This window comes from Lontra canadensis, unplaced genomic scaffold (genome assembly GCF_010015895.1).
Source record: "Lontra canadensis isolate GAN:19392208 unplaced genomic scaffold, GSC_riverotter_1.0 scaffold168, whole genome shotgun sequence".
Lineage (NCBI taxonomy): Eukaryota > Metazoa > Chordata > Mammalia > Carnivora > Mustelidae > Lontra > Lontra canadensis.
Window position 1 is genome coordinate 2,098,535 of NW_022631162.1, and position 68,003 is coordinate 2,166,537.

Below are 68,003 nucleotides of genomic sequence, written 5' to 3' on the forward strand. Positions count from 1 at the left end.
AGTCCTGTCCTGGGTGCTGGTTAGGGGACGGAGGGAAAAGTAGCTACGATCCTTGAAACTGCCCTCAGTAGCAGATTCTGGGAGCCTTCGTGGGCAGGTGGGGTGGGATGGGCAGGCGTGTGCTGCACACACGGGGCTGGCTGGGGGCTGTGCATTCTCCCCGGGGTTCCCTGGAATGGGATCTGGGAAGAGAAGTCAGAAGTCCATGGCTGGCATCTTTATTTCAGCTCTGAGGGCACAGGGACAGGGACAGGGACCGTGACCATGCCAGATGCTGTGGGGGCTTTAACCGCAGCTCATTTCTCTGCCCTAACCCTGTTGGGCCCCTGTTGGTATCATCTCATTTAATTCCCCCTCAGGGCTTTTCTTCTTGGTAGTGCCGCTGCCGGGAACACAAGCCCAGCTCCCTCACCCCAGTCAGAGGGCTCCTCCCACAGTCTGTCCTCAGAGAGGCCCGCACAGGCCACCCCAATAAAATCGCACTTCCAGGGGTGCCTGGGAGGCTCAGTCGGTTAAGCGTCTGCCTTTGGCTCATGTCATGATCCTGGGGTCCTGGGATCGAGTTCCGCACTGGGCCGCCCGCTCGGCAGGGAGCCTGCTTCTCCCTCTCCCTCCGCTGCTCCCCCTGCTTCCGCTCTCTCGCTCATGCTGTCTCTCAAAGAAAGAAAGAAAATCTTTAAAAAATAAAAATAAAACATGAAGCAAAATCACGCTCCCAGCAGCTCGTTCCCCATTCTTGTAAATGCTTAATACCTCAAATTAGAGAGAAAATATATAGAAATAGACACGCAGTTCAAAAATACATAGAGTTGTTTGTACTTTTTCTGTTTGTTTGCCTGACTCCTTCTGCAACGTAAGTTCCAGGCACACAGGGATTTTTCTGTTCTATTCACCGCCTTTATCTTTAATACCTAAAACAGTGCCTGGTGCACACGGGACAATTAATAAGGGTGGGCCGGATGACTGGAAGAACCCCCAGAATCCAGGAGGATGGACACCACTGTTACCTGTAATTCCCAGAGGGGAAAACTTCAGCGTGGAAGGATTATTTATTTATTTTAGTTTGGAGCCCAACACAGGGCTTGAACTCACAACCCCGAGATCAAGAGCCCAAGAAACTGGACACTCAACTGACTCAGCCACCTGGGCACCCCCAGCTTGGAAGGACTGAATTCTCTTGTCAAAGTTTGCAGGACGCTGTGCTTCCGAATCAGGATCTTACTCGTGGTTCCAGGGCCAGCCTCCTAGCCACACTCACACTCGCTGCAGCCCCAGGGATGGCCAGCCCGCCCACAGGGAGCCTGGTCAGCCCAGTGGTGCAGTGAACTGGGGGTGGGGGGGCTGTGGTCTCGTGGAGGGAGCCAGGAATCTGTGGGTAATGAAGGTTGGAGCCGGAGGGCTGGGCAGACCCAGGTGATTAGAGCCCTGCAAAGGGAGCGGATTGCAACTGGGCGTGGGGGTGGGGGGGTGGGGGGGAGGGCTGGTAAGAAAAAAGATACAAAGAAATCCATCAATCTGCTGGAGAGCTTAGCCCAAGGTGGAAGTCCTGCTGGAGGTCAAGGCCAACCCCTGATCCAGGCAGAAATGCTTTCCACGGCCTTTCCTTTTTATCTACAGAATAGGAAACGTGATGACTCATCAGAGACAGATGACAAGCTAAATATTCATAATGCTAAGAATACAGCAAAAAATAGGAAAAAATGAGTAGATCGCTATCAAAGGAAGACATCTGATACGAAATGAATTCAGAGAAGGAGACAAGCCTTAAGAGACTCTTAATCATAGGAAACAAACTGAGGGTTGCTACAAGGGAGGGGGTTGGGGGATGGAGTAGCTGGGGGACAGGCACTAAGGAGGGCACGTGAGGGAATGAACACTGAGTGTTTACGCAACCGATGAATCACTGACCTCTACCTCAGAAACTAATAATACGCTGTATGTTAACTAACTGGTTTTTAAAAACATGAATCTTCCAAAACCCCTTAGACCCAGTGAACTCAGTGGAGGAATTTTTTTTTCCAAATTCCTCAAAGACATCCTTATATTATTTCAACTGTACTAGAATATAGGGGGGAAAATGGTATTGCCCAGCCTATTGTAGGAGACAAATACAGCTTTGATAGAATTTAATGAGATATGTCTATAATGAATGACCAGTACATCTCGGAATGCAAGTACAGTATGTTACATGGAAAACTAACAACTAAGATTTACTAGAAAAAAGTGATTAGTCATTTCCAAAAAATGTTGAGAAAGGGATTGGTAAGATTCAACATCTATTCTGGATTAAAACGTTGGAGGAAAAAGCACATGGGAAGGGCCGTGATGCTGAGGAGAGAGGAGGAACACAGCACATCTGGAGAACTAGCACAGCAAACCACGACAGAAGCGCTAGCAACATCTGAAATCCTGAATTAGGAGTTCGTATCCAAACGGTCTAAATACAGGGACAAACCAGAAGAAATAAAAACATATTTCTTTTTTTGGTAAAGGAGATGTTAAATACCTAAAAAAATCCGAGGAAGTCGTCCAAAACAATGCAACAACAATGACAAAACCTGGAAGCAATGAGTTCAAAGGCACAGGGTAGGAGATACCAGTTCTTTCAAAATCCCACATATCCCTAAAATCAGTGAGATAGAAAATACAGCACCAACAGCTCCATCTACGACAGAACCAAACCCGACCGCACTCAAGATGTCGCGCGCGTGACATGCGGCACCTACTAAAGAAACTTGAAAGCACAAGGAGATCAACGAGACAAGCAGGAATACGGGAGGGCTAATCCCAACTGCTGTCTGGGAGGCCGAACGGAGGAAGGAGAAGCAGAAGCTGCTCCAAAGACTCAATCTAATATCAAAATCCTCCCCGTGTTTTCACAAGGCCTGGCCTGTTGGTTGTGACGTTGGGCTGCAGGACGGGTCGGGCAAGAATATAAGAATTTGTTATAATTATGAAACCCACGAGCAGACACCTGTGGGACTACCATATTGACCCTAACAGATTTTAAACCATGGCAGACCAAAGTGGCTATCATCAAGACCTTAAACATTAAGACAAAAGCTGAAAGTTCATCATTCGTTCAACATACTCTTAGGAACTACTTATGGACCAGCCACTCTGAGCTATTCTGGGAACTGGGTATGTGGCCGTGAAGAAGCCAGTCACGGTCACGGTCACGGAGAAAATGACAATTAACGAGTCAACAGACAAGTGGGCAGATGGTTTCAGAAGGTGGGGAGTACAGCCAAGGTCACAGGGGTGGATTGAGGGCTGCATGCTGGAGTGTGAGGGTTCGGTGAGGGGTGGGGGCTGGAGGGTGGGGGGCATGGGGGTAGGGATGGGGTGGAGGGTGGAGAGGGGGGTTGGGAGTGGGGTGGAGGGTGTGGGGGTGGTGAGGGCTGAGGATGGGGGCTGGAGGGTGGGGATGGGGGATGAGGGGTGGGGATGGGGGATGAGAGGTGGGACAGCTATATTGGGCTTGGAAACCAGAAGGCCTCTCTGAAGAGTCAGACCTTTGAGCTAAGGTCTGTGGAACAGAATGGGGTTTCCAAAAATAATTTCAATCGATTCTCGGTCAGTTAAATTGCTTTGTGGGGGGGTGGGTACCTCCCATATGCAAGGCTGGGCTGAGGGCTGTGCTCACAGAGATGACGCACAGATGAGCTGGGTGATTTTAACTTTAATTCGATCCTTGCTCCCAAGGGCTTTATGAGCCGCATTACACACGAAGACTGTGGGAAAAGGTTTGTACCGCGTATGACAAGGGGCTCCTACAAATCCATGAGAATGAGAAAACAATGGGAATCTGGAAAAAGCATAAGAATAATTCGCAAAAAGAAAAATCAAATCCAGAAAGCCCATTAACTCTAAGGGGAAAAAATGCTCACCTAGACAATCCAAAATGCAAATTAAAACTATAAGATACCAAATTTCACTGACTATGATGGCGGAGATAAGAAAGATCAAAGTCATGTGATGCGAGAACACACTTGTCTCTCGTTGCTGGGACAGAGACAGGAAGAGCCCTTTCTGAGAGCAGTCTGCCGGAGTCTTCTAAAACTTCAGATGAGAGGACCCTATGATTCAGCAACAGATACCGATTCCACGGAAACTGAAGCTCCTGGACGTAAAGGGAGCTCTGTGGGAGGTTGCCACTGCAGTGCTGTTTCTAATGATTAAAAAAGAAAAGGAGGAGCGCCTGGGTGGCTCAGTGGGTTAAGCCTCTGCCGTCGGCTCAGGTCATGATCTCGGGGTCCTGGGATCAAGCCCCGCGTCAGGCTCTCTGCTCATCTGGGAGCCTGCTTCCTCCTCTCTCTCTGCCTGCCTCTCTGGCTACTTGTGATCTCTGTCTGTTAAGTAAATAATAAAATAAAAAAAGAAAAAAAGAAAAGGAAATTATCCTATAAATCCATGAGGGGGGGGGAATAACCAAGCAGCTCAGGGTCGTGGTGGAATCCGGATCCCGTCGCAGACATTACACACAGAGCAGCGCAAACATGAAAGACTGACAACCAAAGGGCACGTGGATGATTCTCTACAGATTGAGAAGGAAATCTCCTTCGAGATTCTGTCTGTCTAAACAGAGAAAAGACTGGAAGGAGGTACACACACCGTCAACAGCAGTAGCAGTGGAGAAGTGGGACTTCCAGTTTTTATTTTGTACGTTTTTAATAGAGAAGAAAAATCCAATCCAATCTAGTGAAAAAACAGATCATCATTGTCCCGGCGGGGAGGGAAAATCTCTATTTCTGAATAGCGAAGGAGCTTTGCGTCAGCAGCAAGATGATGTTTTCTGATGCGGTCGTATTTTTTTTTTTTTTTTTGGTGCAGTCATACTTTTAAAACGCATGCCAAACTCAAACTCAGTGAAACAAATATCAGACAAGATCAGAAAGGGAAAGCGTCTGTGGCATGCGTCACGGAGAAATTCTATAAATGTTAGAAATATATGGCTGCTTCCGAGATCCATCTTGGAAGGACGTATTTACACAGAAAACATAAATAAAATTAACATTATCAAAGCACTCACTGAGATGTCAAAGAAGGAGAACAGAAGAGAAAAATATATACTATTAAGATGGGAAATACCGTGCTGTCATACGGAAAAGCAGAGCTTTATTCTAAGAAGGGCTGCACATTAAGCCACAAATGAAACTAATAATAGTTAATTCAAGCTATTTCTTGATCCCATACTACATATACCTACATTGTGCCTTACACAGAGCACTTCAATTTAATCCCAACTTTTGCCACCTTAGGTAGTCGGTATCCCTCTGACAGACGAGGAAAAGGAGACACAGAGAGGTTAGGTAACTTGCCCAAAGCCACACAGCTGGTAAGCGGAAGAGTCAGGATTCAAACCCAGGACTGATTCAAATGCCCAAGATCTGACCTTTTCTGCTATGATCTCCTAAAACTAAAAGCTCAAGGTCAAGGGGGCGGAGAAGCGGGCTCAGTAAGGGCATGCTCACACACAGGGCCTGCTTTATTTTTTCTGTCAGCTGCCTAGGGTCCCCATGAGCCCTGGAAGCCAGCAGGATCCAGAGGGGACCTGGGTCCCGTCTGGCCCTCCCGCCAACGTTCTCCCTGGGGTGGACGCTTCTCCTGTGGCCCTCAAGCCCAGAGACAGGACTTCTGGACTCTGGGCCAGAACTGTCCTGAGGCCTTTGTGACCACAGCCCTGGGGGTTGCCGTGGCGCCCGTGGGGCCTGGGCCAGGGGCCTCCTCCCCCTGACCCACCCACTGGGCCCCCTCAGCATCCGCACCTCCTCACCGAGCCGCGGGGCTGCCCTCACCGCGTCTCCAGCCCTGGCCTGCCGCCTGTTGCCGCCTCCCTGGAGCCCACCTCTGGCCTCTGCTCTCCCCTGGCGTTGTCCCCCCTGCCCTCTCCTCCTCGCTCCCCTGTTCTTCCCGTCCCCACCGCCTGACTCCTCAGTGCCCCCTGCCTTTTCTGCTTGCTCTTGGCTCCCTTCCAGCCAGCTGAGCTGGGTCAGCCGTATCTAAGGAGGACAATGGGGCGCGGGGGGAAGAAGGGGACTGTGACCCCTCACGAGCAGTACCCAAGCCCAAGACCTAAAAAGGGGTCTAAGACTAGGATGAGAAGAAAAATGAAGAGGAAAAAAAAGAAGGCTGAAATGGAAGAGCTGAAGAAGGAAGTGGTCCTGGTGAGACCCCCAGCCGCTCTCCTCAGCCCGGCAGCCCGTCCCCTCCTGCCCGGAGACCACACCCAGGCCAGGACCCCCCTCGGCCCCAGGTCACCACCCATCCCCCAATGACTCCCCTGTCCCCGCAGGAGGACCACAAGTTAACCTTGGAAGAGCTGAGCGCCAAGTACTCTGTGGACTTGACGATGGTGAGCAGGGCCACCGCTGAGGGAGGCGGAGCGACGCTGAGCCCCCCAACCCCCCCCCACCCCCGGGTAGCCCTGGAGCTGGAAGTCAGGAGCCTGAACTTCCAGGTCAATGTTGTTACCCTTCCCTCCTCCCAGCCAAGTTCCCCTCCCCCACACCTTCTCAGAAAGCCCAGCAGGGTACCCCCCAGAGTGCAGGGTCAGATGAGAGAAAGGAGAAGGGGGTGGGGCAGCACTTCTCCAGTCCTGGTTGTGGGGGTACCCCTCTCCGCTTTCATAAGTTCTCAAGACCCTAAAGAGCTTTCATGTATGTGAGTTACATCTGTCCATGGCTATCATCTTCAACATTAAAATTGAGAAAATTTAAAAATTCTTCCTAATTCATTTAAAAACAAGAGTAAATACATTATATATTAGTATAAATAATATTCGTATTACAAATAACAGTTTTCCCAAATAAAATTTTAGGGCTTTTGACATTTTTGCAAACCTCTTCAATGTCTAGCTTTTTCACAGAAGACAGCTGGATTCCCATATACGTTCAGGATTAAATCTGTCATGATACCTGTCGTGTAGCGTTGGGAACATTCCACCATACACTAGAAAGCAAGAGCGGAAAAAGGCGAACCACAATTTAGCACTGTTGTGAAAATCATCTGACCTTGTGGAGCCCCCAAAGGGGTCGAAGGGGTCTCGGAACCCCATGGGCTCCCAGGCCACACTTTGAGAACCACTGGATTAACAGTAAAACCACACATTCCGACTATGACCCTTAGTGCTGTTGCTACTGTTACCACTAATACCAGGACCACAAATAAAAACTTACAGGCCCTCAAAATATAAGTTCTTAGTTCTAGACTTTCTTCATCGGAGGGGCTTTGTCTGATAACCAGGGAGGCCCGCAGAAGGCTTGTCCTGTTTTCATTCAAGTTGTACTTTTTCAGGGGAAGCTGGGCGTGGCGGGTGGGGATGCAGTTTGTTTTCTAACCCTCCGGTGGCTTCTACCATTGCTTTCAGTTAGAGGGAAAGGCAGGCTCCCGGGGGAATCTGTGCCTCCGTGTGTTGGGTTGGTATCGGAACTTTCCCCCCACGTCTAAGTTAACGAGCCCCAGTGTGACTGTCCCCATGGTACTGACGTAAGCTATTGGACCCCGGCATCGTACCGGCTTGCGCGTGATCTCACGAACCGTGGACGGCTGCCTCTCGTGGGGTGCGCGCTGCACGAGGGTGAAAACCCTTCCCGCTCTGTCCTGCCACACTACCGACCCAAGACAGGGCTTCCAAAGTCTTGTGAATCCGTCCACCAACCGAAAATCCTCGCCGTGTAACCGTGCTAAATAAAGGAGAGCCGTTCTGTGCCGCAAGCTCTGGGAGACTTTCCAGGGCGATCTTTGGGGGCTTCACTGGGCTCTAGACGGCCCCCACCCCCGCGGGGGGCCCTAAATGGCACCTGTGAGTTTGGCGGCAGCCGCTGCTTGTTCCTTCCCTATTTCCTCTCCACACAGGGCCTTAGCCCAGGAAAGGCGCAGCAAATCTTGAAACGAGATGGACCCAATGCACTTACCCCTCCCCCAACCACTTCAGAATGGGTCAAATTCTGTAAACAGCTGTTCGGTGGCTTCTCCATCCTTCTGTGGATTGGGGCCATTCTCTGCTTCTTGGCCTACGGCATCCAGATACATTTCAATGAGGAGGCCACCGAGGACAACGTAAGTGTTTTCGGCTGCCCCGGCCAGCCCAGTCTCTGCTTGGCCCTGCCCTCTGCCGCTCAGTAGCCTTGCACTCCTCAAGGCCTCTGGCCCGAATCCTCTGTACTCCCAGGATTTTCCAAGGGAGGCCTTGGTCCCTCCTGGTTTCCCCCCACCTTTTACCTAGCAAGCTCCTGACTCAGTTCCCCGAGAGCCATGGTTCCACCTAGAAACATGCCCTGCTTTGATCATCTGTCTTCCGGACTGACCATCAAAGCGCTCCGCCGTCCCTTTCTCTTGCCAGAATTTTCATCTCTTTATCTCCTTTCTCCCAGGCTCCCTCCCTGGCCCTCCCCTTACCCCCCAGGCCATGAATAGTTTTCCTGGGTGTTTGTTGGATCCTGCTGGCCCTCACCCAAGCTCAGGGCTCTCCCTCAGCCCCTGGCTGTTACCCTTGCAAGTGGGTTTTCTTTTCTTTTTTTTTTTTTTTTTAAGATTTTATTTATTTACTTGACAGAGATCACAAGTAGGCAGAGAGGCAGGCAGAGGAGGGGAGGGGGGGGGAAGCAGGCTCCCCGCTGAGCAAGGAGCCTGATGCGGGGCTCGATCCCAGGACCCTGAGATCACGACCTGAGCCAAAGGCAGAGGCTTAACCCACTACAAGTGGATTTTCTGAGGGTGAAGAGGAAGGAAAAGACATCCTGATGAGCTCTTTGTTTCCCTGCCCCCAGCTGTACCTGGGCAGCGTCCTGGCTGTCGTGGTCATCATCACGGGTTGCTTCTCCTACTACCAGGAGGCCAAGAGCTCCAAGATCATGGAGTCCTTCAGAAAAATGGTGCCGCAGGTAGGCTTACTACGGAGGATCTAGTGAGAGGGGTGTAGAATGTGGCCAAACACACACTTTTGGAGTCCCCGGAAAATTACGCCCTACGATCCGTGAACTGATTGAGGATGGTGATGAGGGTGGGGGCCCCCAGGTTTTACTGGGTCAGACATTAAAAGCACCTGAGAAAGACTCGGCATCACCTATGAAGCAGTCTGGTCCGGCCAGCATAATCTGAATGGGAGGAACATAATCTGAAGCCCCAAAGGAGAACATTCTAGTAAAAGCCAGGGAGGTACAGAGGAGGCTGGAGAAGCTGGATTCTTCAAATGTTGATGACCTTAAAGACAAAGAATGGGGCCATCTGGGCAGCTCCGTCAGTCAAGCGTCTGACTCTCGATTTCAGCTCAGGTCAGGATCTCAGGGTCAAGCCCAGCCTTGGGCTCGGCACTGGGGGTGGCGTCTGCTTGGGATTCTCTCTAGCCCTCTCTCTCTGCACAGCCCCCCACCTCAAGCAAGTTCTCTCTCTCTGTGTTTAAAAAAAAAAAAAAAAAGACAACAGCTGTGAGAATGTTCCAGATTATAGGGGGTTAAAGGGGCATAACAACGAAATGCAACGCGAGACCGAATCCTGTTCTTCAGGAGAAAATAATGTGGCAAAGGACATACAGGGACCTGACGAGGCGAGGATACAGATAGGAGAGGACAGCACGGTGTCGAAGCGAAATCCACCGAAATCGACAACTGTGTTGTGGATATAAATATACTCGTTCTTGGGACGTGCACACTAAAGGACGCAGGATAGAAGCTCGGGACATATGTCACCTACCCTCAGATGGTGCAGGCAAAGAAGTGTTCACACACATGCGTATGTGCAGACAGTGACCAAAGGACAAAGCAAACGGGGTTCAATGTCAACAGGTGAATCTAGGTACGGGTTATACAGTATTCTTGGTACAATTTTTAAGCTCGCCACTTTTCTGAACGTTTAGATTATTTTCTACTAAGAAGGTACGTTTAAGCATCTGGAAATAATAGGACAGCAGAAGGATCTTTCTACGCACACAGCTGGAAACTTGGAAAGGAGCAGGCACCAGAATTTCCCGACAGCACCGTCATGTTCTAGTGTCACAGCCCAGGATCTCTTCCCTTCTGTGTCAACATGAATTAATTCCTCCCCTGCATGAGAGTTCAGGCAGGGGATGATGCTTTGGTAAAATAAAGTAGGATTTGGAGACCATTCATTAGCTTTGGCTGCCTAACAAGCCACCCAAACTTCGTGGCTCCAAAACAACAGACATAGCAGTTCCCGCACTTCTATGGGGGGGGGGGGCTCTTCTGATCTGGACTGGGCTGAGGGGTGCTGGACGGTCTCAGATGACCTCATGCCAGTGTCTGGGGATGGCTGGCTGAGACGGCTGTGACAGCTGGGGCCTTTCTCCTCCTGACCCTCTTCCTCCAGCAGCTAGCTCAGGCTTGATCGCGATGGTGGTAGAGGGGTTCCCAGTGACAACAGGGCAAGCCCCCACTTTTTAAGTCTCTGCTTGCCTTACGTTTCTAATGTCTTATGAGCCAAAGCCAGCCATGCAGCCCAGCCCAAGTGTAAGGATGGAGAGACAGACCCCCATCTCTTAGACAGATGGTCATCAGAGCCATCTGCAAGGACAGGGGTGGTAAAAATTTGCAATCTGCCAAAGAGACCTTCCAGGGTGATGTGGTGAGTGACCGCGTAAGGAAGGGCGACGGTGGAAGGAGACCAGGAACAGGAGTACAGGAGCGGGTACGGGGGAAGCAGAAAGCTTTGGAAATGACCCTGTGCCATCTTCCCACAGCAAGCTCTGGTGATTCGAGGCGGAGAGAAGATGCAGATCGATGTGGAGGACGTGGTGGTAGGAGATCTGGTAGAAGTCAAGGGCGGAGACCAAATCCCGGCGGACATCCGGCTCATCTATTCCCAAGGGTGTAAGGTGAGGGGATGCGGGAAGCTACGGGAGGGGCCAAGCCCTGTCCTGGGGCAGCCTCGGGTAGTGAGCTGGACTCCGTGAAAGGAAGCATGGTCAGAACCTCAAGGAGCTGCAGGAGCACATTTGAGGCTGGAGACAGTAGGTGCTGGTGTGTGTTTGTTTCTCCCTGAGTGCCAGGAATGGGACGCTGGTGGCAGACAAAGACATGTCGTCTTTGTAAAGGAATCTTTCTTCCCATGCTCACTCTTTCCGTCCCATCCTCCCGCCCCTCCCAGGTGGACAATTCGTCCTTGACGGGAGAGTCCGAGCCCCAGACCCGCTCCCCCGAGTTCACCCACGAGAACCCTCTGGAGACCCGCAACATCTGCTTCTTCTCCACCAACTGCGTGGAAGGTGAGCATCGCGTCGTAAGTAGCCTAGTTTCAGAAGCAGAGATTGAAACAAAGATTTCGAGAACTCCCCGTCTTCTAAACGAGTAGGTAGGTAACAGCTGGTGAACAGCCTAGGTCCTCCCATCACTCTGGTGAAGGGTCAAAGTCACCCTTTCCGCGTGGGCACCGTGATGACACTGAGTCGCTGTCTCGTAGGTTTTTCCGTGGATTCAATGAGCTCACACGTATACGATGCGTAGCGCAAAGCCTGACACGATGGAAGTGCGCTGTGACCGTCCTCTCGTATTATTCTGGCCAGTGAGTGGACTGGGCTCTAGAAGTTGAAAATAGCATGGGAGGGCAGAAAATTACCCAGCCCTGCAGGGGCAGTCTCCTTCTGAGAGGAGTCCCCACTTGTCACTGTTCCAGGGAGGTACTGGCATTGGAAATTAGAGTTCACCACAATTCCCCCTCACACTTTGGCTTTGCCCCGAAAATCTAAGGTACATTTGAGGGGGGAGGCAGTTCTGGCCAAGGTGGTAATGATGGGCTCAGTCTCTCACCAAACCCCCCCACACTTAAGGAGGCCAGCAAAGCTCTCTGAAACACACATGAAAGCCATTACTCACGCTTAAGAATAAATGTTTGGGTATCCAAGAAACAGCGTTTTTTTTTTTTTAATTCAATGCCTCACTCGTGTCAAATGTTACAGACGTGTCTGAGTCTCACGACACGACACAACAGACATTAGCTCTATTTTGCACGTGGAGAGCTCAAAGAAATGAAAGGCAGTATCCAAGAGCACAAGTCAGCAGGAGAGAGGAGACTCAAGGATTCTGGTGCGAGTCCGTCCCCCAAAGCCTGTGCTCCTTCCACAGACCCTTATGGGGTCTGTGAGCCCTCCGGTCATGAAGTTATTTATTTAAGTTAAAAATATCTTAAAAGATTTTTTTAAAAATACTTTAAAATAAAATAAAGCTGAAGAAGAATCCAAACAGAAAATAAAATATATATTGAAAAAAAATTTTTTTTTAATTTTGATCAGACAGAAAGAGGCAGGTTAGCAAGCTTCCTTCAAAAACACTAGATTTGCATTATTAAATTTTAGGGGAAAGTTTTGCTCACATTTGTCCTTCTTAAGCAGGTTTTTGGTCAGCAAAGTGTATTCAGGTAAGGGGAGGAAAGTGGGTGGTGACATCCCTCTCCAGAAATAAGGGTCTGGCCGGGATGGAGGGGGCCTTAGTCGAAGACCAGAAGGACATGAGATGTGGCCGAGGGCGCGGAGCCAGGTCGAAGGAGCTCCTGACTCTGAACCGGGGAACGTCTGTGCACTTTGCCAATGAGGAGCCACCTCTAACCTTTCTCCCAGACCCTCACCTCCTACTTTCATGGCCGATGGGGCTGCGGATACAGACGTCGTCTGTCTTTTTGTTCTCACGCATCTCCATGGGGCCGGACCTGTCTCCCTGGCCATATACAGGAGCACGGAGGCATCAGTCTGGCCTGGGGTACGGGAGGCCTGCCCGTGGCCTTGATTTTCCCTGGGCTGACACCCACCCATCCTGTCTCCAGACACGTGGGATTCGATAGTAGATCCTGCCTCTCTGCGCACAGGGAAACCCATGAAGGAGTAAAAAGGAAGAACTAGACCAAACCCTGGCACAAAATAGACCCAGGTAGTGGCATAGTCCAGCCCTGCCCCAAACCCCAAACCCTCTCAGCACCTCTCGGTTACCGTAGTGTCTTCGCCAAGCCTCCGTGAACGCCTCCGGAGGGCAGCCCTCCGGCGGGCAGCGGGGTGGGGAGCCCATCTGCAGAGGGCCTCGCGGCGGGGCCACTCTTCCCCAGAACCCCACCTGCCCCTCGTGGCCATCTGGGCGGGACCCCGCTCTCAGACTCCCACAGCAGGAGGCCACCCCAGAAACAGCGTTTGTGGGTGCTGTCGGAGTAGAAACCCCCAACCCAGTCCCACACGTGAAGAAAAGAAAGAGGCCAACACTGGCGTGCCTACGATGTGCCCATTCCCGTTCTAGGCTCCTTGAATAAGCTTTACTGTCCCCCCTGCTTCCTCCATGCCTCCATCCCCTTCTCAGAGCCGAGGCAGCCTGAGGGTCGGGCGTGCACGGAGGCCCAGGGCTCCCAGGGGCCTCGCTGAAAAGCTGAACTCCAGCCAGAGCCCTTGTGCTTCTAACATAAGTGATATTTCTAGGATACGTCACTTTTCTGGGTGATTCAGACCATGCCTTGGAAGGGTAGGAATTTCAGCCATTATTTTGATAAAGCAGGAAAAATGGTTTTGAGCCAAGAACCTTGTTTCAAGCCATGTAGGTGAGGGGCCAGCGTCCCGTGCAGGTAAAGCCAGACATGATATCCAGGTCCCCCTTCTGACTCAGGGCAGGGGGGCATTGGCGGAAGGAGAGGCCCCGAAGCCCAGCTGTTATGGCGTCTGCTCCCCGGCAGGGGTCAGGCTGGTTCCAGCAGGCGGAGCGGGGAGGGGCTCCGGCCCCAACGGCTCCCCAGCCTCCCTACTGTCACTGTTAGGGCAGGATAATTCTCCCCTGGAGGGGGTGTAAGGGGGCGCTCCCATCATTTGCAGGATGTGGAGCTGCACCCCTGCCCTCTACCCGCCCGCTGCCAGGAGCAGCCCCTCCCACCCCAGCTGTGACCGCAGAGAGGCCTCCAGGCATCGCCCAGAGTCCCTTGAGAAGCTGAGAACCTCTGGGACAGGGGAGAGCCAGATGCTGGGAGGGAGGACTCTAGCAGAAGGAGACCCTGATTCCTGGGGATCTAGAAACCATTCAGCTGCATTTTGTCCATTCAGGACAAAATAAGAAACGTACAGACAATAGAAGACATTTAGATGAAGGGTGATCAAGACCTTCTTGACGGGGAATGCCATGAGTCGATAAAATCAGAGAACTGTGAAATCTCAGAGATTTTTCGGACGGGGAGAACCTTACTTGTGTAAACTAAATACGGGGCGATAGAATACTAGACGCTCTCAGAGGGTCTAAGTGTCCACCTGGCTCTGGACCACGGACAGTGCTCTCCTCGTAGAAACAAGCCCGCAGCGCCCCCCGCCTCAGACCTCCCCCTCATTCCACAGGAACGGCTCGGGGCATTGTGATCGCGACGGGAGACTCCACGGTGATGGGCCGCATCGCCTCTCTGACGTCAGGCCTGGTGGTCGGCAAGACCCCCATCGCCATGGAGATCGAACATTTCATCCATCTGATCACAGCGGTGGCCGTCTTCCTTGGTGTCACTTTCTTCGGGCTCTCAATTATCTTGGGCTATGGCTGGCTGGAGGCTGTCATTTTTCTCATTGGCATCATTGTGGCCAATGTGCCCGAGGGGCTGCTGGCCACCGTCACGGTGAGTAGCTTAGGTGGAGGGGGGCCTCTGGGCAGACACGCCGCCCCAAGGGATGAAACCATGTATCTCTTCTGCTGTTGGATATTTCTAGTGCCGAGGACTCCTGATGTGCGCACACATGTCTGCCGCTTAGCGCCCACAGGACCCTGACTTCCTCCCACCCATATTTTCTAGTGCCTTCTCTTTCTTCTCCAGGAGTTGTGATACAGGAAGCATTTAGATTCTGAGTCACCAGCAGTGAGTTCCAGTCTGGGCTGTACAGTGAACTTGGTCAAATCACTGAATATCTCCAGGTGTCAGTTTGATTAATCATCAGTTTCTAGAGGAAGATTAACTCAGAATTATAGAATCTTATTGGAAAGGACTTCAAAGCCCATAGAAATCCAACCTTTCACCAAACTTGAATATCTTACATACAATCCATGGGAGATGATGAGTGTTTCTAGTCCTGGCAACGCCTCCCCTTTCGGTCTCCGCTCATTTCGCCACGGGCTTGCTCTAGCTGGATTTCATCGTGTTGAGCGGAAATATGACTTCCTGTTGGGTCCCAGTTTTCCCATCTGAAGAGACACAAAACAAGTCATTTTTCTCTCTTCCACAAATTACGCGTTTGACTGATGGGAGCCATCATGTGTCCTCAAACTCTCTGGTGGGAGGTGAAATCACCCCCTTTCCTCTCACCGCTCTTCACAGGAAAATGGTCTTCACACCCTTAGCTTACTGACCACTTGTTGGGGGGGTGCTCCCATTCATCAGTACAAATAGAAATGGATAATGAGATACTACAGTACGAGATAAAACAGAAATGAGAACACTACTCAGGGTGCAGTTGGTTGGCACCAAAACCTCGGGACTAGTGATAATATGTAAATAAATCATAACCCCACAATTGGAATTCTGTATTGATATAACCATAGCCCAAGAACTGATTAGTTTTTAAAACAAACCTGCTACACACACCTGACCTTCACTGAATTTATGGTCCATTTAATTAATGTCAACAAAAATGTCCCAGTTTATAAACGATCTCTCAAGTCCTTTCCAGTGTTGCAATATTCCTTCTCAGGTTTTTTTCTTTTTTTTTCTAATTATTGGTACCAGCCCTCTTAAGCCACAATGAAAGGTTAGCTATCGACGTGGTCCCTGGGAAGGAGGGACTGGAGAGAGGGGGGTGGCCTGAACTTGACTTGAACAGGGTTGCTGAGCCGCAAAGATGAAAGCGTCCTGGCGGGAAGCAGAATATTCCAGGAGATACGGTCGTCTTCTACGTTCACCTGGTGAAGGAAAATACCCTTTTTCCGAGCTCTGCCGTAAAGCACGAGCACAGTCCCTCTCCTGGTTTTCTTTACCGTGGCCTCAGGTGGAATTGCGAAATGGGTGGAAACAAAAGGGAAAGAAGTACCAAAAATTACAAAAGCGATACAAATGACCAGATTTCCAGAACGCAAAGTGGTGTGAGCAGCTGACCTCCTCGTCTCCGCTAATTCTCAGCCCTCTTTGTGGCCCCAGGTGTGTCTGACCCTGACAGCCAAGCGCATGGCGCGCAAGAACTGCCTGGTGAAGAACCTGGAAGCCGTGGAGACGCTGGGCTCCACGTCCACCATCTGCTCCGACAAGACGGGCACCCTCACCCAGAACCGCATGACCGTCGCCCACATGTGGTTCGACAAGACCATACACAAGGCCGACACCAGGGAGGAGCAGACCGGTGACTCGAGCGGCGTGGGGCGGCCAGCCGTGGAGGGGCCGGGGGTGGTGTGTGGGCCGAGGGAGCGCGGACACAGAGGACAACCGGGTCCTGAGCACGGACGAGGGATGTCCTGTCGAGCAGGAGGCGAGGAAGTCACCTGCTTCACACTCCCCGCCCCCCACCCCGCTCACCAGCCGCTGCTTTTCCCTAGGGAAAACATTCACCGCCAAGAGCTCTGTGACCTGGTTCATCCTGGCCCGGATCGCCGGCCTCTGCAACCGAGCCGACTTTAAGGCTCACCAGGAGAACCTTCCCATTGCTAAGGTATCAGGCCTGTGGGGGCAGCCGATGCCTTGGGGGCAGCCGACGCCTCGGGGTCTGGGTGTGCCCCGCCCTCTGCCCCAGAAATCTCTATCCTGGCGCTCAGGTATTGTCCCCAGGTCCTCCCCATCACCCCCCTCGCCCTGTGCGGTACCCCTCGCGCTCACTGTGCAAACCCCGTCCTGGCAGCGGGAGACGACGGGGGACGCCTCCGAGTCAGCCCTCCTCAAGTTCATCGAGCAGTCGTACAGCTCTGTGAAGGAGATGAGAGAGAAAAACCCCAAAGTGGCCGAGATCCCCTTTAATTCCACCAACAAGTACCAGGTACGGAGCCCATGCAGGTAGAATGGGGGCGGAGGCGGGCTCGCAGTTTGGGGAAGTGGGAGCTTTGCCTTCGCCTTGGGCCTCCCCTCTGAACAGTAGGATAGAGACAGTGGAGACCCGGTGTCCCCATCAAGAGGAAGGCTCAGCTCAGGAGAAAGGGACCAGCAGGTAAAGGGAGGAACAGGTGTAAAGGAAGAGACGTTTGATCCCCGATCCCCGGCCGAGCGTGGGGCTCCATCCCCAGTGGAGAGAGCCAGCAGGAAGTGTCCCGTGGGTAGGACAGGCTGGTTGGTGACAGTCGCAGTAGAGCCTCCTGCGGCCATGCAGTGCAGCCGTGGTGGCGTCTCTGGGGCTCCTGCAAGGTTTGCTCCTGTGGAACAACGCTGGGTTTGCAAGGCGCTCCCCGGAACACCTGACTGCATCCCACGCCTGTGATTCTAGCAGCTGGGTGATGGGGCGGGGCCCCAGCACCTTTGTGAAGCTCTGTCCCCAGGCAGAGTGGGGGGGCTCCGCTGCCCTCAGAGCCCACCCGCGATGGCAGGGCCCAGCTGGGTGAGCTCGGCCAGCTGGGCCCTGCCATCGCGGGTGGGCTCTGAGGGCAGCGAGGGCAGCGGAGCCGCCCCACTCTGCCAGGCCATCCCAGCCCTGCGTCACCTGCAGGCTCCGTGTCTTCCTCACTCTCAGATTGAAATGAAAGGCAGGGTCTCTGTTCTGATAGTCCCAGATTCTCCCATCTTTTTATCTGTAATCTCTATCAAGCTCTGATTTTTTTGTGACCAAGTTACTGGCTTATACGTAAGTCTTGCTGCCTCCTCCAATAATCCCCAGTAAATAGGGAACAAATACGTATTAAGCACTCAGGAAATCAAGCTTTTTAAACCTCTTAACAGCTTTCTGGTTAAACAAGTTAAGATTTTCCCTCTTAACTGCTTAGGCATATTTTGAATATAACAGAATTATAGGAAATATTTGAAGGTTTTTAATGGGACGGCTTTAACAGCAGTTTACCCACAGGCTTCCCACCTTGGTTATCCTCTGGGGCGGTGTGGTCCGGCCCCCTCTCCCCCCCTGTCCTTTCAAGATGCCGGTTTGCTGACCCAACAGCCTTCATACCGAGAAGCTCCTGGCTGGGAAGAGGAACTCCATCACAGTTCCTGCTCACAGATCAGAGATCAAGGGAAAATGCAAAACCGAAATGCATCTCATTCCTCTCTCCTCCTGGCCTGTGGTGTCCTCCAATTCACTGTGAATCTGGCCTTCCCTGCTCCCAGCCCACCACGCCAACCCCAGCCCCAACCCCAACCCCACCGCGAGCCCCTGGGACTTCTCACGCCGCTGGGAGAGTGGCAGAGGGTTGACGATGACAAGCCTATTTCTGGATTGTGCTTTGTGGTTTTCAAAGTACTTTTTTACAGATAATCTGACCCCCAAACGGCACGGATGTTTCTCACTCAAACACGAACGTTTCTCAATAAGCACAGTTACAGTACTGTCCATGAACTTTCTCTTCCTGGTGATTTTCCTAACATCTTCTTTTCTCAAGCTCATTTTGCTCTGAGAACACAGCCTGTAATACCTAGTACATACAGAATATGTGTTAAGGTTTTGGGTCGACAGCGAGCTATGTTAGCAGTTAGGTTTGGCAGAGCCCAAAGGTCTTCGTGGGTGTTTGACTGTACTGTGTCTCCTAAAAACCCAGTGAAGTCAGCAGCACAGACTCTTTTGCATCGTATCAAAGGACGAAGGTTTTGAGAGGTTCAGTGGATTGACCTGAGATCACAAAGCATCCCGGCTGGGGGGACGCAGGCCTGTGGCCCCCACGTTCTCTCCCCTGTCTCCCCTGCTGCCTCTGCCGGGACCACACTTGTGCTTTCCAGAAGTGAGAACCCTGCTTGTGCCCTGAGCTCCGGCAGAGATAGCAGAGATCTGTGTGCAAATAACAGCGGGTTGGATCCCCGGGCAGGAGGAGGGCTGGGCTCGACCCTGAGTTGGACTTGACCGGAGGGAGGGCGCTGCACTGGAGGTAGGGCACAAAGGAAACAGGGAGGGGCATGTGGACCGAGGAGCCTAGTGTTGTACCCTCAAAAACTTTGCCCCTGCTTTTCTGCCCCAACCCTTGCTCCCCCTCCTGCTGCAAGGAGTCTCCCTCTCTCGCCCCCAGGTGTCCATCCACCTGCAGGACGACAGCATCCAGCCCCACGTGCTGATGATGAAGGGGGCCCCGGAGAGGATCTTAGAGTTTTGCTCTTCTTACCTTCTGAAGGGGGTGGAGTACCCCATGGACGACGAGATGAGGAGAGACTTCCAGAACACCTACCTGGAACTAGGAGGCCTGGGGGAACGTGTGCTGGGTAAGGTGCTGTGCAAGATAACATCCAAATGGTTACTTGTGGGGTGAAATATCGAAAATGTTGGGGTGAGCGAGACAGGGATGCAGGCTCTGCTGAATGACTACTGGTCCCTCTGTCTCTCCCCAGGGTTCTGCTTCTTGACTCTGCCTAGCACTTTCTCCAAGGGATTCAAGTTTAATACAGATGAAATCAATTTTCCCATGGATAACCTTTGTTTTGTGGGGCTCATATCCATGATTGACCCTCCCCGAGCTGCAGTGCCTGACGCTGTGGGCAAGTGTCGTAGTGCAGGGATTAAGGTAAACTCCTGACCACGTCCCGTGTCCCACGTCGGTGAAGTCCCCCAACCTGTCACAGCCCGGAGCAACCATAGAAAGCTTGCCTAGAATAGGTTCTTTGTAATCTTGGTTTAACAGAATTGATGTCTGTTTCCTTGAGCTTATGATTCTTCGTCATAACAGAGAACCTAATAGGAAATAGTGAGTTTCTTCTGTAGTCAGAATCCTGTCTTGCCTCGAACATTAAGATCACCGGGGGTCCTTTAAAATCTGATGCCTAGCCCTTCCCCCCAACCCAGAGTCTCCCTCGGTAGGGCGTACGACTCTTGATCTCAGAGTTGTGAGTTCAAGCCCCACGTGGGGTGTAGAGATTACTTTAATTAATTAATTAATTAATTTAACTTAAAAAACATCTGATGCTTAGCCCATATCGCAGACCCATTAAATAGGAAATTCTCAGGGCAGGCATCTGCATGCTTCAAGCTTTTTTTTAAAGCTTTTTATGTATTGATTATTCATTTGAGAGAGAGAGAGAGAGCACAAGCAGGGGGAGCAGCAGAGGGAGAGGGAGAAACAGACTCCCCGCTGAGCAGGGAGCCCACTGTGGAGATCATGACCTGAGCGGAAGGCAGAGACACTTAACCCACTGAGCCACCCAGGCGCCCCGTCTCATAAAACTTTCTTAGAGATGTCACTAGGCAGGTAAGTTTGAGAATCGGTGTCCCAGGGTTGCGCACGTGACTCATCTAGGGGTTTTGTCGCAAGACAAAATCTCGATTCTGCGGGTCTAAGACACCCTGAGATCCTACGTTTGTAACCAGCTCCCAGGTGACGTCCTGCTGCCGGTCTGCAGGCCACAGCAGGAGCAGCAAAAGGCTAGAAGTGTCGGGGAAAGGTGGTGCTGGGAGGGGCCTGGGGGCTGGAGTGGGTGCCAGAGAGGCTGAGCCGTGGACAGCCGGGCCCTCAGGGCACCTGCCTCGTGGTGGACAGCTGCGCTTACAGGTACGGGTCAGGCGTAAACGCGAGAAACCGAAACAATCAGTCTGGGAGTGAAACAGCTGCAGAACACCCGCCCAGGGGTGAGAACCCTAACTTGGCCGGGAGGGGAGAAGGGCTCAGACTTCACAGGATTCCTCTTGCTCTGAGACGTTCTGCAGCCCGGTTCCAGGTCACAATCTGAGACTCCCCTACGTCCTCCCAGGTCAGAGACTGACGCCTTTCCTGCTTCGGCCTGATATTCTGGATCTCAGACCTGGGGTCTCGAGAGCAGGTGGGGGGTGGGGGGCGCTGGAGGTATTTAGGGAGAAAGAGGGACTGTCGGTTAGAGCTGGTTTGCCTGGGGGCCGCTGGGCCATGCCAAGTTCAATGACTGGTCGCTGGAGTGAGAACCGAGGGACGGACGTAGGAGCCGCGTGGAGTGGGGTCTCTAACCACCACGCGCTGTTGGGGCGGCCGGCTCGCTGGAGCAGCAGCTCCGACACAGCCCATCCGCACAGAGCAGCCCATGTCCCGACCTCCCCCGGCCGCCTCGTGGGCGCCAGCTGGGGAAAGGCCCACCCGGGTTCTCTGAGCCTTGAGGTGGCCGTTGGAACGGGGAATCACACTGGGGGTATGAAACGCATGTCCTCTGGGGATCCGAGGGTCTCTTAGAGCAAGATGGAGAGACTTGCAAAGGCAGCCGAGGCAGGGAGGCCCGAATGGGGCCAAGGGCTGATCTAGCCTGAGTGTTGTCCCCGCGGCCAGCGAGCCGGAGGCCCACCGCTGAAACAGGAGGCCCTGGGGCTGTCTGGGCCAGTCCGTGTCCTGGGCACAGGCTTACAGTTCACGTGACCGCTTCTCACTTCTCCTGGACCCGAAGCGGGCACAACTTGGGCAGACTCGGTGAGAAATTCTGAATCGGCCCCCTTTCCCTGTAGGGGCGTGTAAGACAGACACACGATGCCGTCCCTAGAGGAGGACAAATGTAATAGACCTACGGCGGGTTGTCACACAGGGTAGACTGTCCCAGGGTTGGTTCCAAAATGGCCTTGGTGCAGAGCCAAGCCGAGAGCTCTGGGGTCACAGGACAGCAAAGTCTTACAAGGACATGATGGCAGGGCCAGGGCTTCCCACGTAGGGCCACATGCTCGGACCCTTGGAATAAGTGTAATTTAAAAATGAATAAAAGTATCCCTTATATTTGCCGCTCACTGAGGCTGTCGGCGCCGTGAAGGTATCCGGCCTCACAGTGAACCTGGCCGCCTCCAAGGACGGCAGGCAGGCCGCCAGGCCTACAGCCGTGTCACCAATACCAGACTCTGCCTCTCAGACGGGCCCGATGTGGACAAAGAAGGGACAAGGGGAACAGAGGGCAGCTCGCAAGACTACGTGGGAACAGCAGAGCCACGGTCAGCTCCCACGAGCTGGAGAGGATGTCCCTTAAGTCCCTGACGGGTCCCAGAAACTGTGAAATGTCCTTTACCTCAAAGGGAACCATTCTCAGCAGGACTCGTGTCCTGAGAACTCAGTCTTGGGGAGACCGACCTGGTGTTTTTCTTTCTCCAGCCTGGCCCGGAGGTGGACCTGCTGGAAACTAGTACGGAACAGTCCCTTTGAGTGGTCAGATGGGGCAGGTGCGGTGTGGGGCGGCCGGGAGGACAGCGCACCTGCCCCAAGTCCCCAGTCACCACGGAGAAGCCCCTGGGAGGCTCTCCGGGTGCGGGGAGCCTGAAGGGCGTCTCATAGCAAACGTCGAAAGCTCTCACGCAGTTACCTCACGAGGCCGCGTTGGTGAGATCCGGACACTCGCCATCTGTAGTGCGGGTACAGCCGTCTGTCCGGCATGCCTGGGGCCACACAGACGTCCGCGTCACCACCTTCCTTCAGCAAGCCCGGCCTGGAGTCCCACTGCTCTCAAGCCAGCTCACAGTGAGACGGGCTCTGGGAAAAACTCCCTACAGGCTTGTTTCCATGCTCTGAAAGCAAACAGATGGACCTTTCCAGAACTTTCCCAGGACAATTCAGTCACAGCCACACAGCTGCCTTTCCCTCCATCGGAGCCGGGAAGGCTGTGCTCCCTGAGGGCCTTCGGGAGCCTGGGCCGGGATTCTTGAGAAGCACTCGTTCATTCCTGCCTCTGACCGCGGTTTGTGGACCGCGGGCTACAGCCAGGCTCCACGACAGAGCAAAGCTTCACAGGCAGCCCGGACCCGGCCCATTCTGGCCGAGCGCTCCACCGGTGGACAGAGACAAGCCCGCCCCACGTGGAGCAGGAGGAGGGCTGACAGAGGGAACAGAGTGCCAGCACAGCCCGGAGCCAGGCCCCTGAGCTTTGGGGAGCCAGGGCTGGGGCTGGTCCGGACATCTGCAAAAGGGCTGGAACCCAGGGGAGACCCCAGGGAAGCAAGACGAAGAGGGTCAGAGCGTGCCTGGGCCTGGGGGATGCTTTGGCAGGCAGACGGGCTATCCCAAACGCCTCTTTATTACCATGTGTTTTACGTGTAGGTATTTGCCTTTTCAGCTTAAAGAAACAGGATAGCCCTGGAATGATTCAGGGAAATTCCGAATATAGTAATATACCCAAATCCCCAGTTTATGCCTGGGAAACCTAGAACCCGAACTGTTCTGTGTGTGATGGTCTGGTGGTCCCGACCCAGTCCCAGGGGGCAAAGCCACCACAGCAGAAGTCCTTGGGGATGAACTATGAATGGCCCCTTGGCATGAAGGCGGTGATCTGTTAGGTCCTGGAGAGAAAGGTTAAGAGTCCAGGACCCCCTGAAGATGACTCAGCTCCCCACCTTCCCCTCCTGACCCAGGTGATCATGGTGACCGGAGATCACCCCATCACAGCCAAGGCCATCGCCAAAGGTGTGGGCATCATATCAGAAGGCAACGAGACTGCGGAGGACATGGCGGCCCGGCTCCAGGTCCCTGTCAGCCAGATCAACTCCAGGTGGGGCCCCTAGAGAACTCAGATCCGCCGTGTCTGCCTCCTATATCCTCAGCCACCCCATGCCGACCCCACTCCCAACAGTTCCTGGAGGTTCCTGCGGTCGGTAGGACGTGTAGGGTTTATTCAATGCAAAATAAGACATAATAGGAAAAGGACCAAGTGACTACGTCGTGGGTTTTCAGAGGAAGTAGACGGAAGGGCGTAGAGCCAAGGGGAAGCAGGGAGGGGTGCGGCGTGTCTGTCCGGGGACGGTGGGCCACTGGGGACAAGCGAGGAGCCGGACAAAAGCAGAAACAGGCGGTCACGGCGGAGGCTGGACCGAAGCACAAGGACTCCTCTGAGCGCTCTGCACGGGCTTTTGAACTCCTTCCCTCAGGGAAGCCAAGGCCATCGTGGTGCACGGCGCCGACCTGAAGGCCATGACGTCACAGCAGCTGGACCAGGTCCTCAAGAACCACACGGAGATCGTGTTCGCGCGGACATCGCCGCAGCAGAAGCTCATCATCGTGGAGGGCTGCCAGCGGCAGGTGAGCGGGACGGGGCGCCCTGGGGCGCCTGGCCCAGCCCTGCCCCCAAACTCCTCAGGCTGGTTGGGGGAGTCCAAGGAGCAACCTGTCCTGAGATGGGCGTCCTTTGGGGTCCTGAGAGGTTTCTCGTCTCGGGAGGAGCAGGAGACAGAAGGGCCGAAAAACAAGGGATGATGGGATCAGAGTGACCTCTGGGACGTGTCTCGCTCTACCTCAGGGATAACATCTCTTGTTCTGGGCCTCGTGCAGGGGGCCATCGTGGCAGTGACCGGGGACGGCGTGAACGACTCCCCCGCGCTGAAGAAGGCGGACATCGGCATCGCCATGGGCATCACGGGCTCCGACGTGTCCAAGCAGGCCGCCGACATGATCCTGCTGGACGACAACTTTGCCTCCATCGTCACGGGCGTGGAGGAGGGTGAGGGGTCAGGGTGCCCATCAACTCAGGTGACAGTTGGGCGGGAGCTGGTGTCCCTTTGCTCATCATTCCACCTCCATAGTCCTGTACAGACAGAACAGTCGGTGTAAGAGAAAATTCCATCAGTTAGACTTGGCCGTGGTTGGACGTCACTCTCGGGGGCCTTTCTGTATGAGGCCGAAGGCACAGGCAGACTGAAGTCCCGGTCTCACGGGGACTCTGGTCTCACGGAGTGTCCTCTGTCCCCTCACACACATTCCAGCAGGTCTGCCCCAGGTTCTGAGACGTAGCTGTTCTCTGGGACGACTCTGTCCGCCACCATCGCGGGGGCCCTGGGAACCGGTGGCCTGAATGACGCTGAGGCAGTGAGGTCAGCCGGAGCCCGATCTGGGGCTCGTGCTGAGCGCCCCCTTTCCCAGAAACTTCTGCAGACCACACCCACCGGCGAGCGGGACAGCCCCCGAGTCCTGCTTCCCGGACTCCCCGCTTCCTGCCTGCGCCCATCTTACTGAGACCTACGACAAACCACATAAGAGAAACAGCTGCACCATTTTTCTGAGACCTAGTGAGATCCCAACGCTCCGTAGGGTTCCACTCGGTTCCGCACATGTTTGGAGCACCAGCCGCGTACCAGGCTCTATTCTAGACGCTGGGGTGCGATGTGCGAGATAAGACACAAATCCCTGCCCTCATGCTCCTTCGTTTCTGGTGCAGCAGGACAGACAGACAGGGAACCGCACTGTGTATTACAAGGACATAAGGACAACGGGGCTGGGCTTATGGTTCTTGAAAGGGCCGTCAGGGATCGACGCAAGCCATCTTGCAAGGCAGGGGGATTGAGGCTTGGGGAGCGAGAGGGGCCCCACGTCACAAGCTGTTGGGGCAGAAAACAGGATTGGAACCCAAGTCTGGACTTTTTCCACCTCGGCCTTGAACTTCTAGGGGCCTCAATGCTGCTGTTCTCGGACATCTCTGCGAATCAGCCCGTCCCGGCCCTGCCTCCCTCTCGGGGATCAGGCACTATTAGCCCCACTGATCCGAGGACAAGGAGGCGCAGGCCTGACGGGCTAAGGAGTGTGGCTCCAAGGAGGAATCCTGTAATTCAGGAGCAAAGCTGGGAACGAGACCCGGTTGAGGTCTAGGAACTCCAGACACTTGCAGGGGCTGTGACGCCACTTTGTAGCATTCTCTGTCCAGGGGCTGGCATGCGGGTGGTGTCCTCTCGGCGCCGCTCACAGACGGGGCGCTTTCCTCCCCCAGGCCGCCTCATCTTCGACAACCTGAAGAAGTCCATCGCCTACACCCTGACCAGCAACATCCCTGAGATCACGCCCTTTCTGCTCTTCATCATCCTCAGCATCCCCCTGCCGCTGGGCACCGTGACCATCCTCTGCATCGACCTGGGCACCGACATGGTGAGGCCCAAACCGGGAGCCGGCTCACAGTGCCACCCGGGGAACCGGGGAGCAGAAGAAGGCTGTGTCCGGGGGGAGGGACAGAGCTCGCGTGAGTCACTCCTGTGTTTCCTTCTGAACTTTGTGCCCCTCGTCACACCCACCCTCCGTCCTCCAGGTCCCGGCCATCTCCTTGGCTTACGAGTCCCCCGAAAGTGACATCATGAAGAGGGCCCCCCGGAATCCAAAGACTGACAACCTGGTGAACAATCGCCTCATCGGCATGGCCTACGGGCAGATTGGTGCGGCCCGAGGCATGAGGGGCTGCGGCGGTGGGGGGCGGCCGCACCTGCCGGGGCCACGGGCGTCAGGGAGATGCTCTCATGACAGCAAACTGGGTGCTGGGCCCTGGGGACACAAAGCCACTGCTGTCTGATGTGCCCTTGACTTGAGAGCCCAGCCGAGAAGGAACAGACATACATAGACCGATGGCGTCTTTCCCAGGGTCGAGAGAGGAGCACGCGCAAAACGTGCGCAGAACAGAGCAGGGGCTCAGGGGCCAGGACGACAGTCGGGGAGGCGGGTGGGCGGAGCAGGACTCGTGCCTGGTACTGGAAGGTCGTAGAGGCACCGTGAGCCAGAGGGGGACCTCACACGCCTGCTTGTGGAAGAGCGAATGACCAGTCTGGGGGAGCCTGGGCTCGTGAGAAAGGCGCAGTAGGGGTGAGGCTGTGGCTACAGGCAGCACTTTCCCGGGGGCAGCCTTAAAAGGCACGGGCGAGCCGCTAGAAGTCTTTGCTCCCGAGTTGCCGGGGCCGTATTCCAAGGAGCCGGTGAGGGACGGACAGGGGAGACCGCCCCAAGATCTAGAGGAGGTAGAGGAGGAAACACACGGAGAAAGCGCCGATTTAGAAGCCAGACCTGTGTTTGAATCCCAGTCTCGCCACTTACTGCCTGTATGACCTTGGACAAGGGCTGAATCTTTTCTGTGCCGCAGTTTCCCCACCTCTGAAAGGTGAATGATAGCTCACGGCTGTCGTGAGGATCGAGGTCCAGAGGGACTTGGTTCGCCACTCAGCAGGCGGCGGACAGACGCTGGCGTCCACTATCGCCATGGCCAGGCCTGGCAGACGCAGGTGTCGACGAAAAGACAGGCCAGGGGCAGGGGGGAGACGCGAGGAGAGGACAGGACCTGATGGGGTCCACACGTGAGAGGAAGTGGATGCAGAAGAGTCCAGTGCTCGTGGAAAGAAAAAAGGATCCTCTCCAGGGTCCTTTCAGTTTCCAGGTTCTGTGACTCAGAGGTGACTCTGGTTTAGAGCCCCGAGACAAATGTCGGGTTTGGAGACAAGTCCCACAGAGTGAAGGGGTCAGGTCGCTGGTGGCAAGCGTCTTCAGCCCTGAAAGCTCAGACACCCATCAGCCCAGCTAGAACCCGGCCATGACCTTCCATGGTCTGACTTTTGAGGTCCCGCTCTGAACCAGGTCCCTCTGTCCCGTGACTGTCATTCACAGGGATGATCCAGGCTCTGGCTGGGTTCTTTACCTACTTTGTGATCCTGGCCGAGAACGGCTTCAAGCCCCTTGACCTGCTGGGTATCCGCCTGAACTGGGAGGACCGGTTCTCCAATGACCTGGAGGACAGCTACGGACAGCAGTGGGTGAGTTGAGGGGGTGACGCCTGAGACAGTGACTGGTAAGGGTGAAGAAGGGACAGGGAAGAGAGGCAAATACAGGCACCAGACAGGCAGAGCTGACGCCGCCTCCTCTCCAGTCCTACGTGACCTCAATCTCGCATTGCATCAGCAAATCCTCTTCAAAGGAAGACTTTCCAAACAATGACTTCATTTCTGTTCATTCCTGCCGTCTGTCACCTGTCCTTACCCTGCTGGGTCTTTCAGCTTCCTTGGACCTGGAGGTCTTCCTCATCATGTCAACCTTGGGGGCTGATTTCTGTGTTCCCAGGTTCTTGGCATCATTACCTCAGAAGTGAGTGCTGGGTCTTCCCTCTCTGTTTCACTCCCTCCTTCCATGGGAGTTCAAATAATATGACTTCAAGTCTGAAAACCTACGTGCTTTGTATCTCCCTTTCTCACCTCTCTAAACTTGTTCAACATCAAGGATGCCTCTGTAGTAGTCTTTCCTAAAACCCAAGATGAATGAGGTTCAAATAGAAGCCCTCTGGCCAACAAGATGTGTCCAAGAATTTTAGTATGTTTTTTTCCTACCTGTGAACATGCCTGTCCCGATTTGTAAAACAGTGGGCGACGTGACACCAATTTTTGCTAGACTCGTAGGACTGCAGAGGACGCAGAGTCTATAGGAGACACATAGTCTGTTTTCGTCACTCTGTAAACAAGGAAACTGAGTCTAGAAAGGTTTGGCGGCTTGCGCGGAGTCCCACGGGGCATCCCTAGAAGGGCTTCTCAGGAGCTCCACTCTGGTTCCTGCCTGGCACCTTCCACCTTCATCCATCTTCTTGGATGCCTCCAAACCAAGCTAACTGTAGGTTTCTCAAAAGTAGGTGAGAATCCCGGTTGTTGGAAAGGCGCTCCTGGTACATACTTGGCTTCCCCTAGCCGAGCCCCAGGAGGCCATCAGAGGTCAATTGTTCTCAGCCATCAAGATCACTCCTGGGTCTAATGATGCCCAAAGTCATTACCTTGTCAGCATCTCCTCGATCCTCAAGTCCAGCCTTTGTTAGTTTTATATCTTGATAACATCTCCCTGTTGCTAAGACACAGCTCAACATACATTTATTTGTAATAAATTAAAGGTAATTAAAATTAATTTGAAGTAGCACCAAATTACATCAAAGACGTCTTGAAGTATTGCGGAATGGTTTGAGAACAATTGCCGGGAGGAAGAAAGTTCATAAAGGCAGGGTCTGTGCCTCTTCCCCTGCCATAATCTTCGGATAATCACACAGGGAGCCATCCCCCCAGCCCCAACCAGGAAGGACTCCATAGAATGCTAGAACCAGGGAGAGCTCCCTACCTTCTAAATACGTCTCACCATCAATTCCACTGATCACCACTTCCTCATCCAGGAGGCATCTTCTAGGTACCAGATGCTCTTCTGGCACTGGGGGGTATGGTAGTGAACAAACATGGTCAAGCTATTGCTCTGGCAGAGTTTATACTCTAGCTAGGAGCGGGGGTTGGGAGGGGAGACAGCTAATGACCAAATATGTAACCTACAGGATCCATGGAACTCAAGTCTGAGCAGAGTCCGGGAAGTGTTGGAATTGAGACCCCAGAGTGGGTGGGATGGAGAGGTCAAAGCTGTGGTCAGAGAGGAGGGATGCTTGGAATGGAAATCCCAGAGAAACCAGCTTTCGGCAAGGACAGATCTGGGATGTGACATGGGCACCAGCAGCCCAGGTGGGGAGCGGAGGGCCACCTCCCTGGAGAGGGAGACCGTGGTGCTGGAAGGGTCATCCATACGGATGTCTGAATTCCCAGAACCTAGGACAGGAGCGGGCGAGTGAGGGCATCAGAGCTGAAATCTGCCAGCAGCCACGGGGTGCTGGGGTGCAGGTGGCTGACCGTGCTGGTGGCAGTGACGGGGACATCACAAATGGGCCCATGGGACTGGCTCCTCGCGCAGCACAGGGTTCATCAACGTCGGCCTCTGTGTTCCAATCACTCAAGGCAGCCTCTCTCCCTCCACGTGCCACAGTTCTCGAGGCTCCGTATGGAGCATCTCGCCGTCAACTCAGTCTTCCAGGGCCTCAAATTCCGTGCTCAGTCTACCAGTCAGTCAGAACCATGCCGCTCTCATCTTTGAAACACAGACTTCTTCTCCAGTCTAATGGAGATGCGCCTTTCTGTGCTCCCATGCCCTCGGTGACCCCGTGTCAGCCTACTTCTCTTCCCCCTAGACTTAGGTTCCTTGTGTGTCACGTACGGATGCGAGGAAGACTCCGTGGGGGAGCGAGTGCTCCTCTCTGGTGCCGACCCCCCAACCCCCGGCATCCCCCCCCCACCACTCTGCGGCCGGATGCCCTCCATGCCCCCTCCCCTTCGGAGCTCCTTCCTCAGCTCTCAGGTCTGCTTCCTCCTCTCACCACCCCTCCTCTTCACCTGCTGAACACTTCAAAGCCGTCCACCTGCAGCCCCTGAACTAAGCATGGGAGGGCAGCGCCAAGGTCAACGAGACAGGTGCTTGCCCTTGAGTGGCTCTCAGTGGGTCAGGAAAGCAAGGAAACAACTCAGAACCCAACACGGAAAGTGCTGAGAAGAGATGGTAGGAAGGGTGGGGGCCTAGACCTGACTCGGCCTTGGAGGGGTGGAGAGGGAGAGAGCCAGGGAGGTGGACCCAGACCCCTTCTGACACACGCACCGTCTCTACTCCGCCCACCCTCCCCCAGACCTACGAGCAGCGGAAGGTGTTGGAGTTCACGTGCCACACGGCCTTCTTTGTCAGCATCGTGGTCGTGCAGTGGGCCGACCTCATCATTTGCAAGACCCGGCGCAACTCAGTCTTCCAACAGGGCATGAAGTGAGCGCCCCGCCCCGGCCCCGCCCCCCTCCTGCCCACACACTGCAGGGGGCGCCGCTCCCCCACCTCTCCCTCCTCTTCTCCAGCACGCCCTTCCCCCATTTCTTCCCAGAAACAAGATCCTAATATTCGGGATCCTGGAGGAGACCTTCCTGGCTGCTTTTCTGTCCTACACACCAGGCACAGACACAGCCCTGAGGATGTACCCACTCAAGTGAGTGAGGGAAGGGACACAGGCTTGCAGGGGGTGGGGGGGCGGAGGTCCCCAGCACAGGGAGACCCCGGGAGAGGAAGCCGCCAGCTGGGGGCTGCCGGGATGGACTGGGCCACCCTGGGTGATGTAAGGAGAACCGTCTGTGCTCCCACAAACGCATCTTACTTAGGGAGGGATGGGGGGGCCCCGTGCCAAGTGATGGCACCCCGCGAGACATGGAAATTTAGCAGACTTGCCGGCACTCAACACAAGGGCGTCTTTTTGACAGTGCCGGGTGGCATAGCTGTTCAAGGATACAAATGGCTTGGAGCGGAAGTAAACATAAAAATAGCCTAATCCACGCATGGCTAATTGTGCTGTGCGGAGGCAGACACCGTCAAGGTGCGTCTGTGAGTGGCATGCAGAAAGTCATACTGTCTGCTACCTGTTTTCCTCAAAACAGGCCCATGTTTTTGTTTTTGTTTTGTATTGTTTTTTTACATTAGTGTATCCTTATTGTGAACAAATTTACGAGGAGGGGCTCCTGGGGGGCTCAGTCTGTTGAACATCTGACTCTTGGTTTTGGCTCAGGTCATGATCTCAGGGTCTTGAGATCAAGCCCCTCCACGCTCTGTGCTCAGTGGGGAGGCTGCTTCCCCTTTCTGTCCCTCTACCCCTCCCCCATTCCATTTGCATGAGCACAAGCGCGCTCTCTCTCTACCTCTCTAAAATAAATCAATAAATCTTAAAAAAAAATGTTTACAGGGAAAAAAGCAAAACCACCATGTCCCCCATCACCCCCACCTGCAAAGGCAGCCTATTCCTGACTCAGACTGTATGCTTCCAGCTTGTCTGCTACAAATTCACACACCTCACTCACCTGTCTCTTGCAGCATTTTACACAACGCTTTGTATACTGTCGGTGCCCAATTAATGTTTAATACCGGACACTGGCGCTGCCCTTAGATACTGACAAGCCCAGGTTTGAATCTCAATTCTGCTGTGTATTATTCTGGACAGCGTGTAACCCGGCTGAGCCTCAGCCGTACCCGCGTCCTACACAGGACCGTTGTGAGAACTACGTGCAGAAATGTGTACAGGGCACCCAGCACGGTGGCGTGGGTCACTGCGGGAGCTTTGTTCATAGGAGCTTGATTCCTGTTGCTAGCGATGTCAACATTCAAGTACTTGTCGATTCAGTGGGGCGTTAACTGGGGCTCCCAAACATTCTGTACACACCCTGACCACAGCACACGTCACCTAACAGTACACTTCTGCTGTTTTTCTATCTTCGCTTCCCGGACCACCTGAGCTCCTTGAGACCAAAGGCCGTCATCATGCCCTCAGTTTTAGTCCCTCCCGCCCTACGCGGACACGGAGGGACACATGGCTGTTGCTGTTGAATGTGTTTGTGGCCGTGTGTATGGGACTGTGTGTGCACGTGGGATGAATCCCGGCCAAGGCCCCTGCTGGCCAAGACGGCAGCCGCCACCTGATGCAGGAGAGACGTCAGGGTTCAAAGCCGATGGCCAAGAAGGAATCCTTGAGTTGTCTTTGGTGCCAAAAGGTAGTTTTGTTTAAAGCCCGGGAATAGGACCCTTGGGCAGAAAGAGCTCCTCTGGGGCTGATTGTATACTTTTATTTTTTAAAAAAATATATATTATATATTTATTTGACACAGTGAGAGAGATAGTGAGAGAGACAGAGCAAGCAGGGGGAAGGGCAGAGGGAGAAGCGGGCTCCCTCCGGAGCAGGGAGCCCAATGTGGGGCTCGATCCCAGGACCCTGGGATCATGACCTGAGCCAAAGGCAGATGCTTAACAACTGATCCCCCTTGGAACCCCTGGTTCTATACTTTCAAGTTGGGAGGGGGCTAGGGAAGCGTCATCAGTCTCTAAGGAATTTTGGAGGTACAGTTTCCAGGACCCTGAAGGGGACATTTTCCTATTGTTAGGAAAAGGGGAAAGGTCATTTATTACCCTCCAATAAAACCTTAGTCCTGAGACCCCTCAGATGTATATCAACGGGTCATATCCTTGGCTGATGACTGCCAACGTGTATCTTGAGAGAGTAGAAATAAAGGAAGTTTCCAGAGGAATTTCTTTATGTTAAAGTAGACTTACAGGGTCCTGGGAGTCGGGCTAAGATTGCCTTTGGCCCTTAGCAAGGTATGAGCATCAAGGCAGCTGAATCCCAGGAGGCAGGTCACTCATCAGCGGGTTGGAGACAGTATGGAAATTGAATTTTTCTTTTGCCTTCTTTCCCACAACACCCTCCTTCAGTCACTCGCTACTGAGCTTCTGCAATATGGCTAGTGAGACTGAGATCCGGAGTTCTTTAGCTAATGTAGACATAAACTCTTTAGCTAATGCAGACATAGACTCTCAGGGACTGTCCCACTGAACGCAACTTTCCTGGCTGGGTTGGACTACATTTTCTTGACCCTTGGAAAATCCAGTGTCTGACGTGCAACATGCCCTCAGCGTGTAATACTCCCCAGACCCCAAGGACTTAGGGGAAAAGAAGCTTGTAATCTACCTCCTTCATAATGTTTACTTCGGTTCCCTGTGCACACGATGATACTTTGGATATATTGGGTTAAATAAAAACCTAGTATTAGAATGAATTGCCCCCGTTTCTTTTTGCTTATTTTAATGCAGCTACTGGAAAACAGTGAGCCTCGTGGCTCAGAGTGATGCCACTGGGCTAGGCCACCTCCCTGTCACCCAAGGGAACAAACGTGGCTATGATTTGACTCTTCCCCAGAGTCTCCCTGGCCTCTAAGGACAGAAGAGATTCCGGAAGAAAAACGTTCCCATGTTCGCAACATGGACAAGTGTATCCATTCTTCAGGGAAATATCCGCACAGGTGTAGTCCCGGGGAGACCCCTCCTGCTCAGACCACCCTCCCCTTTGGGGGCACAAGGCCCAGAAGACCGGTAAGGCAACAGGGGTCTCCCTGAGCGACTGCAGAAGCCAGGAGCACTGCGGGTACCTCTAACGCGAAGTTTGTCACGTTCTGTTGTCACTGGCTTCTTGGGTTTCCATCTCCTCCCTCCCCCACCCGGCTCTGACCTCCCCAGGCCTAGGGCTCAGCCCTCCAGCCGGTGATGACATGCTCGGTTCTGTGCACTGCCCTCTGCAGCTGCCCTCCTCTGGCCCTTCGATCCCGCCCTGCTGACCAACACTTGTCCCCCACAGGCTACCCTGGTGGCTCTGTGCCACTCCCTACAGCCTTCTCATCTTTATCTATGATGAAATTAGAAAACTCACCATCCGAAGTCATCCTGGCGGTGAGGGCCCCCCTCCCTGCTCCAAGGCGTCTCCAGCCTCTGACCAGTTCTCCCCTCCCACCTTGTTCCCAGGGGGCCAGGTCCCTCTCTCCCCACGCCTTTTCCTCCCTCCTTAGGGGCTCCCCTCCACCTTCCCCAGTTCACTCTGGTCTCCTCTCATCCACAGGGTGGCTGGAGAGAGAGACCTACTACTGAACTCAGCAGAAGAAGAACTTCCCGTGCGGGGGCCGTCCCAGGGCTGGGTGGGGGGCTGGGGTTATGAATTGGGTGCATCTGAGAGAGCATGAGTCAGGGCAGAGATGCTGGGATGGATTACCTGGGAGGAAAGAGGCAGTCCTGGGGCTGGACTGAGGGCACTGGGGAGTGGAGGGCCAGCACAGCCTGTGTGCGGGGGGAGAGGCGCTTTCCTGCTGAATCAGTAGCCAGTCTAGACAATAAATGTGTACAGTGGCCCTCACCTGGCTGGATGCGTCCGTCTGGTTTCTGTAAAGAGGGGACTACTGTGACGGTGTCTCCAAGGTCTCCATGGGAGCCAGGCAGGGCGGCCTTTCAGGGACGAGTTGGGGCTGGGAGGGGGTAAGAATCAAGCATCACTGCCCCTTGAGGGCAGGCCCCCGACTTAAAAGAGCCAAGGGAAAGCGAGGACAGGACAGTGGAGCAGGGTCAGAGGCACGGGTGAGGTGAAAGAAGCAGCAGAACCCCAGACTCAAGAGGGGACCGCAGCACCCCCATCCAGAGTGGCGCACGGACTCATCGTGGAGCTTGGTGCTAGGAAAGACCTTAGGTCGTCCATGAAGAGCCCAAGGTGCAACAGGACTTGGGAAGCGTCCCACGGTGAGTGGCAAATGTGGGACACAGCTTTCCTCTGGGAATGGGACGCTGGTCCCTGCCCTCTGGCACCTCGACCCCATCCCATCATTCTGGATCCCGTAGTCTTGACTTTGGGAGAAGCGCCCGTAGTCTTGACTTTGGGAGAAGGCTCTGCTCAGGGGGATGGACATTCCCAAAGGTCTGGTCTCCGGAGCCTGAGAAGCGGGGCCCAGGCTCCTGGCTGTATCTGGGGAGGAAGAGGAGGAGCCCTGGGCCCTTGCCCCCCCCCCGCCCCTCCCTTGCACCCTCAGAGGTGGCTCCTCCTTCCTCTTCATCCCTGTACTGGCTGTTGCTTTGTGAGCCGGTGCACTTTGCCCTGGAGGTCGTCATGGTCCCACCTCTCTGGGGGCTGAGCGCAAAGCATGCAGGGCAGAGAGATGTGAAGGAAACCTGCCGCAAGTGGTTGACTGTCACCAAAAACAAAGCGTGTGCATTAAGGGACAGCCCGGTGTGACGAGTGCCCGAAGCACACTGTCCAGTAACTCACACAGCAAGTAGACTCGGAGCACCCACCCTGTTTCCCTGATGAGTCCCCCACGGTCTGTCTGATCCCAGCACTTACACCCGTAACTACTTCGAGCCCAAACTCGCAATGAGGGCTGGGGCGGAACCAGAACAGTAGGGAAGGGAGGAGGAAAGGTCCCCGGAGGGTCTGGAGGCTGAGCGGCAGAGAAGGCGGCTGTAAGCTGGAGCCCTCGCTCAGCCCCTGCACCAGACTACCGCCAAGGTCTCTCCCACCTGTCGCCTGCCCTTCTCCAGCAGCAGGTCCCCTAGGGACAGGGCTATATCGGTCTGGGGTCCTTCCCCTGCTGCTGACTCAGCTGCTGCATCAGGCCCGGAAGATGGAGGGGCCAGGGCGTGGGGAGTGAGCGGGGGTGGGGAGCGCCGAGGGGCCAGCAACTCGGGTTTCAGTGGCAAGAGCTTCAGGCGTCTGGTGGGTTAAAAATACAGAGGCCCCAACTCTGGGTCATTTGACACCCGCTGCTGAGGCCTATTAAGTCCAAGGGCCTGAAGACAGGGGCCCAGAGGGAAGGGACAGAGGAGAAAGTGGGGAGCAAAGCAGCAGGGGTGCGGGGTGGGGAGCAGGAGGGGAGGGTGCAGCTGCTGGGACGGACTGGGTGGGAGTGGGGGGCCCAGGTCACCTTTTAGCCCCATCTCACACCCTTGGGGGCGCTGAGGGGCAGGTCCAATGTTCCAGCGTCTGCCCCTCCCCCAGAGTGCAGCAGAAGTCAGAAACTGGCACCCTCCCTCCTGCCAGCCGGCCGTGGCTGGCTGCTGTGGGCAGCTCGGCGGCTTTCCTGCGAGGCCAGCTGATGGGTTCTGAGGCCTCTTTAGCTCAAACGGGCCCGGCTCAGGTTAGCTCTGGCCTCTCCCGCCCCAGGGGCAGCTATCTCTCTTGGACCCCCTCCTGCCACATTCCTGAGATTTCCCGTGGCCTTACTTGCTTCCTTCGTTTGTGGTGCAAGGCCCACCCCACAGGAGGGGGAAAGCTATTCTTCTAACACGATTTCATGTCCCTGCCCGGCTGCAAACCCTCCCTGCAAACCCTCCCTCTCCAAAATCAGACATAGCTCAGCGTGGGGGCGGAGAGCTTCTATCTAGCCTCTCCCCTGGGCTCCCTTGTGCCTCAGTTTACCTGTGCCTTGTAGGAGCCCTGGAGGGCCATGAAAAGGGTCCTTCCTTCCTAGGTACCCAGAGCCGAGCTCGTCCCCAGCCCTCACCCCCAGGATGGGGCGCAGGAAGTTCGAGCTCCTCCCCCACTCCCCTCCCCCCTCTCAAGTGCACAGAACGAATCAGCCCCCAGCTCTGGTGCAGGGAACCGTCTTCAGGTTTTCCCCAAGTTACCGCCCCCCCAACCCCCGGCCTTTGCGCCGGATCCTCTTTGTCAGAATGTTTGTCAGCATGTGCTCAGCAACTCGCCCCCAGAGCCGGCCCTCCCCGCTGTGCCCTAGAGAACGGAGTCCCCTTTGATCCAAGGCTGTGCTGAGCAGGAACACGAGGCAGCACTCAGGACTTTCCCCTTCTCCGCTGGCCCTGTGGAGAGGAACCCCAAATCGCATTTCTGCAGGGTGGACGCGGGCCAGCGCTCCTGGCCCCACGCCCCGTCCTGCCCCTGCATCCAGACTGAGGGCGTTGAGTGAAGCACAGGAAAGCGGCTGGGGCCGGGCCAGGCGGCCCTTCTCGCGGGCCGAGGCTCCATCTTTTCTTCAGAGAATGACCTCATCCTTGGTCCTGGCTCTTGAAAGGGAAGCGCAGGGTCTCTTCCTGAAGTCCGGGTGCTTTGGCTGCAGGATCGAGGACACAGTCCCAGGTTTTAGGACAAGAAGCAATCTGGCATTTGTGCCCCTTTGTCCAGTCGTATGAATTTAATCTCTGACCCAGAACACGTCCTGTCCACCCCCATCTCTCTCGGTCTGGTACACTTACCCTCCCTGGACTCTCCCTAATGACCCCACGCCTCCCCTCCCCCAGCCCAGCTCATTTACCTCCGACTCATCTTGTCCTATTTTTAGCTCAGCCTTTTTCCTTTCTTAATATGGCGATGAGCTCGGGCGGGCAGTGGGGACCGTGCTGAGGAACCCTGCCCGGGGTGGAAGGCGGCGGGGGAGGGGCTCCAGGAGCCTGGGGGCTCGGTGGAGGAGGAGGGAGGGTCCCGGCCCTCCTGGAGCTGTCCTGGCCTCAGAAGGTTATCTTCTCTCCTGCCAACCCCAGAGACAGATTTAGACGGAGCCAGGTGGGGGCCCCGTGGTGCCAAGTTCAGGGACAGCTCCGGTTCCCTCCCCGCCCCCTGCTCCTATCCCTCCTCCTGACCCTTTCATTCTTGGCTCTGTCCTCAGTGTGTCCAGAACCCAGCAGCGTCCTCTGTCCCCTGCTCTGGGCCATTCCCCACCCCACCCCCTCTGTGAGCCCCTCACTCAGGGTTCAGGACCCACGGCCCCGCCCTACCCCAGCTCCCTCTTCAGGACCCGGCCAGCTGACCCTGACCCTGCTCCCTCCACGCGCACCTGCCCACAGAATGGGGGCCAGTGCTGGGGCCAGGGCTGGGCCCGGGCTGCGGCCTGCACTGCTGTTCCTGTTGATGCTAGGGACACCCAGATTGGGGGTGCAGGGGGAGGACGGGCTGGAATTCCCTCAGTATGATGGCGTGGACCGTGTGGTCAATGTCAACGCGAAGAACTACAAGAACGTGTTCAAGAAGTATGAGGTGCTGGCGCTGCTCTACCATGAGCCCCCCGAGGACGACAAGGCCTCACAAAGACAGTTCGAGATGGAAGAGCTGATCCTGGAGGTGAGTGGGGGGCGGTGGCGTCTCCCGGCCACCCCTAGCCTGGCCACATGCAGACTTGGAGGGGGACCCTCAGGGGGTGAGGGGCAACATGCCAGCAGACTCGCAGCATGTGGCCTTGGCCCCACGAGAAAGTGGCTTGGAACCCAAAGTCGCACCACGGTTAGGCACGCTTCGGAGCCAGGGGCTGCGGGGAGACCCTCCTCTAAGCCGCCGGAGGTTGCTGGTGCCCGGTTAGGCCAGGACTGCCGTGTCCTTGGAAGGGGAGCACAAAAAAGAAAAGGGACGTGCTCCGGAGCAGGGGGTTGGAGATGTACGGCAGCCCCAATCCACTCTCCTGGTCAGTACATGCCCCCCTGTCCACACTGCGGGGCCTGCACCCCAAGCCCATCCAAATGGAATGCATTTTAAAGGCTACCTACCTCTTCATTTGCACGGCATCACTTTCTCCCGCCCAAGGTTTAACTGAGCCCACCATGGCTCCCACTGGCCTCAGTCCCTCTCTCCCTAATTCTCCATCTGCCCCTACTGGGTCAGGCCGGATGCCCTGATGGGAAAACTCTCGCCATTGGAGGAGGCTTCAGAGGGCCTTCCCCAGCTTCTCTCTGTGGGGAGGCTCTCCTCGCCCCAGAGCAGAGCAGACTTAAAACAAGAGAAAAGGCCTGTTCTGGGGGATGCCTGGGAGACAGAGTCCCACACACTCTCTAGCAGCCAGGACGCATTCGTGTTCCGGTCCAAGCCCTGGAGCCCCTTCTCCAGCCAGGACGGCGAGGCTCCAGCCTGCCGGAGGGAGGGACCACAAGCTCCGTGCTCCCCTGTGGGTGCCGGGACAGGCCATCTGATGAATGCACCGGGTATTTTTACCCTGAGTGCTCAGCCTCTCTGCTCATTCACCTGCCAACAGCCTCCCCGTCTTCCGGAGAAGCCGGGCGCCCAGCGTCACTTAAGAGGGAGCGAGGCAGAGTGAGACAGGGCTGAGTCCAGCTGGGAGGCTGGAGGGGGCAGGAGGGGGCAGGGACCTAGGGGAGCGACTGTCCACAGCCTGAGTAAGGAAGGGCTGGGACACACCGGGTGAGTTTGGCCTCAGTGAGAACAGCTCTGCCTGTGTCCCCTCTCATGCCTGCTAGAGTCTCTGTCTCTGAAGGTGACAAGTGGTGGCCATGGTGACCTCCACTCTCACCTCTCTGGCTTCGGCCACTCCTCAGTGACATGACCGCCCACCCCACACAGCCCTGCCCTCCCAAATGCTCCCCAGAGGGGGTTCCTCAGAAGAACCTCAAGGACTTCTAATGTCACCCCACACTGAGCCTGGCCTTTAACGATGATGGTGGGCAGGGCTCAGCCCCGAAGCAGGAAGGGCCAGAGCTGCCGTGAAGTCAGACTCCCCAGCGTCCCCCGGGGCCTGGAAGTGTCCCGCACCCGCCTTGCGGAGCAACACCGGAAGCTCCATGCCCACCAGCAGCCGCGTCCAGGGGCCGAAGCGGAACCACAGCCCGAGGGTGGGCTCGCGGGGAAATGGAGATTGCCTGGGGCCCCGCGCCGCGCCAAGGGCAGCTCTTCTCTTCCCCATGTCCCCAGTGACCGCTCTGGGAAGCGTGAGATGGGCACGGGGTGACTAGGAGTCCCAGAGCTGATTCTGTCCCTGTGCTCCCTCCAGTTAGCGGCCCAAGTCCTCGAAGACAAGGGTGTTGGCTTTGGGCTGGTAGACTCGGAGAAGGATGCAGCTGTAGCCAAGAAACTAGGTAAGGAGGGGGTGGGGAGGCCCTGGTGTGTGCACGTGTGGGATGGGGGAGGCCCAGGCCAGGGATTTGTGTGGGCCCCACCGTGTCTGATCTGGCAGTGGGAAGAAAAGACTGACACCGGGAGGGGTATGGCGGGCGTCCTGGCACCTCTTCACTCCTCGTAGAGACCCATGATCAAATCCCAGAAAGAGTCAGGGGCGGCCTCCCTCATCCTAACCTACACACCAGGGCTGAGTACTGGAGGAAAGGGGCAGAGCGCAGGCCGGGGCTGGAGAGGCCAGTTGGTCCAGAGCCTGCGGGAGGGGCGGGTCCCAGCACCGGCCACCAGGGAGCAGCAGAGGCCTGAACTGGACCCCAGAGGTGGCTGGGGCCGGCGGTCAGTAACGAGGTCATCTGGTCAGTAATAGCAGTGGGTTACAGGGCCGGACCGGCAGGGAGCGACGGGAATCCTCGGAGGAGGTAAAGGAAAACCTGTCTCTAGTTATGGCGAGCAGAGAAAGGCAGACATCTTGCTAGAGTCCACGTCTCCCCATGTCCCCCCGACACCCCCGCTGAGCCCGCCTTCTGGAGAGCCCCGGGGCCGGCCCGCTGCCTGGGCTAGATGCACTGGCCCAGTGCCCAGGCTGTAGGGGCCTGAAGTGAGGTGGGCGGGGTGGGGGGAGGGAGAGGTGGAGGACTCCAGGGGAGCTGGGACGGGCCCTGGACCTGTGGGCAGCCTGGCCGCCCGGCTCACCTCCGGCTGGCGCCCTAGGACTCACAGAAGAGGACAGCATCTACGTGTTCAAGGGAGATGAGGTCATCGAGTACGACGGCGAGCTCTCCGCAGACACCCTGGTGGAGTTTCTCCTCGATGTGAGGCTCTCCCGGACCCCGTGGCCGCGCTTTAAGACTTCACACCCATCCCCAACCAAGCCCAGCCTCGCACACGCACACATGCGCTCACACGCCCGCACATGCTCACACACGCGGGCACACACACTCACCAGGCAGGAGACAGCCCCTCCCTCCCTCCCTCCCACCCCTGCGTCCCTCATCCCTCCCTGGCTCCTTCCAGTGAGGAGACCCCTCGCCCTCCTCCAGGTCCTAGAGGACCCCGTGGAACTGATAGAAGGCGAGCGCGAGCTGCAGGCGTTTGAGAACATCGAGGACGAGATCAAACTCATTGGCTACTTCAAGAACAAAGATTCTGAGCGTGCGTAACCCCCAGAGCCCCTGTCTCTCTGTGGACCCCCGTTTTACCCATCTCCCTAACCCCCACTCCACCCACTGTCTCCACGTCTCTGCAGCTAACCCCCTGGCGTGGTCAGCTCCCTCACAGCTCTGACCTCCCTGCACTTGGGACTCCCAGACAGGGACCCCCGCCCCCCAACTTCCCCCACTGAAGTCTTGCTGCTCTTAGAGGACTGGAGGGGTCTTAAGAGGAACCCCTCCGGCCAAAGGAGACTTGGGGAGAGACAGAGTGACACTGGCTCCCCCAGAAACTGACTCTGTCTTACTCCTTCAGATTACAAGGCCTTCGAGGACGCGGCAGAAGAGTTTCACCCCTACATCCCTTTCTTCGCCACCTTCGACAGCAAGGTCTTCCTCCTGTGGCCATACGGAGGTCCCCTCGCTCCCTGCAACTGCCCTCCGGACCTCTCTCCCAGAATCTGTGGGGGGACCTGGTCACACATGACACCACCATCCCCACCTCGGGCCTCTCTCTCTTGCCCCAAAGATTTTAGACCCTTTAACCCACTCCTCTAGGGTTCAACCAAAGCCCAGATACCTTGTCCATTGTCCAGTGGCAGCGACATGGGCCCAGGTCGTCTGACCTCCGCCCTAAGATCTGCTCCCCATGACGCGCATCCCCCACCCCCTCCCCTGCCAGGTGGCAAAGAAGCTGACCTTGAAGCTGAATGAGATCGATTTCTATGAGGCCTTCATGGAAGAACCTGTGACCATCCCAGACAAGCCCAACAGCAAAGAGGAGATTGTCAGCTTCGTGGAGGAGCACAGGAGGTGGGCAGCAGGGGCGCCCCTGAGCCGGGTGGCACCACCTAGTGCCTCTACGCCCATGCGCCAGAGGGGCCGGGGGTCCCCGCCAGCCAAGAAGCTGGTCTGGCTGCGAGATGAATGCCGTCCTGGGCATGGCGGCCACTCTCACACACAGACCAGCTTCGGCCAGGGGCCTTCCAACTCCGCTGTTGTTGTTGTTGTTGTTGTTGTTTTAAAGTTTTTATTTATTTGACAGAGATCACAAGTAGGCAGAGAGGCAAGCAGAGAGAGAGAGAGAGAGAGAGAGAGGAGGAAGCAGGCTCCCTGCCTAGCAGAGAGCCCGATGCGGGACTCGATCCCAGGACCCTGAGATCATGACCTGAGCTGAAGGCAGAGGCTTAACCCACTGAGCCACCCAGGCAGCCCTCTGCTGTTGTTTTTAATCCTCCCAACAAGCTCAGGGACCCGGGTCCCACCCGTAGGATGTGTCAGAACGGGATCCTGACCCGGATCTGGGCACCACTGTTTCTCGACCTGGGTGACCTGGTGGAGGGACGGGCCATGTGCGGGAGACTCTCACCCTCCAGGGGACACCGGCATTTCTGATGGAGGAGAGAGCTACCGCTGTCTGGTGGGGAGAAGCAGGGACGCTTCTAACCCTCCAGGGCATGCCAGACTGCACCCCACGACAGAAAATTCTCCAGCCTGAGGCTGGGACCCTGCCCTCACTCCCACACGGTGATTTTCTTCCTTTGCCACTCCCCACCGCTGGGGGCGTCCCCTCATGTCCGTGGAGATGCCGCTCCCCTCACCCTCTCCCGCTAGATCACGGTCCCTTTTGTCGGGGAGGGCCAGTCACAACACCTCTACGGCGCCTTGCACAGTGCCCAGAACATCTCAGACTCTCGGCTGTGCTGGATGAACGAGGGAATGCCCAGATACCCCGTTCTCGCCTTTCTCCCAAAGACTATCTTCCAGGCCACGGGCCCACCTGCTGCCTTCCCACCTGCTTTAACCAGGCGGTGACCCGGGCCTGCAGCCCGGAGCTTAGACACTGCCAGATGGCTTTGCTCTGGCATACAAGCTGTCTGTGCCCTAGGCTTGACCCAAAACCCTCTTGGGGGGCATCCTTCTCGCCCACTGAGTCGTTACCGTCTCTTCTAGGTCCACCCTGAGGAAGCTGAAGCCTGAGAGTATGTATGAGACGTGGGTGAGTGTCTCCGCCCGACGGGGCCGGGTCCCCAGGGCGGGCGTGGGTGGCTGAGGACGGAAGTCCCGGAAAGTTCCCGCCCGACTGCGCTCCGTGCCTGGCTCGCAGGAAAGACCAAACACCAGCAGAGTTTGGAGGCTGTTGCTCTTAAGAACGTGCCAGGAATTAGGAGACACACAGACCCTGACACAGATGACAGGGAAGGAGATCTGGGGCTGCAGAGTTGGCTAGAGGGGACGCGGGGGCCCTTTAGGGGAGGCAAGCCATCTGCGTCCCCGGGGCTGCCGCCACAAGAACGTACCTAATCCAGGAGCTGGGGTTCCACGAAATTCAGGCTCCAGGAGGAGGCAGCGTGCGCGTGGCTCTCAAACTTCAAGAAGCATAGCTAAGCCACGCTGTCCCCAACAGGAGGACGACATGGACGGAATCCACATTGTGGCCTTTGCAGAGGAAGCTGATCCAGGTGAGGGATGGACGCTGTTTGGGGGTGGTGGTGCTGGTGGTTGGGGGACACAGGGGTGCTTGTGAGATGTGAGAGCTCGGGCTTCAGTGGGAGGCCCTCCTGGGAGTGCGGGGACCCTGGGGTGAGGCAGCAGTGATGGTGGGAGGAGGGGAGCGCCCGGACACCGGCTGCCCCGCCTCCCTTTCCTCCCTGTCCCACCTACCGCTTTTTACTCGTGTTCCCTCCTAGATGGCTACGAGTTCTTGGAGACGCTCAAGTCTGTGGCCCAAGATAACACTGAAAACCCCGACCTCAGCATCATCTGGATTGACCCTGACGACTTCCCCCTGGTAAGAGGCTCGGCTCTCCCCGGGGCAGGACCTGACGCCGTCACCCTTCCTGAGAGGACCTGCTGTCAGGGTTCTGTCCCCGACTTCCGGCCTGAGGACCTTGGGGGGTTACGGCTGGTGCTCAAGGGCACGGTGGGCACGGAAGTCACCTGGAGAAGGGGAGACAGGATGGGAAGTAAATCTCATGGAACATAGCACACGCGATGCCCAGAGCAGAGATGCAGCAGGGAGCTCGTGTGCCCGGGCCTGACCCCTTCTACAAAAAAACAGAGTGTTGGGGGGCAAGTGGGCCCATGAACCCTGCAAACAGTTCTACAGAATCACAGACTGGAAGTGGGGAGAGTCCGTGCCTCAGGGGACAGCTCTGTTCCTAGCCGGATCCCCAACACTCGAATTCGTCGTTGAAGGAGCAGCAGAATGAACAGATACGTGAGGAACATTGGCAATTACTGGGGACAACGGCCTCAGTTTAGAGATGCAGAGCCCGAGGGTCCCTGAGAAGTGACTTGCCCAAAGTCGCAAGATCAGGTGGTAGCAGAGCCAGGATCGGAACACAGGTTCTGATCCAGTTTTCCTGGGAAAGTCTGGGCCAGTGTCTTCAGCTGACCCTTCCGGATAGTTTCCCTTTGGGATTTTTACCCGCCACTGCTCCCGTCTACACCTTCCCTTCAGGCCCCACAGGGGGACCGTCCCCCATCCTCCAGCATGAGTTCATAGTGACCTTCCCCTGTCCCCAGGCTGACCCTCTATACTCCCCGTGCTAGACACACGTGTTTCCAGACGCTGTTTCGTTACCGTATGTGGTCTCTCCACAGCTGGTGCCCTACTGGGAGAAGACATTTGACATCGACCTGTCAGCGCCACAGATAGGCGTGGTCAACGTCACCGATGTGAGTTTCCTTCCCCCATGCCCCGCTTGCCCCCCAGCTCTGCTTCCCAGCCCATCCAGCTCTCCCTGCTCCGCCGACCGCCCCCCCAGAAGTCAGACACGCCCAGAGACTCAGAGTCTGAGCACACAGCCCCCTGCCCTCCTCCTTCCAGGCCTGACCCACCATCCTCTCCAGATCTCCCGTTTGGAGTCAGGCCCCGCCATCGGCACCCCAGAGCCCATGTCGCATTGCTAACGGGACTTCGGTTCCCCTATCTCTGCATCACGCCCGCCTTTCCCCTTTCGGGTAGACTCTGAGCTCTTGGAGGGCGGAAAGCTCATTCACACACAGCCGGTGGCCTCGGCAAGTCTGCTCTGGCAAGCGGAGTAAGCCAGTCTGCACTCATCCCCTTCTCCCTGTGACCAGGGAGGCAGGTATTTTGTTAACGACACAGCCAGATCTTATAAACTCGATTACAAAGAGACTCGTAAAATGCTAGGAAGCCCCAGAAATCAAAGCAGCTTCTGCCGGAGAGAATCGGAGAGAAGGGTTTCGAAGGAGTGGCCCTGAACGTGGAGACCGGGCGGCCTGGAGGAGGCCGGACGCTCACGGGGTTGATGATGAGTCTTTCCAAACCAACGGGAAAGTTAGTGTGAAAGGTCAAAAGTAGGAAAATGAGTATCAGGTTCTGGAAAAGGCAAGTCCTTTTTTATAGCTTGCAAGACCAGAGGCTTCTGCAAACAGGGCTGGAAAAGCAGGTTATGAGAAGCTGAATGGTGGCTGACCTGGCTCTCTGGCCACCTGCGCTTCCCCATCAGAGGCCAACCCAGCCAACCCTGTCCCCCACCCCGTCACCCCTCCCACCTAGACCTTCACCTGGATAGCGTCCCTGGCCGGTGACAGGTGAAGGGGAGGGACAGAGGATGTAGGGAAGGATGGAGGGAGCCCTGTGAGGGGAGAGGACAGGTCTGCAGACCCGAGTCGGGCTTAGCTCCGGTCCCCTGTCTGTGCCTCACCCCAGGCGGACAGCGTGTGGATGGAGATGGACGACGAGGAGGACCTGCCGTCCGCGGAGGAGCTGGAGGACTGGCTGGAGGACGTGCTGGAAGGCGAGATCAACACGGAGGACGACGACGACGATGACGACGACGATGACTAGCGGCTGTGGCCTCATTCTCCCAGCCCAGCCACTCTCCCTGGGCTCCCTCCCAACCCTGTCCCTCCCTGGGCTCCTCTGGGGACACTGGGCCATCCTCTGCGGTAGGGAGGCCCTATGCTGAGTGCTGAGACCCCGACCTTTGCCCCACGAGGCCAGGACCTGCTCATCCCCACGCACCAGCCCAGCCACCTCCGCCGGCCATCTCCTGTCCCTTGGCAGCCCTGTTCCTACGATCCGTTCCCACCATGATCCGTTTCCTTCCCCATTCCCCCTGCTCTGATTCACCATTCCCTATACTCTTCCCTCTGATTCTCTTCTCCTTGGTTCCCTTCACCTGTGCACGATCTTCCCCACACTCTCAAATCCTCCATCCTTCTGGCGGCCTGATTCCTGGCCAGGAGGAAGGGCGTGCCCCCTGTCTGGGGCTCTCGGTTATCTCTTGTTAATGAATTTGGGTCAGATATCAGGAGCCCTCAATAAAGGATCTGGGGCAGCATGAGCAAGTGTCTGCTGGGGAGAGGCAGCCCCAGGACGGGGGCTTGAGGGTCCGGACCTCGTTAGGGCATCAGGATGGGGGCGCTCCCTCCAGGCGGTCATCCCAGAGGAGAGAGGACTGTTTATGTGCCACCAGTGCACAAGCTTTCCCCTCACACGTGGTGTTTGTCCAGCACCGCTGGGAGGCTCTGGAGAACGGGGTGTGCTGGGCCTGTCCCTGCTCTCGAGCTGATTAGCCTCGCTGGGAAGTCAAGACGAGCAGCCCAACAACTGAAGCCGAGCACAAAGCAGTACGTAATTAAGTGATTATGTGCTGCTTGATCGCACCCTCCCTGCAGCTCTTCTTGGAACCCGCAGGACTGAACCCAAACAACTCTTCTCAGGGAGGCCTTCTCAGAGGCGGCTGCTGCGGTTCCCTCCTCCGGGCTCACGGGCCACTCTCTCCGTCTCCAGTCCAGTGCTCCCTCACCCTCCCCGGACAGGTCCCTCTTCCCCACCGGACTGCGGGGTGGGGGCGGGGGTGCTTGAAGACAGGAGGCCAGGCTTCTCCTCTGTGCCCCCCAGGGCCTGGCACACAAGAGGCGAGCCGCCAACAAATGTCTGTTAACAGAAGGAAGGAAGGAACACACAGGGTCAGGACAGAGAGGCCCCAGCGGGCTCTGACGGCTTTGGGAAGGAGCACTTTCTAGGCCTTCAGTGAACCATGGGGTTTGACAGGGCGAAGGAGACAGGGAAGGGACGTTCCCGTCAGTGGAGAGCATCAAAAGCATGAGTAGAATGTGAGTGTCCCACAGGGGGTGCAGAAGAGACAGGAGAGGAAAGAAGAGAACCTCAAGGGGCGGCCATGAGAATGGGGGGACGTCACAGGATGCAAAGAAGTTCGACTTTAAACCTGGGGGCTGGAAGGAAGGACACAGCTTAAATGTGGCAGTGATGAGCCGGATGGACAGAGGGAGGGGAGGACGGAGACAGCAGTTTGGTGGGGGGGCTCTCACAGTCGGAGCCCTTCAGAGGTTGGGAGAGTGTGGCCCTGTGCGGTGGCCGTGGGATGAAGAGGAGACACAGAGTTCTGCGTTCCAGGGCTCCCATCCCGACCCCAGACCCGGGCTGCCAAGGCTCCTGGCAAGAAGGACATACCCTCTCCCCAGCAGCGCCCAGGCCGGTGTACGTGGCAGGGGGTCAGATGACGTGGTGTGGGGGAGCCAAGGAACGGACCACGCCCAGAGCTCCCAGACGGGACAGCAGTCGTGGGGCCTGGGTAGCAGCGGGTGGGCTGCTTCGGTGCCGAGGGAGACGTGAGGGGACACGCGGGTCACCCTTCAGAGACAAAGCCAGGAAGTGCTCCCAGTGGAGGCAGAAGCGTGTTGAGCAGAAACAGCGTGTTTACCCAACTAACACAAGGCCAACGGGGGGCTGACCGTCCAGTGTCGGTCAGCAGAAGGCCCCAGATGTAGCAGTCACCGTAGGTTCCAGCGCCCACCTGTGCCAGTCCTTACACACTTAGGATTTCCAAGTCTCAGGAGAACCAGGTGGACGTCAGCATCTCCATGTCACCGGTGGGGACACTGAGAGTCCAAGGTAGACCCAGCACGAGAAAGGGGCGGGGCCCGTGCGAAGCCCAGGTCCCCTGCACCTGCGGCCTCAGGGAGACCTGACCCTGTCTCTGTCCAGAAGTCCTTCCGTTTCTCTGGGTCTCCTCAAGGGGCCAGTGATAAGAGACAGACGTGAGCAGAGGACGAGGTGGTCTCTCCCAGAGGGTGGTGATGGGGAGAGTCGCTGTAGAGCACGGAGAAGCAGCAGGAGCCTGAGTGTCTTCGGGCGCAGTGTAGACCAAGAAAGGAGGGGCTCACCTGAGGCTTTCTGACAGGGTGTCTACTGGGCCAGAACTGAGGGGAGGCCAGGGCGATCCTGGCCGTGGCGTAGGTTGGGGCTCGGACCTCTTCCCAGGGCCAGACTCTGCCAGAGTGGAAGCAAGGACCCTCGGGCGGGAAAGGGGGTGCGGACAGATCCTTCCCCACTTCTTCCTTCCCTCTTTCAGTCTGGCTGAGAATCTGGGGGAGGAAAGTCCCTGGGGTGGAGAGGAAGTGAGAGCCGCCGTGGGGGGCCTGGGCAGAGAGGCAGCCGAGGAGCAGGAGCTAAGTGTGGCTTTGCGAGATGTCTATATTTGCATGCTGAGCTCACTGCTGCTCTTTTCCTCCCCAGAAAATAAAATTACATCATGGTGGGGGGAAGGCAGGAGGGCGGTATATTCGGGAAAGGTGAGAGGAACACAGGGGCCATCACCCCAAGGAGAGAGAGCAGACAAGATCTGGGCTCCAGGTCAAGGCAAGGAGGCCCCACTTTGCTTCCCGCCCGCACCCTCGCCTCCACCCCGGCCCTCCAAAGTGGATAAAGTCGGAGCGGTCCCTGGGGCCCTCGCCACCGGTCCCCCGACCCAGAAGGGGAGGAAAGAGGTTCCCCCAACACAAGTCGGCCCGCTAGGAGGATAAGGCCCAAGGCCCTCCGAAGGCCCAAACGCCCGCTCGGCGCTCCCCGGGGTCCCCGCCGCCGCGGTCCGCAGAGGGGCGCAGGGCAGGACGTGCCCCCCCCGCCCCCGGCAGCCGCGCCCCCCCGCCCCCCCGCCCCCGGCAGCCGCGCCCCGCCCCGCAGTCCCGGGGCTCGGGCGGCGCCCCCGGCAGCCCACCCGCGAGCCTTCCAGAACCCCCGCCCCCCGCCCCGCCCCCGGCGCTGACGTCACCGGCCGGCCGGGCGGGGCGCGCGCGGGGCTCGGGCTCGGGCTCGGCGGGCGGAAGCGGCGGCGGCGGCGGCAGGAGCGGCGGGAGCCGAGGCGGAGGCTCCGGACGCTGCCCCAGGACCCGGGACGCCGGAGAGCCGCGCCCTGAGCGCTCAGCCCGAGGCGGTGAGAGGCGGGCCGGGGGGCGGCGGGGCGGCGAGCCGGGGTCGGGGGGCGTCCGCGGACCGGGCTGCGTGGCCGGGCCCGGGGCCTCGGCGGGAGCCCGCTTCCCGCGCGGCCAGCGCCCCCCCCCCACCGCCGGCGCGGGGATCGGCCGACCCGGGGTCGGGGGCCGGGCGCTGGGGGGCGGGGGGCCGACGTGAAAGCTCCGTTAATTCCGTACGCCCCGTGTCGGAGCTGACGGGGACACACACACCTACGAGAGACACGCCAGCACACACGGTGACACACGCCCATGTGACTCTTACACACACCGCGTCGCCCGCAGCAAATCACGGCCGTCCCGGCACTACACGTCCCCTCCCCCCGCTGCCTCCATGTGCCTCCCGGAGGAACATCCGTCCGCAGGACAGCTGGGTGGGGGCCCGGGGCCCCTGCCACCCCGATTGTCTGGGCAGATTCTCCCAGCCCTGCGCTTCGGGGGGCCCCGCTCGCCAACACAGGGGAGACACGGCAGGAAGTCCTGCTCGCTCCGCTCCGGGACGGGGACAGGATCCGGCGGCGCCAGGGAGCCTGCCCGGTGCTCTGAAGCCTGCGCCGGTGGGGAGGGTCGGGGGCTGCCCGTGGCCTCTCTCGCAGGGTCCACTTAGAGCCTAGGGTGCTGCGACTGGCTGGTTTCTGAGCCCCGGAGTGGCCAAAGGACGGAGGAGGGGGTGGGAGAAAAGGAGAGGGAGAAAAAGAATGAGTATGAGTCAGCCGAGGATGGAGCCCAAGTCGGGGAGGGAGAGAATGAGGGGAATGTGTGCGAGGGACAGGGACGCAGTCGGGGACGGGAGGGGAGGAAACGACACAGAGATGGCCAGAGCCGTGGGAAGAGGGCTGGGGGCTGGGCTCCCCAGGCTCAGAGCGCGGGTGAAGGCAGCATGGCGTGAGACCTCGGGGAGCCGGGAAACATGCTGAATACGGGGGTTTTGTTTCTCGATGAGTCTGGCCCCTGGGCTGTCAGAGCGATTAGCTTTAATTGCTCTTCCCTTTGTGGCTAAACACTCCGTTGGGGAAATTGCCAGGGATGCCCTAGGCTGGCCGCTGGCCTGGTTGCCCAGTTCCTCACTTCCCTGACACCTGTGTCCATCCCGTGTGCGTGGACCGTCATGCATGAAGAGGGCCACGCGTCCCTCCTGCCGGCCCTCCCCTTTCCTACAGACCCTCCCACACCACCCACCGACTCGGCCCTTCCCCACCAAAGTGAAGATCCCTTTACAGCCGGGAAGCCCGTTCCTTCCCAGTCGGACAGTGGCCCTGAGTGTTCAGATGGGGACACCGAGTCACAGGCCCCAGAAGCCCTCCGTATTCAGGGTTACCCCCACATGAGATAGGCTGAAAGCCCAACGAAGGGGAAGGAGGAAGAGAGACTGGAGGGAGGAGGTGGACGAGGGGGGAGAGATGGGAAGGAAACTAATGGGAGGAGGAGAGCCCCCCCCCAACCCAGTGGTGAGCCCGCAGGCCGGACAGGCCTGACCCCGTGCGGGGGTCTCCCGACACCCCCACCTTGGATCCATCTCTCTCTTCTTACACTAAGGGCTGAAGGCTTAGCACCGTCTCTGTGCCCCGGGCTCACCCATTTGCTTCTTGGACTGAACTGAACATTTTGAGGCCCAGGTACCTGCCTCCCCTCACTCCCAGGCTGGCTGAGTCTTAGAGCCCCTTCCTTTATTACAGAATAAAAACATTCCCTGCCCCCCCCCCAAAAAAAAAGCTGAATGGAAGCTAAGGGAAGAAGCCAGCAGAGTGTGCTGTTAAGGGAATAATTAGGGACGAACTAGAGGACTGCTTGAACCAGGGGGGCCCAGGTAGACTTTAAAATGGGCACCCTGTGCTCTCCCCACCCACTCTTCTGCCTCTCCCGGATCACCGCCCCACCCCTGAACCCAGGCAGCATGACCCCTGCACCTGCGTGGGCTAGCCCTCCCCTCCACAGCAGGTAGCCCAGGTAGCCCCAAGCAGAGAGGAGGGAGGGAGGGGTGCCAGGGCTCCTAATCCTCAGGCTTTCTTCCAAGTTGAAGCAAATGCCGGAGCCTCCTGCACAGGTGGCTGTCCCATTGGGCTAGGGTGCTGGGGGGGCAGAGAGGACAGACCACCCACCTGTCCCGCTCCCAGCTCCCACCCCCAGAGACCAGTCTGTGAACTTCTGACCTCCTGCCCCTCTCCCCCAGCACCCTCGGCTGGTCCCACCTTTGTCAGGGCTCCACCTGGGGCCAGCTGGGAAGGAGAGGGAGGCAGGAAGGAAGGAAGGTGTGAGGAAGCCGTGAGCAGAGCACAGAATGATCCGGGAGGGAAGGGGACCGACTTCCTGGCAGCCTCAGCTCCGGTCCCCGGTTCCTGCCCTGGTATCCTGTCCCAAGAATGGCCTCCGCCCAGGCTGCCTGGTGTTCCCCAGGCCGCCTTGCTCTGCTCCAGCAATCAGGAAGACTTTTCTAGGCGAGGAGGGGAGGAGACTTCACATAGGCCCGGAGGAATTCTGAATCTCTGGGAGGAGAGGACCAGGGAGGGTGACGGGGCCCAGCTCCGCCACAGCCACACCACTCCAGGGACGATGATGACAGATCAGTGAGACCAGAGAGCCACTTCCTTGTACCCCCAAAACTCCCCCAAGGGACTGGCCTTGCCCCTGCAGCCACAACCAGGCTGCCTTTCCCCCCTTCCTCAGGGGGCCCCATTCCCCTGCTTCTGTCCCTTCTTACTCACTCCCCACGCCCCTCCCATCCAGGGGTGTCATTGTCCTGACCGGTGGTGGGGTGGGCACCCAGAACTCCGGTTGCCGTGGTAACCGCTGAGTCCCGGGGCCCTCCCCCCAGGATCTCATTTGCCGCCTCCTTCCCTTTCCCAGCCCCAGCCCTCCCTCCAATTTGCAGGGTCTCCTCACCCTTCCCCTTTTCTCTGGATGGGAGCCTGTGATTACAGACCTTGCACACGGTCTCACTGTTTCTCTGTCTCTCTCTCTCTCTCACACACACACACACACACACACACACAGCTCATACTTGCACTGCCGCACGTCCAGTGCTGACACATTAACACCCATGCCAGAGCGTGCACACGCCCGCACAGATGCCCGCCGCTGCCGCCTCCACACACCCGTGCCCACGCGCGGGGGCAGCAGCCTCGCGGGCCTGGCTCACCACTCGGCCTCCCCACCCCCGTTCTCCTGGGGGTCTCACTGTGTCTGCCTCATGCTCTTCGAAAGCGCCTGCCCACCGCCCCCAGCCGATGTGGGTGGTTCACTCACACATTAATCCCTCCCCGCCACCGCCCCTGGAAGTCTGTGTTTTCGATTCAGAGCCCTAAACCTTAACTCCTTCCAGGAGACACACGCACGCACGCACGCACGCACGCGTGCACACACACTTTCCTTCCCCAGGATCTAGTTACAGTCTCTTCTTCCACGTGAAAACAGGACAGGCTGACCCTAAATGCTGCCCCATTTTCCAGCTGAGGGCTTGCTCCCAGGGTCTCTTCCCCGGGGGCAGGGTGTTCTTGAGGGCCCCCTGCTCCCCCTTCCTTTTAAGCTCTCCCCACCCCCCATTAGTTCCTCATGCCTGGGCCCCTTCCCCTTCACCTCCCCCTTTCCTGGCGGGGATTATCAGTGGGGTGGGGGGCTGGGCTCGGGAGCCTGCTGCTCTGACCTAGATTTCAAGGCGGAGACGGTTCCTGGTGCTGACAGTCCAGAGAGCATTGTTCCGGCCGAGCCTGGCAGGGCCACCGCTGGGCCCTTCTGTTTGCTTGCACCTGGGTGTGCAAGTGAGCGTGCCTGGGAGTGCCTGCTTCTTGAGGGGGTCCCGCTGGCCCTGCTGCCTGGCTCATTGTGTGTGTGTCACGGTGCCTGCCACGGAGGGAGGCGTGTTTGTTCTGGCCCAAGTAGGGGGCTGGGAACGGGGACTTCTCTGCCTCAGTTTCTCTGCATCTAGGCCAGATGCCCCCTGCGCTCTGCTGCATTCCCAGCCCACTGCTGGGGAGGTGTGGGGGCAGCCTCAGTCAAGTACAAGGTCATCTGGCTCCTCGCCCCAGCCCTTGGTCTAGCCACAGTGTTTATGATATAACTTACTTTGTAAAATGTTTTACTTTTCTGATTATAAAAGAAATATTTCCTTGTTGTGGGTGAAGTTCACGTTTTATCCCATCCGGAAGGCTCGTTCTAAGGTTGACCTGCCTTCTTCCTGCCTTAAACATGCTTTCTACCCGTGAGTGCCAGGACGGCCTTGCGTGTTCTCTCCCTTCCCGCCTGGAGATCTCCCCGCGACAGGGATGGGCTCAAGGCCGATGAGACCCAGGCCTGCCCAGCCCCTGTGGGAGGCCCTCCTGACAGTGACACAAGCAGGAGCAGCAGCCCCTCTCCTGCCACTCTCCCAGCCCCGCCGCTAAACCCCTTCCCCTGCCACCCAGCCAGCCTGGGAACTGGGCAGGGGGCCAGCGCCGGCCGCTTGGTATTCTTGGGCGCGGGGGCTGTGGGCACAGCACAAAGGCTGGGAGAGGGGCTGCGTGGAGGCCCGGCTGCGGTCAAGGGAGAAACCGGGCTGCACGAAGGTTGGCGGGGGGAGCTCATTGCCTCCCCCTCCCCGCCCACCCGAGCCCCGAGGACTGAATGCAGGGAGCCACGGAGGGGCCAGGGGACCATTAGACCAAGCACCTAGGCAGCTGTCCAGAACGAGTCATTAGTGAGGCGGTGGGGCGCGGAGAGTGAGGGTCCACTTTGCTTCTGGGGAAGAACGGAAGCTAGAACACATGAGCTCCAGCCATCCAACCCCCTCCTGTCCCTTCTGAGCTTCTCACTGCCACAGCCAGCCAGTCTCTCCCTGACGGTTGTTTTGGAGTGTTTTCTCTTTCCTTTTTTTTTTTTTTTTTTTTTTTTTTGACAGGGGGAGGGGTTGCAGGTGGGTGGGGCGATTCTGGGGGGGCCATGGAGGCAGCGGGTGAGAAAGTCTGGAGCAGGTTGCTATGGTAACCGCCTCCTCAGTCAGGGGAGCTGTTGCCAGGGTTACTGTTGGGGGGGTAATGAGGAAAAAAGATGGGGGTAAGGAGGTGTGACTTGTCACTCTAGGCTGGAGCCTGGACCCTAGCTTCTCTGTTTCTTCCTGTCCACTGCCACCACCCTGAGCCCTTCTCCCCTCCAGCCCAGCCCTCCCCAGCCTCCCTGTTGGCCTACACCCGCCTTACCGCCCCCCGGCCCCCCCCAGAGCGGGGATGCTGGTGGGAGGGACCAGCGAGTAAACCTTACTGGCGCCTCCAGCTCCACGGCCTCTCCCTTTGTTCCTCCCAACCCCAGTCATGGCCGAGTACGGGACCCTCCTGCAGGACCTGACTAACAACATCACCCTCGAAGACCTGGAGCAGCTCAAGTCGGCTTGCAAGGAGGACATTCCCAGCGAGAAGAGCGAGGAGATCACTACAGGCAGTGCCTGGTTCAGCTTCCTGGAGAGCCACAACAAGCTGGACAAAGGTGGGTGGGGCGGGGGTCCCCAGCCTCTCGGGCTCAGTCCCTTGGGCGAAGAGAAGCACGCCGCTCTCGGACAGGCCGGGAGAGGCCGAGCGCGGAGCTCCGCTCGGGGACAGCGGCCCTCCCGGGGCGCGTCGGTAAGCCGCGAGGCGCTCAGATACTACTGTGTTGTGACGAGTCACGTGGTACAGATCATCAGGTCACAGAACAGTAAAGTACAAGTTAGAAGTGGTAAAAGTTAAAACCGCGAGCTCTAACATTTTCAGAGGCACTTGCAGAGGCCGCTGCTCTGAGAAGGGCTGGGGGCGGGGAGCTGGCGTACGAAGGAGAGTGGTTTCAAAGGCAGGGTCCAGAGGAGGGCCCGCCTGGCAAAGGACCCGAGTCCCACAGGCAGGAGTGTCTGGTGCGTCCGGAAGAGCAAGGGGTCCTGCTTAGCTTGGCTGGGGCCTGAGTGAGCTCCGAAGTGGCTGGAAAGGTTGGTTAAGGCTATGCCGTGGAGGGCCTCGAGTAGGCGGGGGAGCCAGCTGAGGCCTCGGGGGGCCAGCAGGCAGGGAGGCTGGGGTGGACCCGGCCCTGGGAGGAGGCACCTGCAGCAGTCGGAGGGGAGTGGGGTGGGGGTGGGTGGGAGGGACTGAGGGTGTCCCCAGTCTCCTAGAAGCGGCCCAGCCACGGACAATGTCCTTCTGGCCACACGGGGGCCTTGTCTAGAGACTCCCGCAGGTCCCGCATGCGCTAGCAGGAAATTTTTCCGACTCCGACTTGGAGGAAGAGCGGGAGGGGGCCCGGGTGGGCGACGGGGTGGGCGTAGGGTATCGGGTACCGACTCATTTTTCTGTTCTCCCTCCCCACAACGGGGACCTATTTAGCCTGAACCCCTTTGAAACCTCCCTGGCCAACCCCCTGCTCTCCTGCACAGTCCTCTGTACCGCCGGGGCCTTGGCTTTCTGGTCCTGCTCAGTAGCTTGTCCTCTTCTCGTGCTGCCCCCTCCAGTAACCAGCGTGAGCACGTCCGCCGCGGTTCCAGAAGCCCGGTCCGCTCGCGCGGGGAGGCTGGCCTCTTCAGCCTGGCTGACCCTGTCTCCCGCCTCCCTCCAGACAACCTTTCCTACATCGAGCACATCTTTGAGATCTCCCGCCGCCCCGACCTGCTCACCATGGTGGTGGACTACAGAACCCGTGTTCTGAAGATCTCGGAGGAGGAGGAGCTGGACACCAAGCTGACCCGCATCCCCAGTGCCAAGAAGTACAAAGGTAGGAGCCGCCTTTAACATGCACCTCTGCCCGCTCCCCTGGCTGGTCCTTGGGGCGCTTGATTTGGGGCAGATGGGAGCAGACGTCGGGGGCTTGCCTTCTGTCCCTGGACACATCCCTTCTTCCCCCCCAGACATTATCCGGCAGCCCTCCGAGGAAGAGATCATCAAGCTGGCTCCGCCACCGAAGAAAGCCTGAGCGAGGGGGAGGAGAGGAGGAAGGTTGGACCTTCAGCGGACCACTCCCTTCCCCCAGCCTCCAGGGGAGGGGCAAGGGCCACCCCCCAGTCTACCCACTTACTAACCTGGTCCTAACCCCCTTACTGTGCGCGTGTGTGTGCGTGTGCGCACGCTCTGTCTGTCTCTATGTCTAGCTCATCTAGTTCCTCCTCCTCGTGAGGGGGTGGGGGTCGGGCTGGGGGGGGCTTCGTTTCCCCACTTTAGGGGGACGTGGGGGCTATTTCTATGCAAATAGAAATGGGCACATTCCTCCTACTGCCCTTTCCTCTGCGGCTGAAGTGTGGGAGCAGAAAGGACCTGTATTTTCCTACACCGCGGAGCTGAGCTGGCGGTAAAGCGTGGGGCAAGGTGGGTGCGTCTAGTGACAAGCAGTGGGAGGGAAGGCGGTCACCCAGCCGCCACCCGGAAGGCGCAGAGAAAAGCCAGAGTTCCGCGTTTGTACCCTGTGCTGGACCGGCAGAGGGATCTTTTCTAGATGTTCCTTGGGTTGGAGGGCCTGGGCCCCAGCAGGTCCCTTTCTCCTCCCCGCCTATGGGCCTAGGATGGGTATGAGCCAGGGATCTAGTGAAGATCTAGTGAGAGGACCACAGGACCCTTCCCTGGCCCCGAAGTCCGGACTCCACGGAGCAGCCAGCACTAGTTACTCCCCCCGCACCCCTAAGGGCCCACGCTGGGAGCAGGCCCCACCGCACCAGGCGCCGGGGGTGTGGGCGAGAGGGGCCCTCTTCGCCACTCCTTTATTCCTACTCAGACTGTTGCACACACGGACTCCAAACCTGGGGAGGTTGAGGAATGAGCTCCTTAGGTCTTCACTCCCACCCTGCCCCACCCACAGGGTCCCCGCATGGTCACTACAGGTGACCTTTCTTCTCTGGGGTCTGGAACACCCCCAGCAGGAAAGACAGGAAGAAGCTAATTATAGCCTTTCCCTTTGGACTGAACCCCCCAGTTCAGTCCAGGAGGGGACTTGCTAGCCCGTCTCCCTTGATATCCTGGCGTGTTGGGCTCGTGAATGTCTCCTAGCCAAATCGCTAGACCCCAGCCCCCTTCCTGTGCCAAGACGCTCCCCCCACCCTGACCGTGCTAACTGTGTGTACATATATATCTACATATATGTATATTAAACCCGCACTGCCATGTCTGCCCTTGCTCGTGGTGTCTAGCATTAACTTATTGTCTAGGCCAGGGCGGGGCTGGGAGCGGAACACCACAGCCAAGGGAGGGCCCGTCACGTTGCTACATAGGCAAAATGAACAAAAATTTTTTTTTAAACTTTAAATTCACATGCCATCTCAAGAGACTTTTTAGAGAAAGTTGAAGTTCAGAGCTTGTAAGATGTGGGAGCAAAACTGACGTGGGACAGGAAGACTGGCTGCTGGAAGAGGGAGGAAGCCAGGCTGGCCGGAGAGTGGCTTCTGCTGCTGGCCTGGCCCGGCCCCGCCGTCCCCTCTGGCCACTGCTGCGGCACCTGCCTTAACACGCACACCTGGAGCACTCCACAGCTCTGCCTTAAAGGACCCCCCATGCCTGCCCAGCCCTGTCTGCGTCTCCCTCCAGGACAGAGAGATACTTGGTAGAATTGGGAGGAGGGGGACTGAGCACGTATCGTCCTTCCGGTCAGGATTATGTGATGTGAGTGTGTGTGTGTAAGAGAGAAAGAGAGATAGAGGGAGGGATGGGAGCCTTCTCTGAAGAGCGGAGAGGGTGAGATGGGAGAAGGGAGACAGGGTCATTTTCAGCAGAGTCTAGGAATACCTCTGTAAGGCAAAAATCATCTAAAAAGACTAACCTGCCCTCCCACCCCCGTATGGCTGTGAGGTCGTCCCTATCCTGTGCTCCTCTGTCTGCAGTGTGCACGGCCTTCTAACCCTGGAATAAAGGTGATTGACTGTACTGCATCCGACTGAATTCTAGAGTTTCTGTGAAGGATTCTGGAGCCTTTGGGAAGGGAGGGGAAATAATACCCCAAGTCCCTCCCTGCGGACTCGACCAGAGGCCGGGAAAACACCTAGTGCCACCTTCCCGCTCCCCGCCCCCTAAGTAGCCCAGAGCTCTGGGGCCTAGTCCACGGACAGTAGCTCCAGCTGGAGCCCGAGCCTGGAAACGTGGCGGTCACAGACCAAGCCGCCTCCAACTGCAGTAAGGACAGGGCCAGGCACCTACACTGGATGGAACAAAACTAGCCCACCGTGAACGAATGGGCCACGCATCACACACAACAGTGGTCAGAAAGAAAAAAAAAAAAAGCTTTACTGAGAGAAAATACACAACAAATTCCAGAGTGCACGGTTTTTAGGCCACTCCCTCACCCCAGCAGCCGTGGGAACGCAGACCACTGTGGCCACACGTCGCCTACCTCAGGGTGGAAGTGCAGCAACTCACATCTGGTCTGACAGGTGCTAAGAAAAGGGATGGGAGGAAGGAGTGTCTGGGAATATCATGCTTTCGCTGTTCCCTTCCTTCCCGGCCAGTTCTAGTAGAAGCGCACCGCCCTGGGGTGCAGAGCTCCGGGATGGGGCGCAGAGAGATAGCAGCACAAGCAACAGGCGGGAGCGCAACTGCGACTTTCAGAGCCGTGACCGGCGACGAGACACGTGTCCAAGCCCCAGCCGCCTGCACCCTCAACGTGTCCCTTGACCGCAAGCTCTCAAGAGGTGGACGGGCTGTAAAGGCCGCCCAGGAGGGCTCTGGCGACAACGCTCTTCCCCTAGGAAGGGAGCTGCTGGGGGGAGGTGGGCGGCTGAACGAAGCAGCGGACACTAGCGTGAACGTGTCCTCCGTCACATACGGTAGGACAGTCCGCAGCGGCAGCACCCTTTCCGAAGTCCCGAGTCCAGTCACGTTTTAAAGACGGGCCAGCCTCCGGCTGGGAGAGCCATCCTAGGGACCCCACAGGACAGGAGGAGAGGTAGGCGAGCTGAGGCAAAGAACGGAAAGGAATTTCCTGTTTTCCCAACCCCCAAACCGTGGCAGGAGGCAAGGAAGTGCCAAATTGAGGCTCCTTCCATTCTGGAGCCTCCAAGAACCTCAGGGGTTCGCCCTGATCTCCACTGGCCACACACAGGTGGGCTGACCCCAGCGCGACCGCGACCTCCTTACTTCTGCGCTCTCTTTTCAGTCCCTTTATTGCGGTCAGAATATGTAGGTATTTAAACTGCCAATAACTTTAACGTGATACATCCAAGTTTGACTTGCTTTTTAATATATTTATAGATATAAAATTAGGCCTCTAACAGTGACAGGGCGAGGAGAGTGCTGCCACCAAACAACTTTGTTTTAAAAGTAACAGAAGAGGTAACACGTCCCTCTATCCTTCCTCCACTTCCGCCCCTCCTCCCGCTCCCCCAGCCCCTCACCAGACCCAGTGAGGGTGCCGGGATTAAGGGAAGAGCGTGAAGGACACGTCATCTTCAAGTGTGAAACACTGTGGGAAGTACAGAGGGTGAACGGGTGGGAAGGAAAGTGAAGAGTGTGGGGCGGTCAGGGGCTCTAAGGACTCCCCAGAGAAAACAAGATCCTGGGCTGGGGTTGTTCGGGGGGGGAAATGCAACTGTCACAGACTTTTAAAAAATAAAGAAAAAAAGGCCAAAAACCTAAACCAGAGAGAGAGTGGCACTCCTACCACCCCCACTCTGGCCCATGGGTACTGAACAGCCAGTTATCCCCACCCCCCACCCAAGAAACAAGGGAGATTAAAGAAAAGGAAACCCCATTCCCTACCCCAAACCAGTTAACAAAATAGGCTCCCCCCTCCCAAAAAACAAGGCTTTGGGGAGAGGCCATTTCTGCTGAGCCCTGGGCACCTCTCCACGGAGCCCATCCCGGGGCGTGGCTCCCACTCTGAGCTACTCCGCGGGTTCGCTCCCCTCTGGTCTTTCTCCTGGGATGTCTTTCTCTTTATCTAAAGCAAAAAGTCCAAAGTGCGTGTCTGCTGGATGGAAGGGCCTGGCACAGGAAAGGGCTGTCCAGGCAGGATCGGGCCAGCAGCCCCGGCCCGCCCCTCCTGGCAACAAGGCCTCAGGACGGCATGCACTGCACACGGTCGGGGCCCTCGTCCTCGTCCGATGTGTCTGAGGAGCTGGGAGACTCCTCGGAGTCGGCGTCTGGGGCCCCAACCCCGGGCTCTCGCCAGCGCTGGAGAAAGGGAAAGGCTCTGTTAGTAACTGCCTTGGAAGGAGGACAAGCCTGTTAGGTCTTAACTCTGTCCCAGACGCTCCAGGCCAGGGGTCAGCAGAATTTTTCTTCAAGGGCAGATAAGAGCTACGAGAGTCACGGCCGCAACCCCACTGCGACTGCGCAGCGTGGCTGTTGCAGCATGGAAGCGGCCGCAGACAACAGAAAGGAATGGGATGGTTGTGTTCCAATAAAACTTTATTGCAAAAAACAGGCAGCATGCCAACTGCCAGCGTCTGCTAACCCCTGCCTTCGGCCTCTCCTGGCATAAGGATGAAAGAAGGCCACCCTGACACTTATTTCTTCTCAACTCCTTCGGCACGCTCCTGCCTCTGCCCTCACGAGGACACACTCCCTGCGTGGCGACGGCGAACAGAAAGCAGACACCACCCGTTCCGCCTGGCGGTTCTGCCGAGGCCACGGCAGGGCTCTGGTGGGACGGACGACCACGGATCGGACACCCAACCCAACCACCTGATCTCTTTTTAAAGTAGCGAGGAAGTGTGCCCCGAACTGTTTTACCCTGGAGAGAGTCACTGCCCTTGGAGCTCGCCTCCCACGGCCGCTTACCCGGTGGTGGCGTCTCTGTCTCAGGTGGTGCATGAGGAACCAGAGCATGTGGCTGTCAAACAGGTCGGTGTGGTGCAAGCTGTCTTCATCGCGCTCCCGCTTGTTCTTCTTTATCACCTGGAACCCAACAGGGGGCGGGGCCGGGGCGGCCATGAACGGGAGCCCCGGGCCGCCGGGCTGGCCCTCCGTCCCCGTGAAAACCTCCCTGACGAACCGCGCCACTGCGGGGGAGCCAGGCCGCACCGGGAGAGGAGGCACCGGGCTCACCCACTCGGGAGGCCGGGAAGCCCTCAGCTAGAATGATTCTCCCTCCCCGCGCCCGGCCCACGGCAGGACGCGCTCCGCAGCTGCCCGGAACCCGCGCTGGGACCACGCCCCCAGCGCCAAGGGCAGCCAGGCAGGGGGCGGTGTGCGGGCAGGGCCCCTGAAGAGCAGGCAGCCAGCGGCTACCCGTCCCCACACCCGCCAGGACGCCGCGGGACGGGCACGGCCAGCTACTCACGTCCTTCAGCCCTGTCAGCTCGGTGGAAGTTTCAGCTGTGGGTGCCCAGATCTTGACATCGTGGTCAAGGCCACTGGTTGCCAGCACAGGCAGGTGAGGGTGGGGCTCGAGACAGTTCACCTGGTCAGGAAAGGAAAGCACAGGCTCAGGCTGGACGGGAACGGGCTTAAAAACCACTACTCACCTTGCGCCAAACATACTTCTCAACCAGAGCTGAGGCAGAGCCGGGAAGGCAGGCCCGACCATCATGAGCGTGGGCGCAGGGCCCCGGGGGTGGAGGAAACACTGGACACAGACCACTGGACACAGACCACTGGACACAGACCGGGTATAAGACCAGGCCTCTCTCTCATTCCCTAAGTAGAGGCAGGGGTGGCCTCGCCCTAGACACAGCCCCAGGGGTGGGTGGGTGACTGGCCAAGCTCTCTGCTGGCTTCACAAAAAGGCAGTGAGGTCCAGGTGACCTCATCCACACCGGATTCCACAGCTCCGACTTGCCCAAGGCTGGGGGGCAGGGGGTGGGGGTGGGGCCCTCTCAGAGGCTTTCACGAAATGGCAAATAAATTTTTAAAAATGAAGAAAGCAACAGTTGCCGCTGAACGCCCGGAAGACAGTCCAGGGACGATTACATTCACTTGGCGCTGGGGACTCGAACTGGAGGGAGGTGCAGGCTGCCAAGAGGCAGCCTGCGCGAGCAAGGAGGTAGGTACGGGAGGCTCAGGTATGCTCGAGAACCCTGTGCGCCCCGGGGCTCAGCACCCTGCTGTCCGCCCCGAAAGCCCGACAGGCTCAGCTCAAGTGTGGCACAATGCAGGAAGAGAGCTTCCTACACCCATGGTGTCCGCATCAGCCACCTCTGGGTACCGTCACCAAGCAGGGGAGATGTTCTCCCACAGATAGGCCGGCTTCTGGCTTAGGCAGCCTCCTTCCGTCTGGAGGCACCCATGCCCCCTGCTGTCCGACTTGGAAACATCACCTTCCAAACGGCAGGGCAGGGTGGGGCGGGGTGGGACAGGGCAGGGCAGGCAGCTCCCAGGGCCTCTGGTAGAGCTGGTCCCAGGTCAAGCTGCCAAAGCATTTTCGGGCTTTGAGTCAGATGAGGGATAGATAGGAAAGGCCCCAGAAGGAAGAGGGTGTGGTTCCAGCCGCTCCTCACCCACCCCCCATCCCATCCCATCCCGCCCTGCAGCTGCCCTGTAGGCCAAGAAAACAACCCCTGGCAAAAAGCCTCCTTTATCTTTCACTTCTCTCCGGACCAGCCTCCTCCTGGCCTGCACACGCAGGGGGGAGCAGATGAGGGGAAACGGGAGCCAGTATCGGAAGTAAAACGGACCCAGACTTCCAACCTTCTTCGTTCTTCCATTTGACAAGTAAATAAAAATGCTCCAGAAAAAAACTGAAGCTAAAGCCTGAGCCTAAGAATAAAGCAGAAATCCTACTTCTCTTCTCCTTCTCTCATTCCCCATGGGGATCCCCAGTTTGTGTGGGGGCTCTCTTGGGCAGTGGGGAAGAGCCTCCGGCCTGTGCAGCGCGAGGAGGCACTAGACAGGGCGCCACTGCCTGAGAATATGATCGAAAGATCCGTGACCACTCACACACGCCAACCTGAGCTCCTCCATCCACCTCTTGATAAGCCTCTGCTCCGCTCTACTCGGACCTAACCTCTGCTTGAGCAGGTCAGTAAAACCAGAATGCACAGAGGAGAAATTCCTTGGGACTTCAGACCGAGGGCAAAACCGAGGGCAGAGCCAAGGGCGAGAGGAGTACCAGGAGCACACAGTACCTGGGCTGGAGCCTGCCGGGGGCGCTGGCAGAGAGCTTCTGGACCAGGCCCGTCTGAGCGCCAGGACTTACCCGGTCAGTAACACGCCTGAGCAGAGCAAAGAGCTCCAGCCTTAAGAAGACCGGACTGGGCGACGCAGGGATGGGAAGGGGCAGCGAAGTGCTTTGGGAGACTAAGGACTGTCCTCCAACATCATCCCCCCATCCGTCCCCGAATGGGAACAAAGAAAGGACTAGAGTTTGAGCCAAAACCAGACTTAAGAAACCTGGGCAAGGCAGACAAGAATGTCCTAAGACCCCTTCTGGTTCTAAGGTTCTACGTCATGATGAGCTGCTCTCTGCCTGCTTTGGAGGCCGGTGCCTGGTGACCCACTGCAGGCAAGTCAGGCCCAAAGAACAGAGAGGCCAAGCGAGGGCACACAGGTCATCAAGCTCCCCAGCTGGGAACCTTGTTTCGGGGCGCAGTCTAACTCTCACTCTCGGGACCCCTCAATCCAGGCCTGGGGCCCACCCATCCTGTGCAGGTGCCCTCCCCACCTGAGCGCCCGGACGCCTCGCCAAACCCCGAGCCTGGCCGAGGGGAAAGCAAGCCGGCCTGCGGAGTGGGCTGAGGAACGGACAAGGGCTGGCCTGCACGCAGCCCCCCGTCTCTCTGGAACGGAACGCAAGGCGGTTTAGGATCTAGAAAGGATTCATGGCCCCTTGTGACTTCCTTCTGACTACACGCCTACTGCAGAACTCTCATGAGGACTCCGGTGTTTTAGTGTGGCCACTGCAGATGACAGAAGAGGACCTAGGGAGAGCAGGACATGAAGCAGGCAGCCGTGAGACACACCTTCCAGCTCAGGACCCCTCTCCACGTACGTGCAGGCTGTGGAAGCCTTGGATCTGTCCTGGCCCCAGGTCCCCCAAATTTAGACCAAACCAGAAAACAACCTGAAATGATTTCACACCAGGGCAAGAAACACATAAGGAAAAGGAGTGCGACAGCAACGAACCATTCTGAATTCTTGCGCTCTCAGGATGAGCCTACGGACGGACGGCTGGGCTCTCTGCAGCCCCACGGAGCGCAGAAGGAACGAAGTGGGAGGGAAGCCGAGCCAGCTCGGCTGCTCCCCAGAGGCCCTGCACCAGCCTGCCCATGGCGATCGGCACGACGTGGTCTGCCACACCGCCTCTCTTCTGCCGTCCGAGAACCTTACACTAGGAAGCCACTCGACCCCCTTCCTAACTCTGGGTCTCAAAATGGAAAGAAATATATGGTTAGCGAGATGCACCACAGAAGCAGACCACGCTTCACCCCGCCATCAGGGTCCCCGTGCTGCTTTTCTGCCCTGCCTCTGGGAAGGTGGCCCACAAGTCAAAGGACAGGCATAGCAGGCTGTTCAGTCATTATTTAAAAATAAATAAATAAAAATTCTGAAAAATTAAAAAAAATTGTTTTGGGTGTTTGCTCTGTCCCTATTAGGTCCTTCTGGCTTATATCCGTTGACCCAGGATCTAGTCAAGATCACTACCTCGTGCCCCTTGGGGGACGAGGCATGAGCCACGCAAGCGTCTCTGGCTCAGCGCAGGATGGAGCGCCCCGAACTCCAGCGCTTTTCTTTTAGAAAAGGTGTCTGCCTTGAGATCCCTCATTCAAGCCGGAGGGTCTCTCCAAAGATCCCTTTCTCTCCTCAATAAACCATGCTTTAGAGGGGCAGAAGACAGAAAAAGGGAGACAAGATCCTGCCAAAACCTCGGCAGCGCCGGACGACCCTGCCGCCACCGTGCCGGCTGGACCCGAGCCGCGGCGTCGCGGCGTCGCAGCGTCACGGAGCCACGGAGCCAGAGCGCCGCGGGCCTGCTGGGACCTACCTTCCAGGCGGGAGAGCAGGGAGCCCGGCAGCCCAGCGCGGCGTACTCACCACGCCTCCCTTGTCCCCCTCCATGAACTGGACGATCTGGCACGATGACTTCTCCCAGAGGAAGATGTGCCCGCAGTCACTGCCGCTCACCACAAACTCACTCTTGGGGCCATAGAAATTGACGCCTTTTACTGAAATGATAAAGGAGGGAAGAAACCACTGGAGAGTTGGCATCGGGCCTGTATATATTTACCTCATAGGGACTTGAGTTATTCACAAACTCTAAGTCAGCTAAGAGCCAAAGAAGTCCTTTCACTTTCACAGAACAAATCAAGGGACTGTGTGTATATTAGAGGCCAAAAATCACACCAGTCCCAGAAACGATTTCCGATCCCCCGCAGGGCTCCACGGGGCTGAGGGGCTGCAGTCCCCCAGCAGCAGCCTCGGTCCCCGCGGTCTCCGCCCTGTGGAGCACCTCCAGCCTCACTAATGCCTTACTTGTCCCAGGCTGAGTCACCCCAGCTCTGCCCACGCCCAGGCAGCCCTGTCCCATGCGCGAGGATCACCCTGGGTCTGTCAGGGCTTCTTGGGCTGCCAGCAGGCCTGAGAATGAGGGCGGGCGAGGCCGCCGCCGCCCGTCAGAGGCTCAGGAACTGTGCCTGCTACCGAGACTCTCAAGGACACGGCTCCGGCCCCTGAAATGACTAAGAGAAGCCGCGCATCCCAGCAGCCCTGTGCGGCACCACGGCGGTCATGGGACCGCACTCAGCTTCTCTCTGCCCACGGACTACGTTCCAAGCACTGGTTCCCGGCTCGCCTCACCAGCTCAGAAGAAAAAGGACAAGTCACTGCTCTCCCCAAGTCAAACTTACGACAGGTACCTGTTAGGGGTGGTGAGGACAAGGAGCAGCGGCCACCACAGCTCTTCCGATTGCTGGCGGCACACAGGGAGCTTTTAAAACACCCCTATCAAGCTGCACCCAATCCCAATTAAACCGGAATGTCTGGGGACAGAAGCCAGGCCTTAAAAGACCGGCAGGTGACTCCGTGGCGCCGCCGAGCTCAGGGACCACAAACACAACACAGACGGCCCCTCTTCGCCACAGCCTGGGGATGAGGCACTGGCACCAGGCCTCTGTCCCTGCCTCGTTCTGCAGACTTGTTGCCCCTCCGCCCTAGAGTCAGAAGCTCCTCACCCCTCCCGACCCCCGGTTTCAGGCAATTCAGTGCCCCAGACTGAGGAGGGCTCTCCCAGACTCCCTAACAGCCTGTTAAGCCTGAAGTTACCTGAGATTTTTTTTTTTTTTTAAGATTTTATTTATTTATTTATTTGACAGGCAGAGATCACAAGTAGGCGGAGAGGCGGGCAGGGAGAGAGAGAGGAGGAAGCAGGCTCCCTGCCGAGCAGAGAGCCCGATGCGGGGCTCGAACCCAGAACCCTGGGATCATGACCGGAGCTGAAGGCAGAGGCTTAACCCACTGAGCCACCCAGGCGCCCTGTGACCTGAGATCTTGAGAAAAACACATTCACTCACGTCTTCTTAGGCCTGACTGAGGCCCCACCCCTGCAGCGAGAGAGGCTGCGGGGCTCTGTGCTTGAGCTCAGCACGCCACGGAAGCTCCAGCCCGATGAGTGACACCCTCTCACGGCCCTGACAGGCAGCCCCGTCCTGTCTGTGCAGCCGCAACGACACGCTGCAGTCCCTCGGCCAACCCCGGCCGCTAGGGGGACGAGCTTACCTGTGGCGTTATTCCGGTGGCCCTTGTATCTCTTCACGTACTGGGCCCCATCGCTGTGAGCGGAGTTGAAGAGGTAAATATCTTCGTCGTTGTAGCTGGCCAGGAGCTCTGCCAAGAACAAGCACACAGCAGTGAAGGCAAAGGCTGAAACAGAGCTGGGACCAGGAGTGGGGGCTGGGGTGCAGCTTCTCGCCAGGAGCGCCCCCTCCTAACACCCCGCCAGAGCGCCCATCTCGCTCCGCTGGAGCGGCAGGCAGGTCAGGCGTCCGGGGCAGACCGAGAACAGGCCGCCGGCCCAGGGGCGGCAGGAAGCTCAGGAACGTCACACCCGTTAAGGCAGGAATGAGCCACAGGCATAAGCACCTGCTCAGGAAGGAGCCTGGGCTTCGGGACGGGCACGGCGAGCCTCATCTGCGGCTTTCTAAGGGTGGCGCCCGCCTCTCGAGGCTCGCCTGCGACAGCCTCCCGCTGCGTGCCGGGCGTCGGCAGCCAGGCCCCGGTGGCTCCGGGGGGAGCCAGAGCACAGCGGTGAGCGCTGAAGGGCACACGGCCCACGGGCTCCGCAGCTCCCTAGACAGAGGGGGCGTGCCAGCCTAGGAGCTGGGCCCTGCTCACGTACCTGTGCCGTCGTGGCTGTACACAAGACAGGTGATGTTTGCTTTGGACTCACTGTTCACCTGCAATAAGGAGCAGATACTGACTGATGCCCCACCCCCCACCACTCGTTACACCACCTTCAGGAGACAGGTTTTCCTTCAAAGTCCCCTCTATCTTCTCCCAGAGAGTGAGAGAGAGAGAGAGAGAGGCAGAGACAGGAGTACAACGAGTGAAACGTGGCCAGCTTAGGGGAGAGGGCTTCCTGCTGGTGGTTTTCTGTGTGCGAGCCATGTGACAGACACACTCTGTCCTCCAGCCTTACCATCCCGGGGCAAGGCGATGACCTTTACCTCTACACTCTGTGACCAAGAAAACCTAGGCTAACAGAGGTAAAGCGACCGCCCAAGATTGCAAAGCTGGTAAGTGGCGGAGCTGGGACTCAAATCCAGGGAACGGACTCCAAAGTCCAAGCAACTCCATGCCAACGATTCTGGGGACAGCCCTGGGCTTGAGTTAGGAAAGCTGGGAAGCACTGGCCCCTCGTGAATCTTACCAGGTGATGAGGACAGAATTTCTTGAGCACGCCATTGTTCTCATTCTCATCGATTTTTCGCTGGTCGTAAATCCTGTAACGGAAGAAACAGTAAAATGTTAAAATTTAACGAACGCCTGGGGCACCTGGGTGGCTCAGTCATTAAGCATCTGCCTCTAGCTCAGGTCT

General features: G+C 57.3%; 4 protein-coding genes across 8 annotated transcripts in view; 3 read left to right on the top strand and 1 right to left on the bottom strand.

Moving 5' to 3' along the window:
* The first annotated feature begins 5,968 nt into the window (after positions 1-5,968).
* LOC116859902 (sodium/potassium-transporting ATPase subunit alpha-4) lies at positions 5,969-34,053 on the top strand. The gene is made up of 22 exons (XM_032845612.1): positions 5,969-6,167; positions 6,296-6,355; positions 7,858-8,061; positions 8,772-8,885; positions 10,697-10,831; positions 11,104-11,221; positions 14,306-14,574; positions 16,084-16,282; positions 16,476-16,588; positions 16,775-16,909; positions 19,071-19,260; positions 19,387-19,559; positions 23,333-23,469; positions 23,846-23,996; positions 24,246-24,414; positions 25,675-25,829; positions 25,987-26,110; positions 27,324-27,469; positions 30,181-30,311; positions 30,424-30,525; positions 33,706-33,797; positions 33,964-34,053. The coding sequence occupies exons 1-22, from the start codon at positions 6,015-6,017 to the stop codon at positions 33,990-33,992; spliced, it is 3,099 nt and encodes a 1,032-aa protein (XP_032701503.1). The 5' UTR covers positions 5,969-6,014; the 3' UTR covers positions 33,993-34,053.
* A 3,353-nt stretch (positions 34,054-37,406) lies between these two features.
* CASQ1 (calsequestrin 1) lies at positions 37,407-45,934 on the top strand. The gene is made up of 11 exons (XM_032845658.1): positions 37,407-37,956; positions 39,611-39,695; positions 40,447-40,547; positions 40,776-40,887; positions 41,200-41,273; positions 41,566-41,696; positions 42,837-42,882; positions 43,291-43,345; positions 43,574-43,674; positions 44,490-44,564; positions 45,565-45,934. The coding sequence occupies exons 1-11, from the start codon at positions 37,684-37,686 to the stop codon at positions 45,700-45,702; spliced, it is 1,191 nt and encodes a 396-aa protein (XP_032701549.1). The 5' UTR covers positions 37,407-37,683; the 3' UTR covers positions 45,703-45,934.
* Positions 45,935-48,962: 3,028 nt separating this feature from the next.
* PEA15 (proliferation and apoptosis adaptor protein 15) lies at positions 48,963-56,327 on the top strand. Its single transcript, XM_032845621.1, has 4 exons — positions 48,963-49,096; positions 54,411-54,584; positions 55,677-55,832; positions 55,966-56,327. The coding sequence occupies exons 2-4, from the start codon at positions 54,413-54,415 to the stop codon at positions 56,028-56,030; spliced, it is 393 nt and encodes a 130-aa protein (XP_032701512.1). The 5' UTR covers positions 48,963-49,096; positions 54,411-54,412; the 3' UTR covers positions 56,031-56,327.
* Positions 56,328-59,967: 3,640 nt separating this feature from the next.
* Positions 59,968-68,003, bottom strand: part of DCAF8 (DDB1 and CUL4 associated factor 8) — a 40,583-nt gene continuing 32,547 nt past the window's right edge. For all 5 annotated transcript variants that reach the window (XM_032845692.1, XM_032845694.1, XM_032845691.1 and 2 more), the window contains 7 exons: positions 67,836-67,908; positions 67,305-67,362; positions 66,686-66,793; positions 65,006-65,136; positions 61,317-61,436; positions 60,815-60,931; positions 59,968-60,205 (listed from right to left, as the gene is read on the bottom strand). In XM_032845692.1, coding sequence (XP_032701583.1) covers positions 60,089-60,205; positions 60,815-60,931; positions 61,317-61,436; positions 65,006-65,136; positions 66,686-66,793; positions 67,305-67,362; positions 67,836-67,908 — 724 coding nt within the window. In that variant the 3' untranslated portion in view covers positions 59,968-60,088. The remainder of the gene's footprint in view (positions 60,206-60,814; positions 60,932-61,316; positions 61,437-65,005; positions 65,137-66,685; positions 66,794-67,304; positions 67,363-67,835; positions 67,909-68,003) is intronic.

Bases quoted from the DNA above. Each gene is read 5' to 3' on its own strand.
- PEA15 (XM_032845621.1), top strand. From the start codon at position 54,413: ATGGCCGAGTACGGGACCCTCCTGCAGGACCTGACTAACAACATCACC. The intron at 54,585-55,676 runs GTGGGTGGGGCG...GCCTCCCTCCAG, and splicing joins CCACAACAAGCTGGACAAAG to ACAACCTTTCCTACATCGAG. The intron at 55,833-55,965 runs GTAGGAGCCGCC...CTTCCCCCCCAG, and splicing joins CAGTGCCAAGAAGTACAAAG to ACATTATCCGGCAGCCCTCC.
- LOC116859902 (XM_032845612.1), top strand. From the start codon at position 6,015: ATGGGGCGCGGGGGGAAGAAGGGGACTGTGACCCCTCACGAGCAGTAC. The intron at 11,222-14,305 runs GTGAGCATCGCG...CTCATTCCACAG, and splicing joins CTCCACCAACTGCGTGGAAG to GAACGGCTCGGGGCATTGTG. The intron at 19,560-23,332 runs GTAAACTCCTGA...CTCCTGACCCAG, and splicing joins GTCGTAGTGCAGGGATTAAG to GTGATCATGGTGACCGGAGA.
- CASQ1 (XM_032845658.1), top strand. From the start codon at position 37,684: ATGGGGGCCAGTGCTGGGGCCAGGGCTGGGCCCGGGCTGCGGCCTGCA. The intron at 41,274-41,565 runs GTCTTCCTCCTG...CTCCCCTGCCAG, and splicing joins TCGCCACCTTCGACAGCAAG to GTGGCAAAGAAGCTGACCTT. The intron at 44,565-45,564 runs GTGAGTTTCCTT...GCCTCACCCCAG, and splicing joins GCGTGGTCAACGTCACCGAT to GCGGACAGCGTGTGGATGGA.